The 72089-nt window shown below is 38.7% G+C and overlaps 2 long non-coding RNA genes across 2 annotated transcripts; one reads left to right on the plus strand and one right to left on the minus strand.

The window, feature by feature from the left end:
- Window positions 1–7081: 7081 nt before the first annotated feature.
- On the minus strand, window positions 7082–11180 carry LOC121251823. Its single transcript, XR_005938125.1, has 3 exons — window positions 11094–11180; window positions 9211–9216; window positions 7082–7112 (listed from the first exon to the last, which is right to left on the minus strand). It is a non-coding gene; the product is annotated as an uncharacterized LOC121251823 (long non-coding RNA).
- A 16269-nt stretch (window positions 11181–27449) lies between these two features.
- Window positions 27450–46128, plus strand: LOC121251824. Its single transcript, XR_005938126.1, has 3 exons — window positions 27450–27666; window positions 32724–32730; window positions 46117–46128. It is a non-coding gene; the product is annotated as an uncharacterized LOC121251824 (long non-coding RNA).
- The last annotated feature ends 25961 nt before the right edge of the window (window positions 46129–72089 follow it).

Genomic DNA, 72089 nt, shown 5'->3' on the forward strand with positions numbered 1-72089 from the left:
GATATTTGTTACCATTACCGAATTATTTATAGAAGTGGCGTGGTGGCGACTATCTCTGATCACCAATCCTGGGTGCTTATCCTTCATGATCTCTTATAAAAAGGAGAAGATATCTCTTGCTTGGCAGGAGTTATCTAGCCACAAGATAAATGTATCCTGTGGGCTTCATCTCTATTTCTTCGGGATTATCCTGTCCCAAGGTTACGAGCCCCCTGTCCGTGTGACTCCTAATCGTGAGCATTGGACTAATCCTTGGAGATGGGCTCGAGGCCCAGGGGTCCAATTGTCCCCTCCATCTTGTTTTTGCCATTGACTTGTTCACTTATAAGGTTTATGTTCGAGTGATACTTGTGCCTATCAAATAGTCAAGAGATTCATGGTCTTAGAGAGGAAATTTAAATCTTGTCCATAAGAAGGACTTTCATTTACACATGTTGTTTGTCCAGAAAGGAAGAAATTTTATAATTTATATGTTGAGCATTTCTAGTTCTTTGGGAGGTTGGCCTACCTAATCCCCTACCCTTGACCCTCAATAAAATGGTAATGATCAGGGAACACCTTCTCCCTAATCCCCTACCCTTGACCCTCGATGTAATTCATGATGCATATCTCAAGTTTCCGTCCTTTTAAATTATGGCAGGTACAAGTTTAATTTTTTTTTCCTGAAATTGTTACATTAGCTTTGAGAACAAAACGTCATTACAAGCAATTCTCTAATCCAATTTTTTAATATATGCATATGGCCATGTGTGTAAATCTTTCACTAATTCGATACGTTAGAACAATAAAAGAGTTTTGTCCAGCATAGCATGTTCATGATATTATGCAGTTAGCATTCGAGAAAAGATTCGTTTTTAAACGGGTGGTGATGGGAAAAAAATAGTATATTGGAAGAATATTTTTATGTATTAATCAATTCACGTTATTTAATCCATGTCATCTAAATTGTATTGTTCTTTATTTTGAAAACTATCTAAATTAATTAATAAACTAATTAATTAACAAGCTAATATAATATTGAAGGGTTTTTCACTCACGCTTTTGCTTTTGTATCTTTTGTTTACTTTGGGAATTGTATGCACATTCTAGTTCTCATTCACTTCCACACTTCTACTTAATTATTAATCAAGTATAAACATGAAAAAAAACAAGTTCCCAATTTGTAACTTGTTTCGCTAATGCTCACTACAAGAAATCCGATTTTTAAGGGCAACAAATATTTTAGGGATGAATTAAATTTTGTCCATGAAAGTAGTTATTTGAGATGAAATTAACATTTAGTCCCAAAACATAGAAGCAGTTTTTTACGCATTCGAATAGATAAATATCTGTTTGAATAAGAGTTTCTAGGATGAAATATATGTCTTAAATGAGAAAAATGTTCGAACAGTATGATATTTTACATCCGAATGTTGACATAAGTGTTCGAACAATCTTCTTGGCAGGAAATTATACACAATTGTGGCGGGAGAGGGTTAGACATCGTTTAAACTAAGTTTGAGACCGTTCGACGGTATGACATTTTCTATTTGAATGTAGAGGTAATAATTTTAACAACTTTTTTCGTGGGAAGTTATATATAAATCTGGTAGGGTGTTTGCTATCTCATTCGAATGGTAATTTTACTTTCGAACGGATTTATAAACCATTCGAATGCTTAGAAGATTGGTTTGAACAGTGATGTACAAAACTAAAATAAGTTTAGTTATAGAAATTTATTAAAAGACATTCAAATATTTTAAATATAATGATTGTTTGAGTCTTTTAATTTTCATTTTTAAAAGATACAAAATCTATCTATACAGATTTATTAATTATGGTAAATTAGAATGTATCATATATGTCGTCCTAGAAAATTAATATAAATAATTGAAAAATTAATTAATAATTTTTTATGGCAAAAAACAACTTGGAAATAAAAAAAAAATTTCCTCTTAGTAAAACTCGTTTTTGATATCGCCAAATGGTAAGAAAATAAAAAAGCTCTATTTTTTTTTTTAATAACAAACAAGCTAGCTATATATAAAAATTAAAAGCCATTGAAGTTAAAGTGAGAATGTTCAATACAAAACAAAAACATTGATACAAAATAAAACTATTGTGTGAGATCAAAAGTATACGATGCTACTTGAATAGAGATTGTATCTCCCTGCTAGTAGTCCCTATAGCCTCTGTTCAGCATCGGCATCAGTAGGAGCTTGATCATGCACATTGCCACCGTGAAGCCACAACATTAATGTGAGTCTTCCTCAAGTAGCTCTCGCTTTTGTTGAAAGTGATCATGTTAAGGGGCCCAATCTGTGGTTGCTTTCGCTCTATCAATAGCACATTCACCCACAAATTAACTAGGAGGTTGGAGATCATAAATGCATATGATAGACTACTTCTAGTCAAATACTGTGACTTAGAACGAATGCGAATGAGAAAGTATAGAGGCAAATCAATCGGCTCTCTTCGTGCTATCTGTAACATTACTTGAGCTTTTTCGTTGCCAAAATTTGTCTTGTGCTTTCTTGGATCGATATTGTGTGAGACAATCAGATTTAGCATATGAAAGAAGGCTTGACAATCAACCTGTTTGATGACCTTGATGCCATCATATGGAGGAGTTGAATCATCATCCGTCAACCGACGAATCTCATCATGTGTTGGACCACCATCTGTCGAGGCCTCATCCTCGATATCATTGGCATTGGCTGTCCCTAAAACTGGTAGTTGTGTAGGTATGCTCCTAAACCTCATGGGGGATCCCCAAAAACTCAGGGATACTATTTGCTGAGATAGTAATACTGACTCCCCAAGTTTCGAATGTAAAGGAGTTGTCATCAGCCCCATCTCTCATATAGCCTAATAAAATTCACCGACCATGTCTGGATAGGCCACCCCTTTTTGCTCACAGATTGGACCTTATCCTCTTTCATTGATTATGGATGATAGGCTCATTCTTTCCCAAATGAAATTGTGAAAGTCTTCTTTTACGATTTGTCACTCAACCAATATTGGCCTTCTCGGCGCACTAGCTTCGCCGCTAGGTTGCCTCTCCCTTCCACGCTTTCTTCCATTGTATATAAATAACAACTTATTTTTGAAATTATTTTATATTGAGTAGTATTTGAATAGAAAATATTACCATTCAAACTAAACTATAAATCATTCAAACGTAAAGTGATAAAGTTAAGACCCGTGATTATGTCTATCCCTAAAATTGACTTTTATAGTTTTTTACATTAGTGTACTAGGGCAAATAGAATGGAGAAGATGCTTTTGGGAGACAGAGTTGGAAGAGACTACAAGGAATATATACACGGGATGAAGTTATTTATAGAATTTGTGCAAGTGCTAACAGACAAGGTTTTAGAAGATATCCATGCAAGAAGTGCAAAAATTTGAGTCATCACAATTTGGTATTGGTGGAGGAGCATTTATACATAAACGAAATCGGTCCTAAATACTCACTGTGGGTCTTACATGACGAGCCATTTCATCAAGGAATCATATTTGGGGCTTAGGTCTAGGAAATGGGGGAAGAGAATGACATAAATGTGAATGTATCTAATGATACTGATGAATATGGCGAGGATATGATGGAGATGTTAGTTGTTCTTGGTGCTAGAATGTTTGGGGCAAGGGATGCAGTAGGGACATCTAGTCAATCGTATGGGGGCAATGGGAATTTTGCAAGATTGTGGGTGGATGCACAACTACATCTATACAAAGGGTGCACTCGTCATAGCAAGTTGTCATTTACAGTAAGGTCGCTTCATATTGAATCTATATGTCGCATTTTTGTGAAGGCCATTGGCCTATTGCTCAATCTATTTAAGGAGGCTCTCCCATCAGATAACTTCTTGCCCCGTAATTTTTATGAAGCGAAGCAATTGAACTGACAGCTAGGATTTGATTATAATATGCTTATAAAATAATGTACTTATACTAAAATATATGTAGAGCCCAAGTCCCTTTTTTTTTTTTTTTTTTTTTTACATGTCTTTCTTCCCTCTTAGTTTGTGAGGCCCAATCTGATTATAAGTGGGTTTTTCATGTTTTTAAGGGGTGTATGTGTGTGCAGTGGGCCAGGCCCATGTGTGAGCTCAGCTGAAGGGGATAGAGACTAGCACCCCTTGCAAAACGGCGCTGTATGGACTAGGGCTAAAACCTAGTCTTTAACTTCATCTTTTTTTTCCTCCTCTCTCTCTCTCTCACTTCCCTCTAGCGCCACATGACCCTAGCCCCCTTCTCTTCCTTTTTCTGCTTTTATTTTTTTCTCTAGCAACCAGCGATCTGCTTCGCCCCCCAAGCCCACCACCACCTCGGCTCTGCATGTCGGCGCTACACTGTTCCCTCTACCATCGTCTAACCTCTTGCCTTCTCCCCCAACCCATGCCTTCCTCTCACTGCCACCCCATGAGTCGTTCAACCTTTCACCTACATGCTACCACTGCCCACTAGCCGTTGTGTGCCATGGGTCGCGAAGCTCACCATTCCCTGCCATCCCACACCCCCAATCATAGCCAAAGCTATGTCTGCCATGCTCAAGCGTCTCAGCCTATAAAAAGGCCAGACTTCCACCCTTTGAAAACCCATCACTGAGCCCCGTTCCCTCTCAATCATGTCCTCTATCTTCAGATCTCTCATCCTCTCTCTCTCTAGTAACCCTTCCCGTGAATTTTAGGGGATTTTTGCCTAGGGCTCTGTGCCTTCCGAAGCTCTCTAGAGGTCATCCGACCAACCCCACACCCTTCCACCTCCACTCGGCCTCCCTCTCTCTCGTGGTTACAAAGTTGCCAAACATCGCCAGCCACCACAAGTCCCCCTTCCCCATCCTTTGAGTTCATTAGATCTGCCACCCATAAATCTCCCCACGTTGAGTCTCTCATTTTGCCCACATCTGCCACTATTCACCGTGCCCTGCCACTACCACTCTGCTCTTCTAGATGCCACCACAATAAGTACCTCCGCCTCTTGCCTCGTACTTTAATTTTTAGGCCATGTTCAGATCTGTCTTACCAACTTTGTTCATTAGTGTAGTGACACGTGCAAGCACAAATGCACTATTTTCTCTCAATTCGAGAGGGACACCCGAGGTCAATGCATTTGATCATCCAGAAATTTCCCTTCCTCGTAGTAATTAAATCTTTAGATTGACCCTCAAAATACTATCATTGGAAAAATCATTAAGCCATGTTTTCTGTAGTTTGGTTGTGAATTGTGAAGTGGCTGAGGGCCCTATGGAGCGTTGGGATAATAATTGTAGTTGGTAGTGATTTGTTGGCTGAGGGTCGGGTGAAGCGTTGCAATGGAAACTTTAGTTGATTGTGATGTTGGGATTGGTTGCGTTGTTTAAATACTGTTGTTGTCTTAAGAAATATTTTTCTTGCCATGTCAATCACTTTAATAATTGTTGCATGTCATTAAAATTTCATTAATTGTGCTTTGTCAATTTTTGTGCGAAAAACTTGGAAATTAGTAGTTTTGGTGTCAGACATTGAAAATGTGATTTTGTGGGTGTGTGTGCATCACGACCCAAGCTGAGATAGGGCATTATCTCGGTGGAGCTCCTCTAATCACTCGGGAGTATGTAAAACTGAGTGATGTCCCTTGGGTTGCTGTCGGGTGACAACAGGCTCAGACGAGATGGTAACGCTCTCATGCCGACTCCATGGCCTCTCTTCTGGCGAAGGCTAGAGGGTGCCTGGTCACATATGCACTCGGCATCGCTCGTTATGAAGTCGCACACGCAGTCCTTACCCGAAGTGTGATGAAGGGAGGCAGAGTGTGCGGGTGGTCCCTAAGGGAGACCATGGTGCATACCTTAATAAAATGGATGCTTTCAAAAACAAAAACGTGTTTTTGAGTGTGGCCTTTCTGTATAAGAGTTAGGAAGGAAATTGATGCTTTCTATACTTTTTGGTAAATGCTAAGAATCTCTAATTTCCCATTACTATGAAATTTCCATATTTTCTCATGCTTGTATTTTTGGATGTTAATCTATGGTTTTACTTACTGAGATTTTGTAAAATCACACTCTGGTGTCCCCACCTACAGTTCCAATCTGTGGAACCATAGACTTTGATGCAGAGGATGATTATGAGCTTAGAGGAACAACTCCGCCTGAGGAGTGAAGACTTGGGAAAACTTTTCCTCTTTTTGTACTGTTGATTAGATGTTTTTAATTTAAGTGGATGACTGTATTATTTTTATATCGGTGTTTAGAAGATTGGTGACTTATGGTTTTTGTTGGGTGTTGTAATTTTAAATTATGGAGTTGTTAGTATTTCTAACTATCCTCTTTAATTTACTGTTGTGATTTAACTACACACTATTATTGTAACACCCAGTATTTTAGTGTATTTTTATTGAAAGGATTATTTTTAATAATTCAAAAATTTAATCTCTTGTTTTAAAATTATCGGATATTGTTAGAAGGTTTATTTTATGATCTTAAATTGTGAAAATTAATTTGAGAAGTTTCCTTAATATTTGTTATTGTTATGCATTTAAATTGTTCTTCTTTTTTAAATTAATTGATTGTGGGATTTAATTATTTTATTTTCATTGAATCATTACGTTTAATTTATTTTAATTGATTTGCTGTTTTAAAATCATTTTCGTTGGATCATTTTCTGTGACCCAAGAAGTGAGGACTGGACCTCATTTCTTTTCCCTACTTTTCTTTTTCCTCTTTTCTTTTTCTTTCCTCTTTCTTTCTTTTCTTCCTCTGTTATTCCATTCCCGCGTGACCTGCTCTCCCTCTCTCCCCTGCGTTCGCATCGTTCGTCCTCCAGCCTTCGCCGTGCACCATCGTCCAGCGACACCGCCCATCCCACCTCCTTCCCCACACTTCGGCAACCTCCCCCACCCCAGATTCCCTTCACCACGCTCTCTCTCTCTCCCCGCTGGCTGTGTGAAACCCATTCGGGTTGTTGATTTTCTGCGCCGCCGTGCACCATAGTGCACCTCATCGCCCCTCCCATCAGCTGCCCCACCGGCCGGCGACCACCTCCTTCCGTTTCTAGCTCCTCCATCGCCGCCGATAGCCTCTACGCCCAACACTAATCCGCGACCTTCTCTTCGTTCCAGGGCCGCCGTCGCCCCACCATCAACCACTATCTCTTCACCACTTCATCCTCGACCTCATATCAACCCAATGGACCTAACTCCAGCTTCGATCCGTCACCAGTGAAGCCTATTTATCTCCATCTCCGATTTCGACAAATTTGGCCTAAAACCACCCTTTGCGCCGCCACCCACGGCAAACCACCACCACCATTGGCTTCACCGACCTCTCTAGGCCCTACCCTATCAATTTCGGGTCTTAGTTTGTCCCCATTCAAAAGTGAGTTTTTGAGACCCATGGCCACTGTGTATTTTACACTGTGTAGTTGCTGAGCCACCACCTTTTGCACCACCGTGATTCTTCAGAAATTATAATATAGCACTGTAAGTATTTTTCCAAAGAACTATCGTGATTTAAATATATTTTTGCACTAACCCATATTGTTGTGATCTGATTGGTTATGCCGGACTGAGTCCGAGGAGTACGGAGGTCGGATGGATTTTGGACGGAGTTGTTGTGTGTTTGGTTTGCATTGTGAGTTGTTGGTTGTTGGGTATGGTGTTGTTCATGTACATGGCATATTGCACGCATGATCATGTTTGTAAAGAAAACTGGATTTTCGTGTAATTGCATTCATGTTCATGTGTTTATTAGAAATTGGATTTTCATGTGAGAAAAAGGAAAGAGACTGTAGGGATGGTGGTAAGCAGGGATGGTGGTTGTGTCCCGCCTGTGATTTCCACCTACAGTGCTCTGTTAAGTATTCATTGTGTGGGAAGGAACTGTAGGGATGGTGGTAAGCGGGGATGGTGGTAGAGTCCCGCCTGTGATTCCCCCCTACGGTGCACGCGGTAGGGATGGTGGTAAACAGGGATGGTGGTTGTGTCCCACCTGTGATTCCTGCCTACGGTGCACGCGGTAGGGATGGTGGTAAACAGGGACGGTGGTAGAATCCCGCCTGCGATTCCCGCCTACAGTGTCCAATAAATGGTTTGTTTCGTATGAATCATTTTCTGAAAAAATGAAAGACTATATTTTTGGGTCAAAATGAGATTTTTGCGTATGTTGGAAATAATCATTTTTTGGGAAAAATGATGTTTTATGGCTAAGTGGATTTTGTCGTATGAATGCATGTTGATTGCATTAATATGTTTTTATCCCGAGAGTTGTTTGGTTTATATTTACCTTTGGTACCATTTTATGGTATCGCAGATTTTGATGCAGATGAGGTTGAAGAGCCTTAGCTTGGCTCCGTTGGTGGAGTGATCTGGGATTGCTCCTGTTTATCGAGTTTCATTTTTTATGAATTTATGTATTGCCTTTGTAATATATTTGGGATGACTGTATAACTCTTTAAAGGTAATTTGTTTTGAATATTTGTATTTAAACTTCTGGTACTTAGATGACTTATTTATATTATCCGCCGTGATTTTTATTGTGCACTTTTGTATGTTGCACACACTTGAGCACATTTTGTTGGGATGCGTGACCCATGTTGTCATCATCCTGACGTCACGATTCTCTTGTTTTTGTATGTGGAGTCGGGGCGTCACAGTTGGTATCAGAGCAGTTCGACTCTGGGTAAAACCACATGTCCCATAGGTGCGGTACCATAAAATTTTAAAGTTATGATTTGAAATTATTTTGTTGGAAGTATATTATTTTAAGTATTTTATTTATTTTATTGTACATTACTTGATTGTTTATTTATTTTATTTTATGTTATTTTATTTTATTTAGTTATTTTATTTTATTTTATGGCAGGCTATTTTACTTGTTTCAATCATTTTCTTGTGTACTACTTGATTTGTTTTATTCATTTTGTCTTGTGATATTTTATTTTGTTGGTTTTATTCTATTTTATTTTATGTTATATTGAGGTATTTTAATTTATCTTACTATAATTATATTTTAGTTTGTTTTAAGCTGATAGTGGGGTTAAGGGTTACGCTATGGCAGGAAGATGGTACGACCAAGAAGGCCAACCAATGAGCCCGAGGATGAATTACCGAGAGGTGATGGAAATTATGCCGTGGCGAGGGCATTGATTAAATGACAGAGTTCCTTCAGCAGAATTTTCGTCCCCAACAAGGAGAGCAGAATAGGGTGGTGAAAGTCGAGTGCACCTATGAGTGTTTCTTGGCACATAGGACTCCTGCCTTCAAGGGCGAAGAGGATCCCCTTCGAGCTGGGAGGTGGATTGAAGACCTCAAGAGGACATTCGAAGTCTGTGGTTGTACAAAGGCCCAGAAGGTGTTGTATGGGAGTTACATGTTGCAAGGTGAAGCAGCTAATTGGTGGAAGACTAAGCCGGAACTCCTAGAGATGGAGTTGGGATCTTTGGCGGCTGTGTCTTGGCAGCGCTTCAAGAAAGAGTTTGACGATCGCTTCTTCCCTGTTTTTGTGAGACGACAAAAGGCTTGGGAATTCAATAATTTGGTCCAAGGGGATATGACTGTCGAGCAATATGCCATAAAATTTATAGAGCTTGGGCGATTTGCATCTCATTTGATAGCCACCGAAGAGTTGCTGGCCGAACGTTTTCAGGAAGGGTTGCGCTCTCATATTTGCAGACAAGTCGCATGCCTGCAAATCCAGAACTTTCAGAGGTTGGTTGAGGTGGCCTGTATTGCTGAGCAAGAGCGAGGTGCTGTGGTAGGCTCCCCTCCAGGTAAGAAGCGACTGAACGTTGATGGTGAAGGGAGTAGCTCCAGGTCACCGCAAAAGTTCGTGCAGAGGATCGGGTCTCAATCGCAGGCACCCTCCGGTGTACGTATTAGGGATCGAGCTCCAATTTGTGGCAAATGTAATAGAGCCCATGAGGGCGAGTGCTGTCAGGGTTGGAACTAGTGCTTTGAGTGCGGTCAGATGGGACACTTTGCTTGTGAGTGTCCTAATCGGACCCAAGTGAATCAGGGTGGTCATTGAGGTGCTAGAACTGATCAGAGGCAGTTAGGTCAGGCTCAGATGCACGCGTTGACTCTTGGTAGTGTTGACGATGAGGTTCCAGAGACTCAGGACGCTGGAGTTATGGCAGGTAAGGGTCTAACCTGATCTTTCGTAATGGATGCCTTGTGTGGTTTATTCTCGGTTTTTGGAAAAGTTAAGCAAGTTGTTCTCATGCTCGTTGGGTGTTGGAGGTCGTGTGATTTTTTTTCTTAAGCGTATTCTGGTTGTGTCTTGTATCCTACTTTAGCATGATGTTTGGCTCTACAAATTTCGAGGATGAAATTTTATTTTAAGGGGGGAGGATGTAACACCCCGTATTTTAGTGTATTTTTATTGAAAGGATTATTTTTAATAATTCAAAAATTTATTCTCTTCTTTTAAAATTATCGGATTTTTTTAGATGGTTTATTTTATGATCTTTAAATTGTGAAAATTAATTTGAGATGTTTCCTTAATATTTGTTATTGTTATGCATTTAAATTGTTCTTCTTTTTTAAATTAATTGATTGTGGGATTTAATTATTTTATTTTTATTGAATCATTACGTTTAATTTATTTTAATTGATTTGCTGTTTTAATATCATTTTTGTTAGATCATTTTCTGTGACCCAAGAAGTGAGGACTGGACCTCATTTCTTTTCCCCACTTTTCTTTTTCCTCTTTTCTTTTTCTTTCCTCTTTCTTTCTTTTCTTCCTCTGTTTTTCCCTTCCCGTGTGACCTACTCTCCCTCTCTCCCCTGCGTCCGCATCGTTCGTCCTCCAGCCGTCGCCGTGCGCCACCATCCGGCGACACTGCCCGTCCCACCTCCTTCCCCACACTCCGGAGACCTCCCCCACCCCAGATTCCCTTCCCCATGCTCTCTCTCTCTCTCCCCGCTGGCTGTGTGAAACCCATTCGGGTTGTTGATTTTTTGCGCCGTCGTGCACCATCGTGCACCTCACCGCCCCTCCCATCAACATCCCCACTAGCCGGCGACCACCTCCCTCCGTTTCCAGCTCCTCCATCGCCGCCGATAGCCCCATGCCCAACACTAAGCCGCGGCCTTCTCTTCGTTCCAGCGTCGCCGTCGCGCCACCATCTCTTCACCACTTCATCCTCGACCTCATAGCAATCCAATGGACCTAACCCCTGCTTCGATCTGTCACCGATGAAGCCTATTTATCTCCATCTCCGATTTCGACATATTTGCCACCCACGACAAACCACCACCACCATTGGCTTCACCGACCTCTCTAGGCCCTACCCTATCAATTTCGGGTCTTAGTTTGTCCCCATTCAAAAGTGAGTTTTTGAGAGCCACAGCCATAGTGTATTTTACACTGTTTCGTTGCTGAGCCACCACCTTTTGCACCACCGTGATCCTTCAGAAATTATAATATAGGACTGTAAGTATTTTTCCAAAGAACTATCGTGATTTAAATATATTTTTGCACTAACCCATATTGTTGTGATTTGGTTGGTTATGCCGGACTGAGTCCGACGAGTACGGGGGTCGAATGGATTATGGACGGAGTTGTTGTGTGTTTGGTTTGCATTGTGAGTTGTTGGTTGTTGGGTATGGTGTTGTTCATGTACATGGCATATTGCACGCATGATCATGTTTATAAAGAAAACTGGGTTTTCGTGTAATTGCATTCATGTTCATGTGTTTATTGGAAATTGAATTTTCTTGCGAGAAAAAGGAAAGAGACTGTAGGGATGGTGGTTGTGTCCCGCCTGTGATTCCCGCCTACGGTGCACGTGGTAGGGATGGTAGTAAACAGGGACGGTGGTAGAGTCCTGCCTACGGTGCACACGGTAGGGATGGTGGTAAATAGGGATGGTGGTTGTGTCCCGCCTGTGATTCCCGCCTACGGTGCACGCGGTAGGGATGGTGGTAAACAGGGACAGTGGTAGAGTCCCGCCTGCAATTCCTGTCTTCAGTGTCCGATAAATAGTTTGTTTTGTGTGAATCATTTTTTGGAAAAATGACAGACTATATTTTTGGGCCAAAATGGGATTTTGGCGTGTGTTAGAAATAATCAATTTTGGGAAAAAATGGTGTTTTATGGCTAAGTGGATTTTGTCGTATGAATGCATGTTGATTGCATTAATATATTTTATCCCAAGAGTTGTTTGGTTTATATTTACCTGTGGTACCATTTTATGGTATCTCAGATTTTGATACAGATGAGGATGACGAGCCTTAGCTCGGTTCCATTGGTGGAGTGATCTGGGATTGCTCCTGTTTATCGAGTTTCATTTTTTATCAATTTATGCATTGCCTTTGTAATATATTTGGGATGACTGTATAACTCTTTAAAGGTAATTTGTTTTGAATATTTGTATTTAAACTTCTGGTACTTAGATGACTTATTTATATTATCCGCTGCAATTTTTATTGTGCACTTTTGCATGTTGCACACACTTGAGCACATTTCGTAGGGATGCGTGACTCGTGATGTCATTATCCTGACGTCACGATTCCCTTATTTTTGTACGTGGTAGTCTGGGCATCACAATTATATTACATGCTTCCACATTATGCTAGGGGTGTGTGACCCGAGCAGCCAACATCTCGGCGTCGCGACTCCGCCAAAACACAAGTGGGGGTCGAAGGCGCCACAATATAAATAGACTAATAGTTTAGTGTATGTAAACATCATATTATTAGTAACATAGATAATCCATAAAACTAAAAAATCTGAACGAATCAGATCGAAACTGAAAAAATTAGAAGTTTCAGTTTTGGTAGTGAGTTAATCCGATATCGGTTCTTAAATTTTTAAAACCGGTGTATATGGGTTTTTTTCTAAGAAATGTAGAAAACCAAACTGAACTGGACATGTTACACTGTTATGAAAAATTGACTCAATATGTTCGTGCAGCACTAACAGAATTAGGGGATTTTTTTAGGAACTTTTGCTGCAGAACGTTGAAAATTGATGCATTAGTAAGGATGAAATCTAATGTTACATCATATTGTGCGAGCTGGACAGTTTGTATGCACCATCAATATTTGATGTTATGATTCACTTGGCTGTGCACCTACCCTATGAGTCCTTACTTGTTCGCTTGATCTAGTGTAGATAGATGTATCCTATTGAGGCATTTCTAGAAAAACTTAAACTATCTGTGCTAAATAAGGCCCAATCGGAAGGTTTGATTATTAAGTCATAGATTGATAATAAATGACATACATTTTGTTCTACGTATTTCCGTGGGGTGATACCAGATTCTTGTGACTGGAACGAAATTATGACGGTGTACATTTGAGAGTTAGATCATTATTCTCTGTGTTTTCTTAAAGTGTATGTCTCGTAGGTGCACATGGGCGTTACGACTTATGTGGATGAGAGTTTGACAAAGCCCAGTGGTATGTACTGAATAACTATAGTGATTGACAAATACTTGAGGTTAGTGATCTATGCTTATATAACTAACTTAAAGCATGTAAGATAACATAACTGAAATGGTTTATGCAACATTTCAACATATGCAGCGCACATATTCGTCAACTTAGAAAGGATGGTGTAACAGATGTAGAAAAGATGAACGAAGAAGAGTTCGCCTCTTGGTTTGAGTAGATGGTATTACTAAATAGTGTCTTTCTATCTTTGAATTTCATACTGCTAAAATAGATTTTTTCCCTATTTAATGTTAACTGGACTGAAATAAATTTATTAATATAGGTGGTATTGAGATATGGTGATAATCCAGAAGAGATTTCAAGTGAATAGTATGCCTTGGCAAGTGACCCATCCAAGCAGGCCATTCGATACTTAGCATGTGTAGTACTTGGAGATAGATTTCACACGACTGACTGAGAACGATATAGAAAAACTAAAATTGTGGGGTCGTTGTTGAAGGAAGCCATGAGGAGGAGAATATAGAATTTATGGAGTCGTCGAAGATATCATTGGGTTATAGTTATTAGGAGAACGTATAGTTTGGTTGTTTAGGTGTATTTGGTGGGATGTCTCAAATCCTAGATTGAGAGTGCATAATGATGAATATTTTGTGAGTGCCAATACATCTCGCACATAGTATGAGGATGATCCTTTCTTTCGCACTTGCCAAATAAATCAAATTTTTTACTTAGATAATCAGGAGTATGGAAACCCATGGTGAGTTGTACAGAAATTTGCACCAAGAAATATATATAATTATATTCCAGAAGCAGAGGGCCAACAAGAAGAATTTAATGGTCCAACAACTGAAGAAGCATATCAAGAAAACAAATCAACCATAAATTTATTTGTTGATCTCAACCAATTTGACACGGTTCCACTGCGTAGATAAGAAATTGAAACAGAAGTAATTCAGGGAAGCCTGTCAGAAGAACATGAGTCAACTAAAATGAATAGTGAGTATGAGAACGAGTGGTCGAGTGAAACTGATAGTGAATGAGAGTTGTTTATATATATATATATTGTTATTGTAATAAGAGTATTTTTGTCAATAATAACTTTTTTATGGTGAATAATATATATATCTTTATCATTTCCCCACCCACTTATAAAAAAAAAATGGTAGTTTATGATTCGAAAAATGCTTTACCGTTATTGCCCTTTTTCTCTCTACGTGAGTCTTAGGGTTGCCACTTGCCTCTTGCGTGGTCATCCATGGCTGGCTGCATGGCAGCCACAGATGGTGGTACTGGTCGGCCTTCTATTGCCGACCTGGTGGTTGCTGTCCCACATCCCATGCCTGAGATGATGCTGCTGCCTAGATCGTTGAAGGTGCTAGGTGGAGAAGTCTACTTTCAGTTTTCACGTGAGGAGATTACGAAGTCAGTGGAACCGTTTCATTTCTAGGTGATTCTTAAGTTTTTGAAGCAACGTCCAGCATTGGATGCAATCCGTGCATTCATACACAATCGCTGGGACCTTTCATCCACTCCGATTGTTTCTTCTATGCGAAGGTCGAGGAATGTTTTTGTACGTATGACAAATGAGGCCGATTTCACAAAAGCATTGTCGAGGGATGTTTGCGAGATCAATGGAATTTTTTATCGGGTGTTTTGTTGGACACTAGAATTCACGGAGGATGAGGTACCATCTTGGGTACCAGTATGGATCTCTCTTCTGGGACTTCCTCCAAATTTTTATAATGAAGCATTTTTTAGTATTCTTATGGCCCCTATTAGTACATTCATTCTTAGGGATAATCGGATGCGTTGTGCCACGAGAATGGATGGGGCGAGGTTGTGTGTCGAGGTTGATGCTGCCAAAGAGCCTCTCTCTCATTTCTGGATTGGAGCACCGGGTTTGCATCTAGTAGGAAACAAGAAGTTGTTTATGATACACTCCCTGCTTATTATTGCAAGTGTCATGCAAGGCCATAATTCACAGACGTGTCGGGCTGATCAAATTCAGAAGTTGGGGAAGGCTCAGGCAAGGAAGAAAGGGCAGAAAGAAATGGCTGTGAATGGGGAACCTGTTGTGGTTTCGAGTGTAGTTGTGTTCCGAGTGCAGTTGCGAATGATTCTTTGACTAATTCAGCAGGGGTAATTCACAGAAAGAAGTGGTTTCGACGCCTATTTTGTCTATGGTGCAGGTTGATGCTGTTGAAGAGGATCCGATAATTCATAAAACAGAGGTTGCTAGGGAATGTGATGTTGAATCACAAGTGCATTCGATCACAAAATATGAAACAGAGGTTCCTGAAATAGAGGTTGCTAAGGAAAATGATGCTAAGGATATTGTTGTGCTTTCAGTCACAGAAAATGAATCCGTGCTAGGACAACAACCTGGGTTTGTTTCTGAACCAGTGTTGTTGGCCATTCAGAGGGAGTCTACGCCTGCTGTCCCGTTTATAGTCCATGAGATTGAGTTGGCTACCGTGGAACTGGAAGATGAACCAGATGAGGAGTAGCCGATTTTGGAGGACTATTTCTGAACCAGAGCTAGATTTATGCTTTGAAGTTTTTTCGCAAGATAAAGATTACTTGACAGAATCTGCGACCAATGAAGGTAAAAGAAAATATAAGAAAAATATGTTTGTTAAAATGAGAAGTTCTTCTCAGGTTCTTGCTCGAGTTTCTAATCCTTCTTAATGATTGATCCTATTTTAGTATGGAACATTAGGGGATTCGGGACCTCAAAAGGTAGATTAAAAAAGTTACTTGGTCGAAAATTGTTGCTCTTTTGGAGCCTTTTCAAAACCTTGATGTTGCTTGGAGATTGGGACGTGTTTTGAAATTTGATAACTTCATTTCAAATGAGGTTGGGGGGGGGGGAGAATTTGGATTTTTTGGGATAGTATCCTGCAGTTGAGTTTGGTTCGAATGGGAGGGCAATATGTTTCTCTCCAAGTAGGAGGGGCTGAAAAGTTTTTGCTTACAGTTATTTAGGCAAAATGTACCATGGCTGAAGGGCGTATATTATGGGTTCTCTTAGTATTCGAAATATGGGTTTAGACTTGTGTATTTTTTGTTAGTGATTTTAATATTATCCGGAATGATTCAGAGAGACGAAGAGGTAGGCCTTGACCTCTTACTAGAGGATTTTAATAACTGGATTCAATAGGGGGGTTTGCTTGAAATGGCATCGAAGGGGAGTGCTTTTTCTTTGTGCAATGGGCAATATGGCCTTACTCATTCTCTGGCATGGTTGGACCATGTTCTGATGGATGCCTCTTTTCTTTCGGTATTTCCTAATGTTATTTGTTATTATTTGCCACGCTCTACTTTGGATCAAGCTCCTATATTTCTAGAGTTCAGACAAGACCCTTTCTCTTATGGTCCAGGCCCTTTTCGTTTCCAATAGATGTGGGTGGAATATCATAATTTTCTAGATTGTGTTTGGCATGCTTGGTCATCTCGAGAGGGTGGTTCAGCTATTCAGAATCTGGTTATGAAGTTAAAATAGACTAAGGTCGCTTTGCGGGAATGGAATAAAAGGGTCTTCGGTCATACGTTGGGCCGGATTACTGCTCTTGAAAATCAGGTTGAGGAGCTTGAACTACAGCTTCAATTAAACTGGGTGATAATCTAGATAGAGAGTTACAAGTGGTAAAAGCAGATTTGGTGACTTGGTAGCGTCGAGAAGAAATTTGATTGAACCAAATGGCAAAGCTAAAATAGGAGGTGGATGGTGACCGGAATCCCAAATTTTTTCATGCTTGCTTAGCCAGTAAAAGGCGTAAGTGGGTACTAGATATGCAGTCGAATGATGAGGTGTTTGAGTCTCCGGAGAGCATTCACCAAGGTGCAGTAGATTACTTTTCATCTTTTCTCCAGGGTGAACCACCCGTTGAGCAACCTATTTTGAGGGTCTTATAGATCTGGTTATTTCTGCGGAGGAGAATGCCTCCCTTGTTAGTGCGCCCTCATTAGAGGAAGTATTTGCTACTTTGTCCTCAATTTCGGTTAATAGTGCTCCTGACCCTGATGATTTTGGCTCTGGATTTTATAAGAGCTGCTAGGAGGTGGTTAAAAATGATTTTTGGAATACTGTGGTGGAATTCTTTGCATCTAAGTCTATCCAAGTTTTTTACAGCTTCTTATTTGGTCTTAATTCCAAAGGTGGATTCTCCCACAGGTTTTGATAGGTTTCATCCCATCAGTCCTTGTTTGGTCTTTTATAAACTTTGCTCCAAGATAATTGTGAATCGATTAACTAGTCTCTTGCCTCGACTGGTTTCGTTGGAGCAAGGCACTTTTTTCCCAGGTAGAAGTATTTTTAAGAATATAAGCCTCACTCAAGAAATGGTTCATTCTATTAATAAAAGGAATCAAGGTGGCAATATTATGTTAAAAGTAGATATGGCAAAAGCTTATGATCGCATGGATTGGAATTTTTTGATTAAGGTCATGTTGAGGTTTGGTTTCTCACCTTAATTTTGTGAATTGATCTTCTTTTGTATTTCTAGTCCCTGGTATTCAGTTATGATGAATGGGACAATAAAAGGTTTCTCCTAGGAGGCCTTGGTATTCGACAAGGTGATCCCCTATCTCCTTATTTGTTTATTATCCAGTAGGAGATACTTTCCCGGATGATTCATCAGAGTGTGGCTATGAATAGATTTGGTCACTTTCATCAGGCAAGAGGTACGCTTATTATTTCTCATCTAATGTATGCTGATGATGTGCTTATTTTTTCTAGTGGAAGCCAAAGGTCGGTTCGGGTGCTTCTAAGTATCTTGAGCCGATATGAAAGATGATTGGGACAGGCAATTAAGAAATAGAAGTTTGCCTTGTATTGTTCAAATAGAATCTCCCCTACTCGTAAGCGGCGTTTTCTTTGTAGCACTGGTTTCATGGAGGGGCAGTTTCCTTCCAATATCTTGGAGTGCCCACTATCATCGGTCGTCTTAAGCAATTACATCTTGAAGGCATGGTGAATAAAGTGAGGCAAAAAACCAGTGGTTGGAAAATGCGGCTATTGTCTTCTGGAGGGAAACTAGTTTTGTTACGCCATGTTATTTCAAATATAGCCCTTCACCTATTTCCTGTTTTATAGGTCCCTCAAGCAGTAATCAATAAGATGCATCAGGTGATGAGCTCCTTCTTTTGGGGTGAGTCAAATGGAAGAGATAAAAAGAAATGGGTGACTTGGAAACACATTTGTAGGCTTGTGTCAGAAGGAGGTCATGGCTTAAGGCATCTCCAGGACACTCAGACAGCCTTGCACTTGAGGTTTGCGTGAATCTTCTACAAGGTAACTCTCTTTGGGCAAACTTTTTTAAGGCTAAATATGTGGAATTGAAACCTTGGTTCCTAATCAATGTTGATAAAGGCCCGGGATTTTGGAAAATGGTTGCCCATTGTATCTCTTTGATGTTGAATAATTACAAATGGGGAGTTAGAGAATGAGATATTTTTTTCTGGTATGAAAAATGGAGGGAGAATGGCCCCTTGATTAATGACTTGCCAATTGTGGGTCAGCCTTTGTTGAAAATTAAAGAGTGTCGGTTGTCAGACAGCTAGGATATGAATCTGCTAGAGAACCTGGTTGTTTGGAGAATGTTGATGATATCTTAGTCTCTTTATCTTGGCATAATTTAGGGAAGGATGTTCTTGTCTAGACCCAAACAGAGACATGTATGTTTTCCACTAAATCTACATGGCATTATATTAGAGTCTGAGGCTCCTCTCTTGATTAGCACTCTTGGATTTGGCATAAAAGTCTTCCCTTAAAAATGTCTATTAAGTTTTGGAAGGCTTGGCGCAGGCTTTGAGTGTGGATGATCGGTTGCGTCATATTGGCATTCCAATTTTTTTCCAAATGTGAGTGCTATATTGCAGGTCAATATGAAGACATTAATCATGTTCTCTTTGAGCGAGATTTTCCTAAAAAAATCTGGTCATTTTTTGGCAATCTCTTTGGACTTCCACTTAGGAGCAATTGGAAACACCAAGTTTCTTCTTGGTTCCTGCGTGCTAAGTCCCATTCTCAGGTGGGTGTTATAATTGGTCTTATACCTATCATAGTTACTTGGAGACTTTGGAGGAGAGGATGCCTAGCTCGATGGAGGGCACCTTTAAATCGCATAAAGCTATTGTCAAATCTATTTGTGTATGGCTTGGTTCCCTTTTTCAAGTGATTGATAATTCTTACAGCTTGTCCCATTTTGATGGCATGATTCTTGAGACCTTACGGATCAAACTTGCTCCTTTAAAAGAAAGGCGGTGCAAAGTCATCAAGTGGCATAAACTGCTATCAGGGTAGTTTAAATTGAATACGAATGGTAGCAGTCTTAGCAACCCGGGTTCTAGTTGTATTGGTGGTGTCATTTGAAATGACCTAGGACGGCTTGTGTAAGCGTTCGCCTCTCCCATTGGTTTTGGTTCTAATAATAAAGTTGAACTTATTGCGCTTCTTAATGGCATGCGAATGTGCAAGGCACTTTAGCTCTTTAATGTGATTGTTGAGGTTGACTCGATGGTGGTTATTTCTTGGTGGCATAGAGGGTGGTGTGGGGTTTGGTACCTGGAGGATTATTGGGAAGAGATTGTTGGTTTGGCTCAATCTATTAATTGTCATTTTCAGCATGTATTACATGAAGGAAATAAGGTGGCTGATTGATTGGCCAAGGATGGTGCCAATGGTGTTGCTCTGGCCTACACAAATAATTCAATATTGCCTCAGGTCCTGAGAGGTTTGCTCCAGTTGGATTTATCTGGTCTTCCTTCCTTAAGATGTCATTAAGTTTGTTTATAGTTATTGTTTTTGGTTGCCATGTTTTCTTCATTATGTTTCATAGGCTTGTCTAGGGTCTTTTCTAGGCTTGGGTTTTTTGAGCTTTTCTCTCAAGGGCCTTGTTTTGTTTCAACGGTTTTCCTCTGTCATAAGCGAGCGCTTTATTAATAAATTCGGGAGGGCATCACTATTGGACAGGTGATTGCCCACTCTTTTTTTTTTTTTTTCTAATGTCTCCCAAATGCAAAGCAACTTGTTTGCCATTTCCATCCATTACTGATTCCCTAATTGGTTCACCGGCCACTGATGATGGGCCAACATTACCAAACCCAAAACATGGTATGGTAGATAGAAACTTGAGCTTATGTGATGAATTAAGTAATAATGTTTTAAAAAAAATGATTTTTTGATATTATATTCTTTAATTATTATATACTTGTTATAAGTCATCGCCAAGGTCGAGGTGTCTGCATAGAGGAAGTGTAGAAAGCAGAAAAAATTAAAATTGATATTCCTAATGATTACATTGGTGGCTCTATGGATCTAAGAGCTTGGCTTGCTTCCTATGTTGGTACCCTTACCTAGACCTATGAACCCATGGTTACATCCTCCTGTGCCAAGGTTCCCCAAGATGTGAAAGATCACATCAAAAGTCATTGCTCGATAATACATTACATTGAAATAATTTTATTCAATTATTACTTAATTTATAAATAGTTTCTTTTGTTCTTATCATTCCTAATTCTTTCAAAGATGAGTTTGAACTTAATTTTAGATGGCAAGAGGATTAAGTAACGGTTGATGAGTTGATGAATAATACATTCTGAAAGTACAAAGGTAGATGTCATGCACATTATCAAAAGTTTAATAGTGCAACAGAGGAGCATCAAAATCCATTCCAAAACATGCGCCTAGGTGAATGTGAGAAGATTTGTGATATGTTTGAAGATTTAGCATATCAGGTAATTTTGCTACTATCTTTCAGTATACTATATGTGAGGTGAATGAAAAACAATATATTAATAATGTTGTTTATTTTCTTGCAGCAATGGAGTACTATCAACAAAGCAAATAGACCAAATTCAATGATACACCATCATGCAGGTTCTAGATCTTTCCTTCGACTATCAAAAAATTGGAAATGTTATACTAGTCCCTGTTAGATATTAACAAATCAACATTTGTGATTGAAGTTGTAACATATATTTTCCTTTTGCAAGAACAAGATAGTCCTACTGACTATAATCTGACCCAATTGTATATTAAGTCGCCTATAAATCGTGATGGTGTTTGAATTAGTCCCGAAGCATAAGCAAATTATGTAAGTTTATTTTTTTGTATAGCCTAATAATATTCATGTTTTTCATACTATCTCTAATTAATAATTTTTCCTTTTTCTTTGTTTTAGGAGAAGATGGTTTCACTTTGGCAAGAGGTTGCGTCTGATGAATCCTTCCTTAACGACGTTGAGCTCTTTTCTCATGTTCTTGAACCCTGCTCTTGATAGTTTAGGGGTTTAGGAAGCTGTTTGAAGCCTTCCTCCTCAACCTCATCTTCTTCTCAAAGCAGACCGAATAAGAACTCTTAGGATTTAGAGGAAGCAACTTGATATCGAACAATTGAGATCCAAGCAATGAGAGTTGGAGGATCAATTACGTCAGACAATGGATATGGAGGTGCGATTAAGAGAACCACAACAACAACAAGACCTGTGGAGGGAGATGGAAATTCAATCCCAAAAATTGATCAAACAAATGTTGTTGATGAGTCCCAGAACTTTAAGCCACCACCAACTTGGATGTTATTTTCTTACTTTGTCATTCGAATGGACAGTAAAGCATGTGAACAAATTTCGTCAAACTAAACGTTCGAACACAAATTTTCATTCAAACATTTTCAAGGATGTTTGATCGGATTTATTATGTTCGAACACAAATCGACATGTTCGAACAACAAGAAAGCGTTTAACATTATCTTCATTCGAACATGAGCAAATCAATTTGTGTCGTAAGAATTAAATTACCAACCCGTTCAAACAATAACCTGACAGTTCAAATTGAATATATTCAATTTGAGCAGCATTTTGGAATGAAACTATTTCGTGCAAAAAAAAAAACTTCGTTTGAATGCCTTCTAATGGAATGGTCACATTTTGACCCTAAAAGTTTTTTTTGGGACGAAAAAAATCTATCTACAAAGATTTTTTGAGATAAAATAGAAGTGAAGAATTTTCATCCCAAAAAATGGCATCTCTTGTATTGGCTATAGTGCAACTTTTTGAAGGACAAGATAAGCAATACCTACAACAAGCACAATATCGAACAACTGCAATGACTATTTTTTTATGGGAAATAGATTTCATTCATGAAAGCGAAGTTACAGCTGTGACTGATACATATAGGGAAAAATCCAGATTACAAGTCAACTACTCACGATTGGGGCTTTCCACCAATACACAAATTCCTTTGTGACTGATATAATTTTAACTTCTATAACTCTCTACAGCTAAATTACTTGAATTATCATCGGTACAAGCCAATTGCACAATATTGAACAACTGCAACGACTATGACATTAATAATAAATATGCTGACTTAATTTAATAATTAAGCGTTGACGAGGGGCATACGTAATTGCATGCTTATTGGGGAAAGGTCTACCTATGTTGGTAAGACTATTTAAAAAGGACTAATATTTGGAAGGTATCTGGGTACAGATCACGTAACGTTGGCTCGTTCTAGAGCAACTGGTGCACGTATTTGTGTGGAAATTGATTTGCCGGCTGAGTTGGTTCAAGGTTTTCCGATCGTTGCGGCTAATAAGAAGATCTAGCAGCCAGTGAAGTATGATAAATTAGATTTTTATTGTGAGAAATGTAAGAGGCAGGGGCATACCTCAATGGTTTGTAGTGTGGGACAACAACAAGGGATTAAAAATAGGGAGGATTGAGTGGGTCCGAATTGAAATGAGGGCAAGAGGGAAATGTGGCGTGAGAAGAAGGATTCTGTGGTGAATTTGTTGAAGCCACCAGTGGTGGAGGAGTTGCAGGAAGACCAACCTAGTATACCAAGTCAAATTGAGAAGGGCAAAGAAATTGTTCTGGTGGAGGAGAATATACCCGTGTTGAATGGTTTAGACTGTATTGAGAAGAAAGGACCATTGTCTCAGGTGGGGTCGAATCAAGGGGATAAGGATGTGGGTGTTGTAGATGGGGGTACTATAGATGGGTGAAATGAGGTGGTTGGGCAGGGACAAGAAACTAGTCCACCGCTTGACTTGATGCGTTCTCCAGTTGTGGATTTCTTGGTCCGAGATGATGAGAACAGATTGGTCTGGGAGGTTGGAGGATCAACTAAGGCAAATGATGAGGTTTTGGCTTCAGAAGGAGGGGGAATGGAGATATCATGGAAGAGGAGCATCACTCTGATTAGGAAGTGGAAGGTTCATTAAATCAAGTTGTGCGAGAGAAAGGCTATGATTCGGAGAATGGAAAAAAGGCATTGGCTTCCAGGTTGAAACATAATAGTGGTCAGGTACTCCGTCATTGTCAGCGGGTTTCATCCCTCCCTGCTAAAATGAATTTATGATTGATAACTTGATGATATGGAATGTGCGCGGAATTGACACTTCTAAGCGTAGGTTAAAGAGCTTGGTTTCTAAATTTAAGTGTCTGATTATTGCAATTGCGGAACCGTTTGTTGGGGAAGATAAATTGGCTGATTTGGCAAGGTTTTTGGGCTTTACAAATTTCTGTTCAAATGCATTAATGGATGGAAAATTGTGGCTTGTTTGGTAAGTGGAATTAATGTTGGATATGGTGGATATGACTGATCAGGTTATTACGGCTTTAATCACAAAAGGTTGTATGAAAGTGTTGATGTCTTTGGTTTATGCCAAATGTAGGTATGTGGAAAGGCGTGAGATATGGAATTCTTTGAGGAGCACGATTAGTGTTAACATTCCATGGTTGGTTGCTGGAGATTTTAACATTATTCGTAGTGACGGAAAACAGATAGGGGGAGCGCATAGACTAGCCATTATGATGAATGAATTTAACGAGTGTCTAGATTTTTGTGGACTAATGGATTTTCCAGTTGAGGGCAGATTGATGACTTGGTGTAATGGGCACCAGGGATGTGCTCGTAGCTAGGGTTGATTAGATAGAGTGGTAATGAATTTGTCTTTTCTGGAAGCATTTTCGTCAGTATTTTTGGAGTGCTTGTCCAGGAAATCGTCGAATCATGCACCTTTATTGATTAAAGGGTCGAGTGGTGTGGAGAGATATGGACCTATACCTTTTCGATTTCAGAACATGTGGTTACAACATTCTTCTTTCTTGAAGGAAGTGGAGTTGATATGGAAAGAATCTGTGAGGGGGAAGGGTCCTCTGAAGCTTGCGGCCAAATTAAAGAAATTAATTTTTTTTTGAAGAATCGGAATAAGAGGGTTTTTGGGCATGTGTTGTATTCCATTAAGGAGCTTGAGGAGAGGATTGAGCAAGTTGATTTTCAACTACAATCAGGTTTTCAGTAAGAGTTAGAGATGGAATTGTTGGTTTTGAAGGCTAAGCTTAATTATTGGGAGCATAATGAGGAGATCCGATTATCCCAAATTGCCAAGAAAAAAATGGTTAGAGGATGGAGATCAGAATTCTAAGTTTTTTCATGCAGTGGTCAATATAAGGAGAAGAAAGTTGATGATAGCTTCCATGGCACTCGCTGATGGGGTTGTTCTCAGATCGCCAGAGGAGGTACACAATGGGGCAGTTAATCATTTTAAAAAAACTTTTGAATGGGGCAAGTGCAACTCTACAGGTTGATTGATCTTTGTTAGTGAGTCTAGTTATTTCAGCTCAGGAAAATGAGGGACTTTGCAGACCACCATCCGAAAGGGAAGTGAGGGAAGCACTGTGGTCAATACCGAAGAACAGTAGTCCGGGGCCTAATGGATTTGGGAGTGCATTTTTTATGCACTGTTGGGATATCGTAAAAAATGATTTGGTGGAGGCAGTAGAAGATTTTTTCTTGGGAGTTTCTTTGCCTAGATTTTATTCTTCTTCGTTCATAGTTTTGATTCCAAAAGTGCAAAATCCGAAGAATTTTGACAAGTTTCGGCCAATTAGTTTGTGTTCAATGGCTTACAAGGTTTTTTCTAAAATCTTGGTGATGCGGTTGACACCGTTTCTGCCCAGAATAATTTCTCCAGAACGGGGTGCTTTTATTCCAGGTCGTAGCATTTTTGAAAATATTTCTTTCGCTTAGGAAATGATTCAGTCGATCAATAAGAAGCATTGTGGAGGTAATGTCATGATGAAAATAGATATGGGCAAAGCCTATGACCGAGTTGATTGGGATTTTTTAATCCACGTTCTTAAGGCTTTCATGTTTTCGGATAATTTTTGCAAACTGGTGGGGCTGTGCATTAAAACACCTTGGTTTTCCATAATGATGAATGTGACATATAAGGGATTTTTTCAACCTTCAAGAGGCCTACATCAAGGGGACCCATTGTCACCTTATTTGTTTATTTTAATGGAAGAGATATTATCTCATTTGTTGCATAAAGGTTTTGCTGAAAATGAGATAGGGAGTTATGTTCATCCCGGTGGTGCGCCGTTAATTTTGCATTTGTTATGTGCGGATAACTTACTAATTTTTTCTAATGGGGAAAGGAAGTCTTTAAGAGGTATTTCAAAAATTCTTGAGATTTATTCTGCTTGGTCTGGGCAGTTGATAAATAGGGACAAGTCTTCTATGTTTTTTTCCAAAAAAACAGTACATCTTGGCGTACAACTCTATTGAATATGATGGGTTTTGTGGAAGGCAATCTACCTATGTGGTATTTAGGGGTGCCGGTAACTGATGGAAGAGTCAATTCTTGTATGCTAAACCCGTTGGTGGAGAAGGTGAAGAACAAAGTGGGAGGATGGAAGGGGAGACTTCTTTCTCAAGGAGGTAAATTGATTCTTTTAAAACATGTCTTGTGTAGTATGCCAACTCATTTGCTAGTTGTTTTTGTTGTGCCAAAGATTTTGTTGGGAAAGCTAAATTCTATCTTATCGGGTTTCTTTTGGGGGGACTCTAAGAGAAAATGGTGCTCGTGGGCATCCTTGTGTAGGCCTACAGTGGAGGGAGGAATTGGTGTTAGAAGTTTTGAAGATATCCAGAAATCCTTGCACATGAAATTAGCTTGGAGAATTTTGTCTATAGAGAATTTATGGACGAAGTTTTTTAAGGAAAAATATCTTAGAGGAGACCACTGTACGGGAGCTGTGAGCAGGAGTACGGATTCTAGATTGTGGAAGTCCATATCCAAAGTATTACCAGAAGTATTGGAGAATTTGATTATTAAGGTTAAAGAAGGAAATATTTCCTTTTGGTTTGAAAAATGGTTGTCGAATGGTCCTTTGGCTATTTCTGTTGATGCTATGTTAACTCCAAAATTATTACTTAAAGAGGTTTGGGTGGATAATACCTGGGATGTGCAGTTGCTAGAAAATTTAGTAGGACATGAAATGGTCGATGAAATAAGAGCCACTATGTTAGAGACCCCGGTCTTGTCCCTAACACTAAGAACCACAAGCTTGCCTTGGTGTGAATGACGACCGAGTGACTTTGCCAACTTGCTTGGTCTTTGGCCAATAATGGCACATAGGATGCAAATGATGGGTTCCTAGGTTGATGGAAGTTTAGTGTTTGATTATGAGTTCTGGTGTTCTAAGGGATGATTATGAGTGTTTGATGTAATGGGAATGGCTAGAAGGTTACCCTTGATGTTGGGGACACTTGGAAGGTGATTAGGGTTGGTATGGTGTAGTGTAGCTAGGGTTTTGTGTGGTGGCCAAGGATGATTTCGAGATTGGAAGAGTTGGACTAGGGTTGGAGTCTTGGATGAGTGGCTAGAGTTTGAGAATGATGTGGAAGAGTGTGGCTAGTGTTTGGTGGCTAGGGTTGGCCAAACATGGGGTTGGATAACCATTAATGTTAGGATGGATCGGTTTTGGCAAGAAGATGGAGTCTTTGGTTGACTAGATCTATGGAAGGAGTTGAGAGATTTAAGGAATTGGATGAGTGATTGGAGTTTGTCTAGGATGGCAAGTCAATGGTTGACTAGAGAGATTGTAGGAAGAGTGATTTAAGGAATTGAAGAGAATTTGCAATTCCTTAAATTAAGGGGCTTGAATTGGAATTTGAATTTGAATTTGGTAAGAGGATGGAGAGATTTTAGGGATGTGATTGGGATGAGTCAAATTTCCTAAAATTAAGGAAGTTGACTCAAGATGGACTCTTGATGGATCGCTAGGTCAATGGATGATGTAGCCAAGACTCCTAAAAGGAAAGAATCACCTTATGGAGTCTTGAGATGGACGACTAGGGCTTATGTGGATGATGGAGCTATTTATGGTAAGTGGCAAAGATGGTCAGATGGGAACACTAGGGTTGGCGCCACTTGAGTTTAGGGTTTAGTGTTGGGAAGAGGATGATAGACGGCTAGGGTTTAGGATTAGGGTTTTGGACTTAGGGCAAGAGTGTTGGGTGGCTAGGGTCTATGGTGGATGGCTTTAGGATGGCCGAATGGTGTATTTGGGAGTGGAGGCTATGTGTATTTCGGCTAAAGCAAGGTGTATGGAGGGAACAATGTATGGTAAGTTGATAAACTTATGGAAATGATGACAAACACTATGGTGGTCGAGTATGTGTTATGGAATGGATCAAATGAGTAATGAAATGGAAGGAAATGTATGGATGAACACTATGAACATTCAAGAACACAATGATGAACAACTTCACCACCAAGTCAAGAATGCACAAAGATGAATGGACTCAACAAAGAAAATGAAGACACTTTTTTATGGTTTAAGGATATTTTGATATGCAAGAAATTATATGACAAGGATGGAAAACATATATGAACAAGGATAGATAAGGGATGAACTCACAAGAACAAATGAAGAACATGATGAACAAAGTGAACAAAAGATAGCCAATTCCACTATGATTCACGAATTGCACATAGATGGAATAAACCTCTTATATTGATAAACTTGATAAAACAAAGATAACACAACTTGGATTCACAAATTGCACCAAGTTGCAAGAACAAGATAATTGAACCACACCTATTCACAAATTGCAAGGTGTGATCATCTCTTTGGGATTCACGAATTGCACCCAAAAAGCCCAAGTGCCTAGCACCAAAGGATGATCTCAAGAACAAGTCTACCCACTTAGGGAATTTTCCAAAGGTTCAAAAGATGTAAACTAAATGCCTAAGGGTCCTATTTATAGAGAATACAAAGTGGAAACCCTAATAAGTCCCTTGATAAATAAAAATAAATAAAATAAATCAATAAATCAATAAACAAATGATAGTGGTGTGGAACCCATGGGGGCCCATGACATTGGCCCTTGGTGGCCTTGGCTAGCCCATGCATGCCTAGGACCATGTCCTAGGGTGGTTTTTGACGGGGTCTTGACACACTATCCCTTGTGGCCGTCGAGTTGGAGACATTAGGGTTTGGAAGCCATCCATTGATGGACTTTTTCCTATGGCTTCAGCACGGGAATTAATTAGATTGAAAGGGCCAAAACTAGAAGGAATGGACTGGGTTTGGCATACTTTTCTTATGAAAAAAGCTTCAATTTTCATGTGGACAGCAAAATTTAATTGCTTGCCTATAGATGGACGGATTCAAGAAGTTGGTGTTTCTTTAGTATCAAGATGTAGTTGCTATGAAATGGGTGCAATCGAAGATAGGGAACATGTGTTGAACACAGGTGATATGGCTAATGTTTATGGAAGAAGGCATCCCTTGAGTTGGGGGTAAATTATTTAGATTAATTAAACTGGTGGTAGCTGGTCATTTTTTGGTTTAGATGTGGAAGGAAGACTAGCCAAAAGGGGGTCATAATAGGTTTGTTGCCTATTTTGATATCATGGAAACTTTGGAGATGGAGATGTTTGGCTAAGATGGAAGGGAAAAAAGAATCAATTGAGAGTGTGTGGATATCCATCAAGAAATGGCTGAGTTTAATTTCTGGAAAACTGAAAAGGGCTGGCTCAGCATCAAGACTAGATGTGGAGATTCTAATGGAACTTGGCATTCCTATAATCCATGGCAGTCGGCAGTGTCCAAAATTAATTTTTTGGAGTAAACCAAGAGCTGGATGGGTTAAATTAAATGTTGATGGTGCTTGTTGGGGTAATTCGGGGAGTTGTGGAGGAGGTGTTGTTGTTCGTAATGATGAAGGGAAATTAATTGTTGCTTTTGAAGTAAAATTTTCCTATGGTACCAACAATGAAGCAGAACTTCGTGCTTTAATTCAAGGTTTGACGATTTGTAAGGAGCTTGGTTAACAAAACGTGCATATAGAATGTGACTCTTTGTTAATAGTGCAATGTTTGGAAAAATATTTTTGTATAGTGTGGTATTTATGGGACTATTGTGAGGACCTCATGGAAGTTATACAGATTTTTTAATACAGGGTAACTCATCAGTTTCACGAAGGAAATAAAGTGGCAAATTTTTTGGCAAGATTGAGGGAGGAGGGTATCAATTGTACATATAGGAACTCAAATGAATTGCCTCATCCAGCGAGGGGATTGCGAAGATTGGACTATTTGGGGCTGCCGAGTATTAGAGAATAATTGGGGTATTACATTTGCATTTTTCCGTGACCTGGTTGGTTTACGTGAGATATGCTTGTTTTTATTTTAGTTTGGTTGCTGCTGCTGGCAAATTGTATACAAGTTAGTAGTTGGTTTTGTTTAATTTTTTTTTGGATGATTTGGTTTGTTTTTGAGGTATTCCTCTGTCTTAAGTGAGATTTATTAATAATTTTGGGGGGAGGCCATTCTTGGACATGTGGCCTCGACTATTTCTCAAAAAAAAAAAAAAAGGACTAATATTTATAATGAATAACGAAAAAATCTTATAACAAAAAGCAACTCATGGGCCACAACATGTCTATTTAATGGCCTCATGATCGATATAATCTTCATCTTCTTCCATCTCATATTTTATTCCTTTCACCCACACCAATTTCTTGCTTTAATTGCCAAAATAAACTATGTGAATCTTCATTCATTAATCACACATTGTTAAGCGGGAGCAGTTTTGCAAAAGGAGCATGAAGCTCACCCAACAACCAACAACATGCAACAATAGCAAACAATACAAAGTCGTTATGAGTCACAAAAAACAACAGACTACTACACTTTTGGCCATTACCATAAGAACCAAAGGTGTACAGCTCCACTCGCTCAGTGCAATTGCACCTATGTGATAAACTTTCTTCCATATCATGATGAGTTCGGGAAGACCAAAGTTCATCTCCAAGAATATGGATGTGTTCAGTTGTTGGAGTGAGCTCAACTCATCATAAACTAATTATTGATGGGATCCACTACCTTTTCAACTTCCAATAAAAAAGTTAAACTCATTTCAACATACCTCATATATTCAAACAAATATATATATCTCAAACCATTTACATTAATTCAAATACATCTCAATAAGACCCCAAAATACTACTATTCACAAATGAACTCAAATTATTTGAAATCACCTCAATATCCAAATGCAACATGTTTTATGGTCAAGCGGACCTTGCAATTGCCCACTACAATACAATTCTTCTATGTATAGGCTAATTGGCGCACCCTTTGTGCACCCCGCACGTCAACGGTTATATTATATTAAAACAAACAAGCAAAAGAAGAAGAAAAAGACAAACAACAAGAAGAAAAAACTATACCTAGAGTTTTCAAAATCCCATTCGTCACCCCAAAATCCCATTTTTTGACTCTCATGTCATTTTTATCTTTACTTTTTATTTATGTTTTGCCTCATCCACTATTTTCCTACACACCACTTATCATCGTCGTCGTGGTCGTCGTCGTTTAACACACCACTTGTTTGTAAGGCAACATATATGTTCTATACGCGATGTCACCCTCCAAAAAGGACTCCCAAGTAGCAAAGTAAATACTAAACACAACACTAGAAAAGACAAGGTATAGGGCACCGATAAGAAAAAATTGCTCTTGAACTGGATGCCCGTGTGGAACTTGGTAGAGCATCCTATGACTGTATCCCTTGATTTCCTCGAAAACGTCAACATTCGATCTTAGACAAAAGGAATACCAAGTACATTCCTTCATCAGCGATAAGATTAGATAGATTTCAAACGCCAGAGACAGATTGATATCACAATAGTTGGGGGAGAGCATCCATGTTTGGTGGCAAAGGCATGGGAGGTGGAAGCAGAGGAAGCATGTGGCGCCCGAGTAAGGTTGAAGCAGTTTTGGCCTGGCTGCATCCCACAACAGTGCATGAGATCCGAAGCTTCTTGGGATTCAAAGGTTACTCTCGAAGGTTTGTGGTGGGATTTTCTAGATTTTCTGGACCGCTAACTACTTTGACCAATAAGAGCGCTGTGTTTGTTTGGACTGAAAAGTGTGAAAGAAGCTTTCAAGAATTGAAGAAAAGATTGACCTCAACACCTATTTTGGCACTCCCAGAACCACGCAAGCCGTTTGTAGTTTTTACGGATGCTTCCAAATTTGGTTTGGAGTGTGTTCTGATGCAACAAAGGTGAGTTGTGGCTTATACATCCCAGCAACTAAAGGATTATGAAAAGAACTATCCCATTCATGACTTGGAGCTTGCAGCAGTGGTCTTTGCTTTAAAAATCTGGAGGCACTATCTATATGGCTAGACATGTGAGGTCTACACAGATCATAAGAGTCTGAAGTATCTCTTCACCTAGAAAAACCTCAACATGAGACAGAGAAGGTGGTTGGAATTAATCAACGACTATCAGTTTGAGATTAAGTACCATCCGAGAAGGGCGAACCAGGTTGCTAATGTGCTAAGTCGAAAATCCCACTTGGTAGATGTGGCTGAATCATTGGGGGTAGACTCTCTCCTTTAAGGGATGAGGAAACTTCTTCTAGAGAGTTCAAAGCAAGATGAGGTCTTAGTCTCTATGCATGAAGTCAGAGTTGTCAACTTTGAAGACTTGAAGACCCTTCAGACGAGAGACCCGAAACTTTTGGATATCCAAAGAAGAGTCAGGAAGTCAAGAGGGCCTATGCATTACAGTTTGAGAAGAGATGGTACCTTACTGTTCAAAAATCATAGAGTGATTCCTTCAGATTCAGAGATTAAAGAGAAGATATTAGCAGAGGCTTAGGCAGCATCCTACTCTGTCCACCCTGGGAGTACGAAGTTGTACAGAAACCTAAAGAAAAATTTTTGGTGGGAAGGAATGAAGAGGAATGTAGCCATGTTCGTTGAAAGATGTCCCACCTGTCGGCAAGTAAAATCGGAACATCAGAGACCTGCTGGTAACCTTCAACCTCTCTTGATTCTTGAATGGAAATGGGATGATATTGCTACGAATTTTGTAATGGGTTTGCTGAGGACTCCCAGTGGGAAGAATTCTATTTGGGTGATTATCAACCGGTTGACCAAGAGTGCTCATTTTCTACCAGTCACGAATACTGACACCTTGAGAAAGTTGACACGACTGTATGTGAAAGAGATAGTAAGGTTGCATGGGATTCCCAAAACCATCATGTCATAGAGATACGAAGTTTACCTCCCATTTCTGGAAGAGTTTTCAAGTTGCATTGGGCACTAAGTTGAAGTTTAGTAGCGCTTATCACCCATAGACAGATCGCCAATCAGAGCCTACTATTCAGACTCTTGGAGATATGCTGAGAGCCTATGCTTTGGAATTCAAAGGTAGTTGGGAAAATCACTTGCCACTCATAGAGTTTGCCTACAACAACAGTTTCCAAGTTTCCATTCAGATGGCACCCTATGAGTCTTTGTACAGAAGGAAATGTAGATCATCATTGTACTAAGATGAGGTTGGTGAGAGCAAGCTTATTAGCCCAAAAGTTATTCAAGAGATGAAGGAACAAGTCAGAATTACAAGAGACAAGTTGGCGGCAGCTCAAAGTCGTCAAAAAAGTTATGTAGATAAAAGGAGAAGAGACTTGTCTTTCAAAGAAGGCGACTTTGTGTATCTCAAAGTAATACCCATGAAGGGCATCAAGCAATTTGGGAAGAAAGGGAAGCTCGGCCCAAGATATGTTGGATCATTTTAGATAATAGAGAAGGTTGGCCTTGGGGCTTACATAATTGCACTACCGGAATATCTTGGAGATGTGCATGACGTGTTCCATGTCTCCTCGCTGAAGAAGAGTTTCGAGCAGCAGAAACCACATTTTGTCAATCCCGGTAGTGTCCAACTAAAGCCAAACCTTACATACAAAGACGCTCTAACTCATATTTTGGACTGGAAGGAGCAGAAACTGAGATCCAAGACTATACCCTTAGTGAAGGTGACACGGGGAGATCCAGCGACTCAAAACTTCACTTGGGAGAGGGAAGAGGACATGAGAGAGCGTTGCCTGTATTTGTTTGGGTATTACTAATTGTATAGCTTGTTCCAAGCAAGTAGTGAACTGTATCTTGTATTTTTGTTTTGAAATCTTAATGGATTAAGCTTGTCAATTTTAAGGATGAAATTCATTTAAGGGGAGAGGATGTGAAGCCCAAGCTTGTTCATGTGTGTATTTTTTTTCTTTGGTGAAGGTGGAGCCCAATTTGTGTGAAGTAGGTTCTCTGTTTTTTTTTTCTTTTTTTAGGTGAGTTGGGCCATTTTTAGTGTGGAATGGGTGCAGATTTTGGGCCAACCAATGTGCCTTGAGCCCATAAATTGGAGTCTGAAACCGAGCCCCTTACCCTACCAAAACTGCACTGTTTTGGCCCTATGAAGAAAAACCCTAGGTCTTCTTCATTTCATCCCAGTGCCACATGCCCCTTTCTTCTTTTCTTTTCTTCTTCTTCCTCCTCCCTCCTGCAGCCCGTGAGCCCTCGCCGCCCATGCCACCTCTACGCCATCCCCATGCGTACCTCAAGCTCTAGCCATCACCTTCGTCAACTGCGACCTCCCTTTCCACCAATCCGTACCTCCCATTCTTCCAACCCATGCGCCTCTTGGTGTTGTCTCCTACTTGCCGCCACTGCACTCCAACCATCGGATGCCACTCGTGCAACACTCAACTTCCTCCCACCGTCCAGCACCATTAATAATAGCCACAGCTGCGTTCCCCAAGCCCCACTCCATGGCCTATAAATAGGCCGGACTTCCCTCTTTTGAAAATCATCCCAAGCCTCCTCACTCTCACTCAAATCTCGTCTCATCTTCTTCCTCTCTCTCTACTCTTCCTTCTCGTAGGTTTTAGACAACTTTTTCCCCTAGCGTCGTTGTGCGCCACCGCAGGCCACCCCTTAAAGCATTTCACAGTGGTCGTTTGACCCCTTCCCCTCTGCTAGGCCCTTTTCCCCCTTAGATCCACCCCAACCCGAATCCTAATCCAAAATTCCCCTTTGGAATTTACTCTGCCACTAACCGCCACCCTCCACAGCCAAAATTTTCCTTTTTCATCCTCCACCACGTCAGATCTGCCACCCCTTTTAACAGAATTTAGCTGTCAACCAGAAACCTTACCCAAATCAACCTCTGTCACTGTGCATCGCCACTGCCGCCACTATACTTTGCCCCTCTAGACACCACCACAATAACCCACATGCTACTAACCTTGCATATTAATCTTCAGGCAACGTTTGATTTGAATAATAGATTTTTTTCATCTGCACAGTGATGAACATGCACGCACACTTATGGGATACTTTAAGTCTTCACGCTTGATCATCCAGAAATTTGCCATTCCATGTGGTAAGTAAAATCCTAGGCTGACCCTTGAAATGCTAACTTGAAATAAACTAATAAACCCTGTTTTGTTGCAATTTGATTGTGATTGGTTAAGTGGCCGAGAGTCCTATGGAGTGTTGGGATATAATATTGTTGTTGTTGTTGTAATTGTTGGCCAAGGGTTGGGTGAAGTGTTGGGAATCATGTGTAGTTGTGATTTGTGAATCTATAAAATTGTGTGTTGCTCTGTCATTGTTTGTTGTACCTATTGTCATGTCATCCAATCACTATCTGTTATGCATTTGCATTTTAATTGTTATTACTTGTCATGATTTTATTAATTGTGCAATGTTCTATGGTTGTGTTGTGAAACCGGAAAATCTATGTTCTGGTGTCAAAAGATTTTAAAGGCAGATTTTGTGGGTGTGTAAAACTGTGTTCTGGTATCATGACCCCAAGCCAAGATGGGGCATTATCATAGAGGACCTCCTCTGATCACTCATGAGCGTATAAAATTGAGTGACGTCATCTAAGTTGTCTTCGAGCAACAACAAGCTCGGACGAGATGATAATGCTCTCATACCAACTTTGTGTCCTCTCTGTTGGCGAAGGCTAGAGGATGGCTAGTCACATACACACTTGGCACAGAGCTGGGCATCACTTGTTATGAATGTACGATCATTGCCCATGGTGTGACGAAGGGAGCCAGGGTATGCGGATGGTCCCTAAGGGAGACCATGGTGCATACAGTGATTAAATGGATGGAAATGTGTATTATAGCATGTGTGGCATTTTCTGTAAATTGTTGAGAAGGATATTGGCTTTGTGCAATTTTGGTAAATCTCTTGTTTTTTCACATGCTATGATGTGTCCATATTTTTTCGTGTTTTATCAAATGCTGTGAAATCTCACCTGCGGTTCCGCTCTGCAGAACTGTAGACTTTGATGTAAAAGACGGTCATGAGCTTGGAGGATTGGCCCCACCTAAGGAGTAAAGACCTGATGACTTTTTCCTTATGTAGCTCGTTTTAGCATTTGCTTCCTATCTAGTTGGATGACTATATTAATTTATGGATTTTTTTGCTGAAATTTGTAATTTGGATTTCTTGTACTATTAGTAGTTCAGACTGCCCTTTTTATTTCTCTGCTACGTTTATAACTATACACTTTTAAAATTTCATGCTTGCACACACTTGCTTTCATGTTACGCTTGGGGTGTGTGATCCGTGCGATCAACACCTTGGCATTACGACTCCCTCCAAATCACACGTAAGGGTCGAGGGCGCCACAAAGCATGTTAAGGATAGTTGGAAGAGCAGTTACTACTTGGATATCTATATCTGCTCTCCAAGAACTACTGGTGTGGCAGCTAGCACTGCTATCCAAGAACCCATTTCTTTCTCCAACAACGTTCCCTATACTTCTACATCTCCCACTTCTAGGCCTATCCACAAATCCAGTTCCTCAAGTCAACTTTCTCTCTCTTGCACTTCACCTTTTGCTTCCACAATGTTCCCATCTTTGCAACTTCTAGGATACCCACTTGGCCTCCTCCTTTGTCTTAGAGTGATGAGTTTGACTGGGTGTCTGTCGATGGGAGAGAAGATAAGCGACCCCATGGGTATTTTGATGATTTTGTTCTTGGCCCTGTTCCTTCCAGAGCATGTGCTTGTTGCAACAATGTCCCTGTTTCTTTCTTGAAATTTCCCCCCATCCCATTTTTGTCTCCCATTTGTCCACCAACGCCCCTTTTTCGCAAGACCAAAATGCCCCATTTCATTTTGTGGGTGGCATGCCAGGTAGATGGGGTGCGCCAACTCGCTTGCATTTAGAGTTTTCCCTTGCAATATGCCCTCATTGGGAGGCTTAGACTTGGTGATGGAGTCTGTGTTTATATTCAAAAGGTGAAATAGTTTCTGTCAAGCTAAAAGCATGGAGAATCTCAAATACAAAGAAGAAAAAGAAGACCAATCAAAGCATAGTAGAACTATTCTACTATGCGCTTCACTTGAATCTGGTTGGTAATTGAATATGGTAATTTCCATATTAGTGGTTGCTTTCAGATTATGAATTAATAGTGTTTAATGAGAAGGCTAATCAATTGTCGACAATACTTTCCTAATTCTAATAACCACAACAGAAGAAATTATTAAGAGAAATGAACCTCAAAATATAGTGAAATAATTTATAAAAGACAACTATCAAATGAGTAACATTTCTTTTTTAACATGATAATCTATCAATCAAATAATGTTTAGAACAAAAAAGTGACAATTACATCTTGTCTTTTATCCTCCTTGTTATTCCTCTCCGGGCTTCTCCCGAGTAAAGGTCTAAAATCATGTCGTTGTACAAGTCATTTTACATGCAGTTCATTTGTAGAGTTACGTAGAAGATTAATGAAAGTGCAATATGGAGGAAAATTTAGAGGAGTTATACAAAAGTCTCTCTCTCACAGAACAAGAGAACGAGGCAATTCATGTCGAGACCAATAAATTGGAAGATGCAGCAATTTCTAGAGGCAAATATTTGATTGGGAAATTGCTAACGGAACGACATTATAATATGGATGCATTCAAAGTGGCCATGAATAAGGTTTGGAGACCGACCAGAAACATTCGATTCAAAGAACAGAATTCTTTCCTAACACTCATAGAGTTTGAAGATCTTTGAGATAAGGATTATGTTATTTGTGAAGGGCCTTGGTCATTTGAAAAACACTTGGTGCTGGTACATGAGGTTGACGGGAATCAACAAGTTCACCAAATTTGGCCTAGAAGCTCTATTATGGGTTCATCTACATGACTTACCACTCATAGCCAGGAATGAGTACATAGGCAACCTGATTGGAAGCAAAATTTGAAGAGTAGAGGAAGTAGATATTGAGAAGGGAGAAATGGCTTGGGGTGAGTTCATGAGAGTTTAGGTCAGTATTGATATTACAAAGCCTTTGTTATGAGGTAAGAAGATAAATATTGGTTCAATAGACCCAATCTAGGTTTGATTCTCATACAAACACCTCCCAAACTTTTGCTACTTTTGTGGAAGATTGGGGCATGGTCATAAAGAGTGTGGATTATGGAAAAAAGCACATAAAGACTATGAAAAAGAAGGTTTTCCTTATGGGATGTGAGCTGGTGGTCAAGGAAGCAGATGTAACACCCCGCTCCTTCCTTCTAACGTAAGCAAGTTCTGAGGACGGAAATTATGTAACAGTCTGCCCATTCTCTCTAGCGACTGTGAGCCTCTTTATGCTTGCCAAACATCGATGGCGTGTTTCTAAAGATATTATATGATTTCTAAAGTATGCCCAGTGTTTTAAATATACTGGAAATATTTATATGGGGTATTTCCAGTGTTATTGAACTAAGCTTGATTTTAAATAAGACAATTATAATATTTTTTAAGAGCTCCAAAAATATTATAATTGTCGAAAATCATTTCAATATCAATTATTAAAATGATTTCAGTTATTTAAAATACTATGAGATAGAAATTATATTGAAAACTCTAATTAATTAAATGGTTTTATTCTTTTAAAGATATTAAATAAGATTTCATCATTTTATTAATGATGAAGGAATATTATTTTATAAACTAAAGTTTAGTTTAAATAATATTCTATCTTAATTCCTCTCAATGCTTTTAGTTAAGTTAATGTTTACGTATTTTAAATTAGTGTTTTAAAACCCACCGTTAGATCGTTTTGAGGATCCCAAGATGAAGGGCCTGGATTAAATACCCAAGCCCTCTCTCTTTCTCCCTCACTTTTCCCATCCCTCTCTCTCTCCTCCCTCTCCCCCATAGTACGCCACATGCCTCTCTCCCTCTCACCGATTCTCTCCTCAGCCCAGCCCCGCACCGCCGTGCACCGCCCGGCCTCACCGCCACCACCATCGGCGTCCTCCCATGCCGATGAGCTTCCACCACCAAAGCCAACTTCTACCTTGCAGCCGTCCTCCCCCACGCACGCCCGTAGAAACCCACGCATGGCCTCACCGTAAGTAGGGCCTAACGCCGCCATACGTGGCCACCCACGACCATCGAGCACCACCATGAGCTCCCCTTGACCTCTCCCTCCCTCCTCCCTTTGACCCAAGTTGGTAGGCCCTTTCTTAGCCGCACAGAGCTCCTCCAATGCACGGGTTCTCCATACCCACGGCTGAGCTTGTAACACCCCATCCCAAAGGTCCAGAGAGTTAGCTCTTAATACTTAATATCAACTTCAATAACATAACTAAAAAATCTAAAAAATTCCATAAAATATTAATTCATTTACTCAACCCAAAAATCTATGTTCCTTCGTAGGGACAACAAAAAAATTCTCAATAACATAAATTAAAACTCTCCAAAAACTCGAAAATATCCTTAACTCATCAAATCAAAATAACCGAAAATAAATCAGTTTACTAACTACGACTCTCAAATAAGCACTTGTAGTCTCAGGCACTTATTCCACGACGATTATCACACCTTGCTACAACTTCCTACTCTTGTTCTCCAGCTGAATCATCAAAATTATCTAAAAAATATTTGGAGATAATAGGTGAGTTATCAAGAACTCAGTAAGCAGATGACATATACTAGTATGTAAACATAAGCATTTACAGAGTTCAAAATACAGAACAAAATATTTTCTTTCAGAATGTATAATCAGAATATTTGTTTTCAAAATGCAACGTCAGAACGTGTTATCAAAAATATTAGAGCGTAAGTTCAAAAATATTCATAATCAAAATCCCTTTCGCATAACATAAACATCACATCACATCTTATCTTATCATATCAAAATAGATATCATGTTTAACCCCCGTGGTAGGGTTGTGCAAACCCGGATAGCTAACTGAGCAGAAACAGAATGTGAATCTTCCCCTTATTCATTCTCAGAGCCCCGAGTGTGCACATAGGAAATACCACGCAAAAAACCACTTTGTTTCCAAAGTGGGTGGATCAGAAACAGAAAAAGTTGGTACCAACCCAAATAGAGGCCACAGTTTTACACCCGTGGTAAGGTTAAAACGGAACAAAAACAAAAACAGAATGTTATGCCCGAGGTTTTCAGAAATTACATCATATCATATCAGAGTACAGAATATCTTTAGAACAGAACCAAAATCAAATCACAAAAACATAATTTATGTACAAAATTTCATATTCGCTCTCTTTTGCATAATTCAGAAATAGAATGTCAAAATAAACTCATATCTACAGTAGTCATGACAGAAAATACTTTCTTCTTAAACAGAATCTCACGAGTGATGCAGAACAAATAATTAAGGTAGTTCAAATTTCTTTTCATAACCAAATATGTATATTTTTCAAAAAAATTAACCTCAGCTCATTTTATTTTAATGCAAAGTCTAGCATAGGAACCCCGCTTATCTGAACTTCTTAACTTTTCAGAAATTTTCCCACCACAGTGCTGAACTAAAATTAACTGTCACCTATAAAATAATCACGTAACTTCCATAAATTTCCAATTCACGTATTTCAATATCTAAACCTGAAATACCTATTTTAATACCCTAAAATTTCTCTTTACTCTAAAATACCATCACTTACTAAATTCATTAGTTTCCACTTAATAACTCCGACTACAACATTAAAATATATCTTATTTACTATTGAAGTTCAACTATATAATAATAAAATTGTATAACATAATTATATAAAAAAAACTATTAAAGTAGACAAAGCAAAAATACCATTTAATTAAAATAGAGTTAATTAGTCTCTCTTTAAAGAGTTCAAAATAAAAGTCTTGCACTACATTGTACTTCTAAAAATATATTAAAAAATATAATAATACTAATACCCTATTACAAATCTTTATTATTATCATTATAAAATCATGTATTTTCTTAAGTAAAATCAAACCAAGACCATTTATTAAAACATAACCCATTTAAACCAAATCCAAAATAACTAGAATAATTTCTGTAAAAGTAAAATCTAGCCCATAGTATTTTTAAAACACAAAACCATCTGAAATAAGTCCAACACAAGTAAAGTCCGTGGGCCTTAATGGCAAACTTGTAATATTGAAACTCTTTTTCTTTTTCTTTTTTTTTTCTTCTTCTTCTTGTAGCAGTCTTACGTAAACCAGATTTTCACCAAAGTTGTGCTACGAATACTTACCGAAAGAGAGCAAGTTGCGATGGACAAAGAGCTGGGCGGTGGTGGGTGGCGATCACGACGGAGCACTGAGAGAGAGAGAGAGAGAGAGAGAGAGAGAGAGAGAGAGAGCAACATAGTAAGGGAGACAGAGAGTGGGGGATAGACGGAGAAAGAGAGAACGAAAACTCACCGTGAATGGAGGAGCTGCGTGTGGTGAGAAGAAGAAGATGGCTGTCCAGGCAGCGTCATACGTGCGGGAAGGAGTTGTACAAAGAGCTGTCAGGCGGACAGTGGCAACCTCGGCGGCTGGGTGGTAAAGCCGTAGCTCACGATGGGGCCAAACGAAGTGCTCTGTTTTGATGAGCAAAAGCAGGGGCTAATCGAGTGATGAAGAAGACGTACAGCTTCCATGGCAGCTACTTGTGGTGGTCTTCCATGCGTGTGGGTGGTTGTGGTTTTTGAAAGGGAAATCTAGGTGACTGTTGGTTTCATGTGGGGATGGAGGTTGGGGCTTGCAATGCTGCAACAGGGGAATGCCGTGGCTGTGAAAAAAATTGTGAGGGTGCAACACTGGGGGTGGCTGGCTACGATTTCTCTTGGCTGGGCAATGGATACCCTAAGGTGGTGCGGCAGCAATGGGAAACCGATAAGAGAGGGAGAAAAAGAAGAAGCGGCAATTCTAGGTTTTCGTTGAGGATGATGAACATGTAAATATATAGATGAATGGATAACCAAAAGAAAACCCTAGAGATGAGAGAGTAACGTGCATGCGAATGGAAATAGAGTCGTGCGAGTGAGGAAAACTGCTCATAAACTGATAGGTTTTCCTAAGTTTAAACAAACGGGTGTGGCCTTGTTTCGCAACTGCTGGGCCAAAAGCTCAAAATAAAATCACTACTCAATCCATAACAAAAAACCAAAAAAAAAAAACCTAAATATCAAGCTCAAATAAAAAAAAAAATCCATAGTCCAACCATACAACTTCTGGGTCCAGGTGTTACGAGCTCCACCTCCCCACGGCCACCGTACCACCACCAAAGGCTTCCCCTCCCACCGGCGACCTCCCCTAGACACCCCATGTCCATTCGAGCCACCTAGCTCCCCCACTCTCTCTCACTCTCTCATGGACTCTCCCTCCACCTAACGGCTAGATCCACCGCCTCCAACCGCCGTGTCGCCTCCACCTCACCATCGTGTCGCCTCCACAGTACCCCTATCAAGCTCCTCCATGGCCAGCCACGACCAGACCTACACCTCTAGCCACCTCCAGTGTCCAAAACAGCCACTGCACGTGCCTAACTGCCACTGTACAAGGCTAGATATGCCATGTTCTGCCCCTCACCGCCACCACAAGGCCACCATGAGCCATTCCAAGACCACACTTAGCTATCCAAATGCCCAAACAGCCACTGTATGAGGGTTAGTTCCACGTACGACCCTCTCGACGTCATTGACTGTGACGATCAGTAAGCAACGCATAGGTTACCCCAACGATGGTATAACCCTCTATCCCTCGTTATTTATGTCAGATGTTAGTTGGTTGGCTAGGTTGTGGACTATGCTGTTAGTATTGTGAAGTTCGTTGTATTGTCATGTTCTATGTAGTGAAGTGTGGGGCGTAGTGTTGTGGACTAGGCTGTGAAGTGTGGACTGGGAAGAGTATACACGGAGTGTACTTTGTGCGGCGTAGCATGTGTGAAGGGAGTACACATAGAGTGTACTCCATGTGATGGAGTGATACACCATATGGCACTTATGCCGTAGTGGTGATGGGTTGTAGTGTGTGTGAAGGGAGTACACGTGGAGTGTACTCCATGAGGTGCAGAGATACACCGTCTGGCATGTCACAAAGATAAGGAGGGTTGCGTAGTTTATGGGCGTAGAGCATGGTGAGTTGTCAGGAACTGTGGAACAGTTTCCTGAAGTAGCTGTGATGTGTCCTGTAGTCTGATAAAGGGGTAATGTACATGTGTAATCTGGTGAGATACATGTGTTTGATGGATTCACCATATGTAATGAGTAATATGTCCTAAGCACAAGCACACGGTGCTTAAGCCTCAGAATTGGCTTAGAGCCGTGTGGCGTGTATGGATGGGAATGGGGATTTAGTGTGAGCTAAGGTGCATGGAGGAAGTAACAGGTGTATTGTCTAGGATTGGGATATGTGACTCCATCGGTCAAAATCATGCGTTGGAATGTGGTCAATAAGAAGAATAAGAGGAAGGTCTTAGTGTCTTAATCCTAAGGTGAATCATGGGCTCACTTTAGTGGATGAACACTCGAGGTAAGACCTTAAGTTTGGAAAATGTAGTGACCGTAAGTGGATCCTGAAGGTTTTAACATAGTAAAAGGCACGTAAGAGCACGAGATAGAATGAGAGTGTTCCAAGTGAATTGTTATTTATATCTTCTAAGTTTAGTTGCTTATGCATTAGATAAAGAATGACGTCAAGGTTATGTGTATGCATGTAGGTTGTCATCTGACACGCACATGAATGGACTGCATGATATGAAAGTAGCATGAAGTCCACATAAATATTATGTTCATACTCTTCTAGAGTTTTCTAAAATACACGAAATGAAAATAAAATATTTTTCCCTTACGACGCCTTACGAAACAACATGAAAGATGTTTTATGAAAACATGCTGAGTATAAGTGTTCAAAGGCATACGTATGTACAGCCCTCCTTGGCATTCCCTTTCTACGCACCCAAAAAAGTATTAATTGTACGCATGTAAATGGATGACTATACGTTGTATCTATTATATGTATTTTCCACGAAAAGAAATGCAAAGGTTGATGCTTGATCCTTTAATTAATGTTGCTTTGAATGCCGCAAAGAAAGTATGGTGTTTTAAAAGGTTCCTATGAACTGATGTTTTAAGGATGCCATGAAGTGATGTTTTATGGATGCCATTAAAGATGATGTTTAAGCCCATGCCTTTAAATGACGTTTTTAATGAATGAACTGTTAAATGAAAGATAGAGCTGAAATGAACTGAAAAGAAAGGACTGAAAGGACTAAGCTGAAAGAAATGACTAGATGTTTAATGTATGAAAATACGTAACGGCCACAAGAATGAATGAAAAGGATAACGAATGAATGGGTAGATTGCAATGCCGGGTAAGTAGTACTGGTAGTGCACCCAGTGCTACCCCCTAATTGAAAATGGATTCCCAACCCATAGCCACGGACGGAATCCAGGTCCAAAGGAAGACCGCTAACCCCAACACACTAGGCGTAACAGTATGTACCGGCCAATGAAAGTGATAAAAAATAATGTATAATAAATGTATGAATGTGTTGTGAAATTTTGCTAGTGTACAAAATCGTACCAAGTAATATAATGATAAGAAAGATGTCGAATCCACAAGGACTATTTACCTATTAACTAATGAAATTGTTCTAATTCTAAGTTATTTGAAAATCAAGAAAGGTGATGGATTTTGAATTAGAAAAACAGCAACAAATTAAATTAAATCAACAACTAAAGAATTGACCAAACACTTGAAAAGAATAAGATTTTGCCCAAGAGGAAAATACTAAGGCATCCGACTCACCTAACCAATCTAATCCCAAATCCTAACCATACAATCAATCAATTATCATCCTATTTTACGGCTAAATATTCTAACTTATCTAAGACTCTCCTTCGAGTAGAATTAGAATTACTCAACATACGATAACCCACGATATGTCTATGCAAATTTGAAAGCATTTGAGCACATTAAGATTAATAATATTTCCCATGAAAGCTGCACAAATCACGTTGGCACATTCCTGTCTTTCGTTCAATTCATGGCATACATCATATGAAGCTAAACTACATGCATCATCTCTCGAATTAACATGTACAACAAATCATTGAACTATTGGCCAAATAATTGAAGGCATTAAACTCAATGATGTATACTCAAAAGAAATGATAAAATTATGATCACAACGAAATAAGATTCGGGATTGTCATGGAGAGGCTACATCGTAGCCTTAGTAATAGAAATTAGTTCATAATCTAATCAAAACAAACCATAATAATTCTAGAATTCATAATGAGAATTATACAAAGAGAAGATTAAAGAGTTAAGAAGGAAACTCTGTGTAGATCAAGAATCTCTATCGTTGATGAACTCCCAATACGCAAAACGACACCAACACAGTTACTGAACTCCCAATAGAAAAATCTTACTAGTAAACGTAAAGATCAATGGGAGGTGGATGAAGGTTAGGGAAGATCAACAAAGAGGAGCTATTACAGAAGGAGTTCTAATGAGGAAAATATGGTGACAGAACAGATTATATCAGTGGTGGCTGGTGCCCAGCCACATCAGGAGCCATGAAAACCCTCAACTGGAATGCTCGTGGGCTTGGAAACTCGCGAGGCATTCACACTCTTCGAGACTAAGAAAGAAGTGCCTGATGCCCTTATTCTTTCAAGAAACCAGATTGAAAGCTCAAGCATTTGAAAATTTTAAGTACATAATTGGTTTTAATAATTGTTTAGCAGTGGATTGTGATGTTAGAAGTGGGGAGTTGCTCTATTGTGGAGGAAGGATGTTAATCTCTCAGTTCTGAATTACTCTACTTATCGTATTGATGCTTGTATTAAGGAAGATAGTTTTAACAAGGGGGAGAGGTACCTTACAAGTGTCTATGGACATCCTGATACAAATCATAGATTTAGAACATGAGAGTTAATTAGATCTTTATGTAGAAGGGTACATCCATAAAGATGGCAGGGGTATTTGGTGATTTTAATGAAATACTCCATTAGGATCAAAAAGAGGGGGGGGGGGGGGGCATGTCCAAAGAGACAAATGGCTGATTTTAGGGAAGTCATTAATGATTGTGCTTTGAGGGATTTGGGTTACAAAGGGCCTAAATTCACATGGTGTAATAGAAGAGAGAGAAGATACAACATTAGTGAAAGACTTGCCAAATTTATTGCTAATTCACAATGGAGTAGGTTTCCACAAGTTAGTGTTACTCATGGAATGGCAGCTTATTCATATCATCTATCTATCTAGCTGGACTTAGATTGGGGTTATACACTGAGACAAGGGAAGAAGCTTGTTAGATTTGAAGCTATGTAGATAGGGGAAAAATGGTGTGATGATATTATTGAAAAGACATGGAGAAATGGAATTGGTAGAAATTATATGGAAGAAGTGATGGCTTTGCTTTCAGAGTAAGGTCAGAAGCTGGATATCTATAATCATGCAAGCTTTGGCAATGTACAACACCAACTACACAAAGCCAAGCAAAAACTCAAACTGGTACAAGACAGAGATCCCATTGGTGTTAGAAGAGAAGAGCATTATTATGAAAGGGATGAGGTTCAAAAATGGCTTGGGAGAGATGAGATTATGTGGAGGCAGAGATCAAAGGCATTGTGGTTGAAGAAAGGGGACCAGAATTAAAAATTCTTTCACACGGAAGCCTCACATAGAAGAAGGAATAATAGAATTGTGAAAATTCAGGATGACTCTGGTGATTGGCAGGAAGGGGAGCTGAGAGATAAGCTGATTCTAGATTATTTCCAGAATCTGTTTTCAACTTTTGAGCAGAGTGGTCCTACAGAATTCTTGAAAACCTAGCAGGGAAAGTGACTTATTCAAGAATGCAGCTTTAGCTAAGGAATATACAGAGCCAAAAGTGGTTGCAACTTTGAAGCAAAGGTTCTGACATATTGTTGGCAAACCAATTTCAGCAACATTGTTGAGGGCTTTAAATACAGGTGAGTTTCCAACCTCCTTGAATATACTTTTATTACACTGATTCCCAAGAAACAGTCTCCAGTTAAAGTAGCAGATTATCGACCAATAAGTTTGTGCAATGTGATTTATAAGCTGATTTCAAAAGTCATTGCTAATAGATTGAGGAATGTTTTACCTTCCATTATTTCAGACTCTCAAAGTGCATTTGTCCCTAGGCATCTTATAACTGACTATGAACTTGTCCATTATTTGAAACAGAAGAAGATTGGGAAAAAATGATATATGTCCTTAAAATTGGACATGAGCAAAGCATATGATCGTGTAGAGTGGGGTTTTGTACAAACAGTGATGGGGACCATGGGGTTCAGCAAAAACTGATTGATATGATTATGTTTTGTGTTAGGTCTATTTCTTTTTCAATCTTGGTTAATGGAGAACCAAATGGACCTATTACACGTAATAAAGGTTTGAGACAAGGGGGCCCTCTGTCCCCTTACTTGTTTCTGCTATGCATTGAATGAGTAATTTCTCTTCTAAAATCAGCTGGAATGAATCAGGAAGTCTCGGGTATCAAAATCTGTAGAGGGGCCCCTCACATAGATCACTTGCTCTTTGCATATGACAGTGTAATTTTTTGTAAACTGATGTGTAGGGAAATAGAAGGGTTCAATCATTGTTAGAGACACATAAGAAGGCTTCAAGGTAGAAAATTAACAGGGACAAAACTATAACACCCCGCTCCCCAATAAAGAAATTTTAGAATTTTCGGGGAGCCAATATGCTACTAAACTTGAACTTGAAAGCTTTTCTTTTTAATAACACGCCAAAATGCGAAAGATTTCATAAATAAAATGAAATTTAATAAATACTTCAAATCTAAAATAGAGTCTGCGGAAGCACTTATTTAAAAAAAGTATGAAATTCTCATGTGCTTATCAGAATAATTTATTTAAACCTTAAACCATAAAAATAATGATAGCATAATCTGTCTAGGCCTCTGCCTCGCCTCCCGGGGTCAGGTCCTGTCCTGCAGTCTCATCCTCATAAATGTCATCATCTGGGGTGGTTTAAAAACATAAAAACAAAATATAAAAATGAGTCGAATACTCAATAAGCAACACATCAAATAGTAAACATAATAAGCACAAGGTTTCTTGAAAAACGTGCATACTCATAAATACATGCATAAATGATATGAACATGCACATGACCCCCGTGTGTTAGGATTAGCAAATCTAAGTAGATTTCGATTCCGTCCGTGGCCGTGGGTTGTGGAATCCATACATAAGAAAGACATATTGGGTGCACTACCAGTATGTACGACCTAGCAATGCAATATGCCCATAACATAGGTACCGTCTTCATATCATAACATAGCCAATTGCATATCTTATCATAATCATATTTGCATACTTGTCATATCATCGATTTCAAAAGAAATCGCATGCATACTTTTCATATCATATCATAGATTTCAAATGAAATCGCATTCTTTCATAATTTTTGTGATACATGTGTCCTCACATAAAATCGTGATTTTTCATAAATAGTTTAATGCAAAAATGTTCACATAAAATCATTCATGGCTTTTCATAAATTATTTTAATGCATAACTCTCAAATAAAATCATGACTTTTCATAGATCTTTTAATGCGTAATTCCTTTCATAAAATCATGAATTTTCATAAATAACTTAATGCATAATTCTTCACATAAAATCATAGATTTTTCATAATTTTATCATGTCTTGGATACGTAAAAAGGGGCTTCCAATGGAGGGTGTACATGCATAATATTTTTATAAAAGACAAGCAGTTTATGGTATATATGTGTAAGGGTATGATCATGCTACTTACCTTGCAACGCTAATCCGCTATTTTCAGCACGAAATCGATTGCCGTGATCAACAACTAGTGGTGGCTCGTGGCTGGGCTCGGTGGTAACTTTTGCGAGTGGGAGACTATGCAATTGAGGGAGAGGAGGCAGGTTACCAAGAGAAAGGGCGTTGGTATTTTCACCATGCATTCTGGGGTGGTGCTGCCAAGCTTGGCGATGTTGACTGCTATGGTGGTAGAGGGTGGTTCACGGTTGGGCAGCTTGTGAAGGGAAGATCAGGCTCTTTTTTTTATGCAAGGACAGAGGTCCTCCGGTGAGGTTAAGTGTGTTGTTTTTCGATGCGGGTTCAGGGTTGGCTTTGGTTGTGAGGTCTGGGCGGTTGGCTGGGAGTCACGGTGGAGTAGCTAGAGGATCCCTTGAATATGGTGGTGCGACATAGGGAGAGAGAGTATACTATCAAGCCGAAGGCAGCAGAGAGAAAAAAAAAAAAAGAGTGGCGGACAGCCGTGGGCTGCCTTCCCGTGGCTGCAACGCTGATTTGGTTTCTGTTGGTGGTTTACTGTGTGGGTGTTGTGACAGGCTGGACGTGGCTACTACGACATGGAGTTTTCCTTCGGGGCTGGTTTTGTGCGTGGAGGCTAGCGGCTTGAGAGGTGATGCACTGATCGTGCATGGATGTTGTTTGCCATGAGAGAGGAAGGGGTCGTGGACCTTGTGTCCGTGGGGTTGCTTGGACTGCGGGAGGAGACGTGGAGGAGTTTCCTGGTGGTTGTTGGACGGCTGAGGGAAGGTGGTTTGTGAAGCGTTAAAATGAAGGGTGATGTTTGAGTTTCTGTGTAAGGAGCATATAGTAGAAACAAAAATCACTGATAAAAACCCTAGGGGTGACAAACGTGCATGTGGAGGAAACGATTATAGTAAAGCCATTCATGTAGTGATAGACGGACAAGGAACGGGGTCTAAACCATATATACATCTATATAGATAGTTGACAGAGAGCGTTTAAAAAATTAAATCCTAGGGAAAGAGACATGTATGGTTGTGGTTAGTAGAGGAAATCCGTTGGGAGTTTTATTATGAAAAGGAGAGCAAAATGCTAATAGTGTTTGGAGTCTAACACTCTTGAGCGTGGACTTTATTGAGCCTAATAAAATTATCTATAATTTATCAATAGTAATATTATAGGATCGGGTCATTACAAACTCCATTCCTTATAGAAATTCCATCCTCGAAATTTGTTAGACCTTAACAACCAACGTACTTATTCTCTACATTCTCCTAAAATCATAAACCTCAATAATGGATTCGATTACAAGCCTAAAATGATTTGACTAGATGATTATCTCAACTCCAAAGAAAAGTAATTAAAACTCTCCACATGCAATAATAACTTCAACAATTCGTAACCCAAAACTCTTTGAAGTTCGGACCCTAAATCCTACAATTCGTACTTGGCGACAGAACCGCGTTACCTGTAGAACATAAGAGTTGCACCAGTCATCATAAAATACCATACACCATATATAAATCTATGTCATAACTTAAAAAAATCTTCTAAATTCATTCTTATTTTCCTCAAATAAAACTCTACAAAATATAAGACTATTTCCTTGTAAATAAGACGCATCATCAATCTTAAAACTAAAGGTTCCTAACCTCATATTTAGAAGCTTCCTTACCTAATGGACTAAAACTCTTTCACATAGTAGGTGCACTTTAACATGCATGTATCTAACAAATATTTCATTCATAATTTTTCATTAAAACAATAAAATAGTAACAGTTTAAAATACTTACTGCAGAGCAAAACCTGCCTTGGGGAGACCTTGGCCTAGACATTCATTTCCTTCCTTTTTCTATTTTCCAAAATTTCTGTGCTTTTAAAAAAAAACAATTCTTTGAAAATATTTTCCTCTATTTATTTTGAAAAGTGTACATAATCTTTTGACCTTGGCTCTGATACCAACTATAACACTCCGCTCCCCAATAAAGACATTTTAGAATTTTCAGGGAAGAAGTGTGCTACTAAAGTTGAACTTGAAAACTTTTCTTTTTAACAACGCGCCAGAATACGAAAGATTCCATAAATAAAACGAAATTTAATAAATACTTCAAATCCAAAATAGAGTCTGTAGAAGCATTTATTTAAAAAAAGTACCAAAGTCTCATGTGCTTATCAGAATAATTCATTTAAACCTTAATCCATAAAAATAATCATAACATAATTTGTCTAGGCCTCTGCCTCACCTCCTGGGGTCAAGTCCTGCCCTACAGTCTCATCCACATAAATGTCATCACCTGAGTGGTTTAAAAACATAAAAATATACAAAAATATACAGTAAACATAATAAATATAAGGTTTCTTGAAAAACATACATACTCATAGATACATGCGTAAATAACATGAACATGCACATGAACTTATATTTCACTTATCATAGGTCGTTACCCATTGTTGACCCCCGTGAGTTTGGGTTAGCGAATCTAAGTTGATTCTGATTCTGCCCGTGGCCGCGGATTGTGGAATCCATACATGAGGAAGACATATTGGGTGCACTACCAGCAAGTACGACCCGACAATACAATATGCCCATAACATAGGTACTGTCTTCATATCATAACATAGGCCGTCATATATCTTATCATAATCATACTTATATACTTATCATATAATAGATTTAAAATATCATAGATTTTAAAAGAAATCACTTGCATACTTGTCATGTCATATCATAGATTTCAAATGAAATCTTATCCTTTCATAATTTTCGTGATACATGTTTCCTCACATAAAATCATGTTTTTCATCATTATTTTATTGCATAACTCTCAAATAAAATCATGACTTTTCATAGATCTTTTGATGCATAACTCCTTTCATAAAATCATGAATTTTCATAAATAACTTAATGCATAATTCTTCACATAAAATCTTGAATTTTTCATAATTTTATCATATGTTGGGTACTAAAAATGGGCTTCCAATGGAGGGTGTACATGCATAACAATTTTATAAAAGACAAGTAGTTTACCATACATACGTGTAAGGGTATGATCATACTACTTACCTTGCAATGCTAACCCACTATTTTCAGCACGTAATCGGTTGTTGTGATCAACAACTAGAGGCAGCTCGTGGCTGGACGTGGTGGCAACTCCGGCGAGTGGGCGACTATGCAACTAAAAGAGAGAGAGAGAGTTATGAAGAGAGAGAGAGATGAAGAATGAGAGAGATGAGGTGAATGAAAGGGAGAGGACACGGCATGAGGGAGAGGAGGCAGGTTACCAAGAGAGAGGGTGGTGGTATTTTCACCGTGCATTATGGGAAGGTGCTGCCAAGCTTGGCAATGTTGACTGCTATGGTGGTGGAGGGTGGTTCACGGCTGGGCAGCTTGCGAAGGGAAGAGTCGAGCTTTGTTTTTGGATGCAAGAACAGAAGTCCTTCAATGAGGTTGAGTGTGTTGTTTTTTTACGTGGGTTCACAGCTGGCTTTGGCGGTGAGGTCTGTGTAACACCCCGTATTTTGTGTATTTTTATTGAAGGATTATTTTTATTAATTCAAAAATTTATTCTCCAATTTTAAAATTGTCGGATTTTTAAATGGTTATTTTTATTATCTTTAATTTGTGTAAATTAAATTTGATATGTTTCTTAATATTAATTATTGTTAAACTTTTAAATTGTTCTTTATTTTTGTTTAAATTAATTTATTGTGGGATTTAAATATTTTATTTTCATTTTATCATTACGTTTAAATTATTTTAATTGAGATGCTGTTTTGAAATCTTTTTCGTTGGATCATTTTTGTGATCCAAGATGTGAGGATTGGACCTCATTTCTTTCCCTTCATTTTTCCTTTTTCTTTTTCCTTCCCTTTTTCTTTCCTCTTCTTTTTCTTTTTTTTCTTCCCTCTCTCTCTCCTCTCCCGCGTGACCTGCACTTCTCTCCCTACGTCCACGTCGTTCATCCACCAGCCCGCTGCCGTGCGCCACCATCCGGCGGCACCGCCCCTCCCATTCCCTTCCCCACCCTCGGCGACCTCCCCCTCCGGTTTTCAGCTCCTCCCTCCCTGCATAAGGCCCCACGCACGATGCAAAGTTGCGACGCCCTTTGAGCTCTCTCGCTACCGTCGCGCCACTTCCGGCCCCCATTTCTTCACCACTTCATCCTCGACCTCCTAGTAATCCAATGGACCCATCATTAGCCCCGATCTACCACCGGTGAAAACCATCTATCTCCATCTCCGTTTTGGACTTTGTGGTCTGCGACAGCCCTCTCTTCCGCCACCCACGGCAAACCACCACCACCACTAGCTTCACTAACATCCCTAAGCCTTATCCTATCAATTTTGAGTCTTGGTTTGTCCCCATTCAAAAGTGGATTTTTGAGACCCACGGCCATAGTGTATTTTGCACTGTTACGTTATTGAGCCGCCACTTCTTGCACCTCCGTGATCCTTCAAAAATTATTATATAGCACTATAAGTATTTTTCCAAAGAACTATCGTGATTTAAATATATTTTTGCACTAACCCATATTGTTATGATCTGGTTGGTTATGCCGGATTAAGTCCGAGGAGTTCGGGAGTCAGATGGATTGTGGATGGAGTTGTTGTATATTTGGTTTGCATTATGAGTTGTTGGTTATTGGTTATGGTGTTGTTCACGCATGATCATGTTTTTTAATGAAACTGGGTTTTCATGTAATTGCATTCATGTTCATGTATTTGTTGAAAAATGGGTTTTCATGTGTTAAAGGATTTTTGGGTGCGTGTGTATCACGACCCTAAGCCGAGATGGGGCATTATCTTAGTGGAGCTCCTCTGGTCACTCGGGAGCAGAATATACTGAGTAACGTCCCCTGGGTTGTCGCTGGGTGACAACGGGATCGGACAAGATGGTCTCGTACTGACTCTGTGGCCCCTCTGCTGGCGGGGGCTAGAGGATGCTTGGCCACGAACGCGCTGGGCACGGAACTGGGCATCGCTTGTTGCTTTGCTTGGCCACGAACTCGCTGGGCGTGGAACTTGGCATCGCTACGAAGCCAGGACATGCGAATGATCCCTAGGGGAGATCATGGTGCATATGGTTAATGGATTAATGGGCTGTTTTCTGGGAAAATGGCGTGTGTTGAATAAAAGGATTTTTATGTGATTCATTTTCTGGGAAAATGATGTTTTATTGATTTGGGTCATTTTCTAGGAAAATGACGGATTATTATTTTTGTGCCAAAATGAGATTTTGGCGTGTGTTGAAAAATATCCATTTTCAGGAAAAATGATATTTTTGGGTCTGACGCATATTTCATCATATGCATGCATGTTGGTTGCATCAATATGTTTTTATCTCGTGGTTATTTGGTTTATATTTACCTGCGGTACCGTTCTATTGTAACGCATATTTTGATGCAGAGGAGGATGAGGATGAGCCTGAAGATTCGGCTCCACCCGAGGAGTGATTGGGATCACTCGTTTATGGTTTGAGACTTTTATTATTTTATTTGGGATGACTGTATAACTCTTTTAATCATTTTACTTATGTTATTTTGTATTAAAAATTCTGGTACTTAGTTGACTTATTTATATTTATCCGCTGCGTTGTTTATTGTACATTGTTGCATGTACACCCACTTGGCACTTTCATTGGGATGCGTGACCGTGTTGTCATCGTCCTGGTGTCTCGATTCTCGTGTTTCCTTACATGGGGTTCGGGGGCTCTACAGGTCATATCAGAGCAGTTCGGCTCTGGGTAAACCCACATGTCCCTTAGGTGAGGTACCAAAAATTTTAAAGGTTGTAAATTGAAATTATTTAATTTAAAGTATGTTGTTTTCATTGGTTTTATTTATTTTATTGTATACTACTTGTTTGTTTATTTTATTGTTTGTTATTTTATATTATTTGTTTTAATTATTTTATTGTGTACTACTTCATTTGTTTTATTTATTTTGTCATATGTTTTTTATTTATGGAATTTTATTTTATTTTATTTTGTTTTGTTTTGTTTTGTTTGGACTTGAAAAGTGGGTTAAGGGTTGTGCTATGATAGGAAGATGGTACGACGGTGAATGCCACTGTTAGGCTTGAACATTTAGTGTAGTAGGCTTGAACTCTTGGTAATTGGTTTGTTTTTAATATCGAGGCTCGAACGACATGGTTTGGGTGGACTGTATGGAGTAGGAACTCAAGTTGTAATTGAGGAGGAGAATAGTTTTAAATCGCTTAGGATAATTGAGGTCTTAGGTTCCGTAGAATTTGAGTAATGAGTCTGTGGTGTAGGAGGTTGTAAGTTCAACGAACTTCAAGGTTAGATTTATGATAAGTTCATCTAAGGTTTGTGGCTCTATAGTTTTTAGGAAATAAGTTTATTGGATTTAAGATGGTAGGTTCAACAAGTATTTGAAGGATTACTTAGATTAGAAGTTTACGATCTTGCCGACTTTGATAAGTAGTTTGGTAACATTTGGGACTTTAGGATTTTCAAGCTTTGTAAGGTGAAATGTTTTAGATTTAAGGTCATCGATCTTGAGGATTTCGGGAAATGATTCTTATCTGGTTTATGGTTTTAGAATTGCAGAGTTGAAGGGCTGAATTATAATAGGATTTGAGTTCTTAGTTTTGTAGACTTGGTACTCTTGCTGGTCTATTCTAGCAATTGATTAGTCGATAACCATTGAAATGGGATTGATCAGAGCTGAGTTACTGATATGAGAATTTTTCAGGAGAGAACGTCTTTGGAGATGAAAGGTAATGATCTAGTTTGTGTATTTTCTGAGGATTGAAGATGTTGATCTAGTTCAAAAAATGATTATTTTTAGCTCGAGGTTAGTGATAGGTTGAGGATTTAATCCATATCAATTTTAAGGATAATAGATGGTGCGAATTTAGGAAATGATTATTGTTAATTTCGAGGATATAGGTCCAGATGATGGAAATGGTAACGATGGTTCACTTGCATGTTTGGAGGCTTTTTTGGTTTTGACTAAGGGTGCATGAGATCGATGCGTAGTAGTGGTGAGTGTGTATGCATTTCGAAGAGTACAGGTCCTAGTCTCATTTTGGCTTGGAAGAAGTGTCTTGGATAGGTGTTGAAGATGAGTAAATACAATAGTATTAAATTCAAGAGATTTTGGCTCGGAGTTTTTTTTTTGGTGAATCTATCGGAGTGTGTAGTCGAAGCGAATTACTCAATGGAATGATGGTTGGCAATAATTATTGTGATTATCTACAGGAATTAATTGTGACTTGAGGTTGCTTAGGAATTTAAATTTTGAGGTTATACTTTCTTTGGAGATTGAGCATCCAGTTGGTTGGATTAAGGACATTGTTATTTAACTTGAAGAGAGATTGATGGGTCGTCATGTTTGGTGTATGATAAGATCTTGGAAGTTGAAGTTTAGGCATCAGCGGTAGATAATATGATCAAGTATGTGAATTAATAAAGTATTATGATCCTTGGGTGATTTACATTGGCTTTTGGTGGATTGATGATTTGAACAGTATGGCTTGCCTTGAGGTTTAATAGTGATGTGCTATTGAAGAAATTAGTCGTGCTAATACTAGCTTATAGGAATAGATGTAGGTGGGCAAGTTATCAAAAAGGTTTTGATAATATTTTGGTGAAGTCAATGGTGGTTCGTAGTGAGTTTAGTTACCGTTATATTAGATGTTATTCAGAATATAGGTGACGAGCTTTTGGATTTAGGTAGTCAGGTAGAAGTTTATAGGCGCTCTTATTGGTTGACCGAGTTGGAATCGAGCTTTTTAGGGTATGTTCCTTTTCTTAGATGAGATGGGCGTATTTTGAGGTGATGTTACTTGTTTGCAATTTGGGATGTTGATGTTGATTGATATTAGTTTTCTGTCTATGATAATGGATGTATTTGTGGAATATTGAATTTGATTAAGGTAGCAGAGTTATTTGAGGAATATGAGTGATAACTCATGGTTTTGGGAAAGAGAGTATTTTCTACGAAATTATGATAAGAGTTTTTTGTTAGTAGGTATGGAGCCATCATGTACTTGATAGTGTTAGTTTTATGAGGACATAAATTTTATGCATGTGGTGGATTATCAGAGTGTGCAGTAGAAGCGTGATATTTGTGGTTATAGTTAGGAGTTTGGATTTTGTGCTGATCTTGAGGAATTAGTGGTGACTTGAATTTTTAAAAGACGATACTTGTAGTTGGAGATTAATCATTTGGTTGTGCAAAATTTGTTATTGATGGTTAACTTTGGAAGTGGCCATTAGGTTACCAAAGGTAGAATTCAATGGAGGTTTAGAAGTTATAGCATATGAGTTGATTGAGGTTAGCATGGATTATTGTATGGAGCTATTAATCATTGGAATTTATTGGATGTTGTATTAAGATTCTTGAGGAAATGAGATTTTGGAAAACATAGCCACCATAAGAATATTGGGCGTGATGTGCCACTGGGGGACTAACGCGAGTATGATGGATATCATCATGTTTATTGAGAAATGTGTCACATGCCATAAAGTTAAGATGGAGCATCAAAGACTCGTTGGTAAACTTCAACCTCTCCATATTCCTTAGTGGAAGTGGGATGATATTTCTATGGATTATGTTGCGGGCTTGTGTCATGGAATTTTAGGGAAGTTGGGAGAATCATCTGCCTCTAATTGAGTTGCTTATAATAATAGTTTTCATTCCTCCATTCAGATGGCCCCGTATGAAGCTTTGTATGGAAAGAAGTATAGATCACCTTTTGTGTTGGGATGAAGTTGGAGATAGTAAATTAATTGGGCCTAAGATAATTTAAGAAATGACAGATCAAGTTCGGTTTATAAGGACTAAAATGGCAGAAGCACAAAGTCGCCAGAAGAGTTATCCAGTTACAAGGAGAAGAGACTTATCCTTGGAGGTAGGTGATTGGGTTTATCTCAATGTCTCTCCTATGAAAGGCGTTAAGCGCTTTGGTAAGAAGGGAAAACTTAGTCCGAGGTATGTTAGCCATTTTCAGATTATAGAGAAAGTTGAGCTTGTTGCTTATAGAATTGCATTGCCGGACTATTTTGGAAAAGTTCATGATGTGTTCCATGTGTCGTCATTGAAGAAGAGTTTTGGACAACAAGAGCCACGTTTGTTGACCTTGGCAGTATGTTTCTTAAGACTGCTCTTAGTCAATTCTTATTCCTGTCCAATCTTTAATGTTTGACCTTGCCAATTTCGAGGATGAAATTTTATTTAAGGGGGAGAGGATGTAACACCCCGTATTTTAGTGTATTTTTATTGAAAGATTATTTTTATTAATTCAAAAATTTATTCTCTTATTTTACATTTGTCGGATTTTTAAATGGTTATTTTTATGATCTTTAATTTGTGTAAATTAAATTTGATATGTTTCTTAATATTAATTATTGTTATGCTTTTAAATTATTCTTTATTTTTGTTTAAATTAATTTATTGTGGGATTTAAATATTTTATTTTCATTTTATCATTACGTTTAAATTATTTTAATTGAGATACTATTTTGAAATCTTTTTCGTTGGATCATTTTTGTGACCCAACATGTGAGGATTAGACCTCATTTCTTTCCCTCCATTTTTTCTTTTTCTTTTTCCTTCCCTTTTTCTTTCCTCTTCTTTTTTTTGCTTCCCTCTCTCTCTCTTCTCTCCCGCACGCCACCTGCTCTTCTTTCCCTACGTCCACGTCGTTCATCCACCAGCCCGCCGTAGTGCACCACCGTCCGGCGGCACCGCCCCTCCCATTCCCTTCCCCACCCTCTGGCGACCTCCCTCTCCCATCTATCTCCATCTCTGTTTTGGTTGCATCAATATGTTTTTATCTCGTGGTTATTTGGTTTATACTTACCTGCAGTTCCGTTCTATGGTAACGCAGATTTTGATGCAGAGGAGGATGAGGGTGAGCCTGAGGATTTGGCTCCACCCGAGGAGTGATTGGGATCACTCGTTTATGGTTTGAGACTTTTATTATTTTATTTGGGATGACTGTATAACTCTTTTAATCATTTTACTTATGTTAGTTGGTATTAAAAATTCTGGTACTTAGTTGACTTATTTATATTTATCCATTGCGTTTTTTATTGTACATTGTTGCATGTACACACACTTGACACTTTCGTTAGGATGCATGACCGTATTGTCATCATCCTAGCGTCTCGATTCTCGTGTTTCCTTACATGGGGTTCGGGGGCACCACAGTCTGGGCAGTTGGCTGGGAGTCACGGTGGTGCAGCCAAAGGATCCTCTAAATATAGTGGTGCAACCAAGGGAGAGAGAGTCTACTATTAAGCCGAAAGCAGCAAAGAGAAAAAAAAAAAAGAGTGGCGGATGGTCGTGGGCTACCTTCCCGTGGCTGCAACGCTGATCTGGCTTCCGTTGTCAGTTTACTGCGTGGGTGTCGTGTCGGGCTGGACGTGGCTACTATGACATGGAGTTTTCCTTCGGGGCTGGTTCTGTGCGTGGAGGCTGGCAGCTTGAGGGGTGGTGCACTAATCGTGCATGGATGTTGTTTGCCATGAGAGAGGAAGGGGTTGTGGGTCTTGTGTCTGTGGGACTGCTTGGACTAGGGGAGGAGACGTGGAGGAGTTTCTTGGTGGTTACCGTGTGGGTGGTCCGCTAGACGGCTAAGGGAAGGTGGTTTGTGAAGCGCTAAAACGAAGGGTGTTGTTTGAGGTTCTGTGTAATGAGCATATATATAGGAAAAAAAAACTGATAAAAACCCTAGAGGTGACAAACGTGCATGCGGAGGAAACGATTACGATAAAGCCATGCATATAGTGATAGACGGACAAGGAATGGGGCCTAAACCGTATATACATCTATATATATAGTTGATAAAGAACGTTTAAAAAATTAAATCCTAAGGAAAGAGGCGTGTATGGTTGTGGTTAATTCAGGAAATCCGTTAGAAGTTTTATTATGAAAATGAAAGCACAATGGTAATAGTGTTTGGAGTCTAAGACTCATGTGCTTGGAGTTAAAATAATAATAATAATAATAATAATAATGGAGCCTTAACTCTAGGTTCAATTAAAAATAATCTATCCGATAAATTCTTTTATGAGCTTTAACTCATTTATTGAGCCTAATAAAATTATCTATAATTTATCAGTAATAATATTAGAAGATCGGGTCGTTACAAAATCCTTTTATGGTTTTTAGTAGTAATGTGAAGTCCGAGATGCAAGATGAAATAATGCAATTGTAGGGAGTCAATAGTGCACAATAGTATGAGAAATATTTAGGTTTACCTCTTGTTATAGGTAGATCTAAATCCAAGGATTTTTCATAGATAAAGCACAGAGTTTGGCAAAAGTTGCAGTGTTGGAAAGAACAAATGCTCTCTCAAGGTGGGAAGGAAGTTCTAATAAAGGTAGTAGCTCTCTCTCAATTCCGACATACTCTATGAGTTGCTTCTTACTTCCTGGTGCTAGCAGAAAATGTGTAAATCAAAGTTTAAAGGTGGATTAGGCTTTAAAGATTTGAGATTTTTCAAATTAGCCTTATTGGCCAAGCAAGGGTGGAGGATTTTGCAAGAGATGGGTACCATGCTGTACAAAATTTGTAAGGCTAGATACTTTCCTAATGGTCAGTTTTTGGAAGCTGGATTGGGGAATAATCCTTCATACACCTGGAGAGGTATTTGGCAAACAAAAAAGTGGCTGAGTCATGGTTGCAAATGGTCGATTGGTGATGGGAAGACTGCCAAACTTTGGTGGGATCACTGGATCCCGAGCCATCAATCTTTTACAAATAGAAGGCATTGACATAAGGACTAAAAACAAAGTAGACACAGTGGCTAGCATTATCGATAGAAACACAAGTTGGTGGCATGTGGAGAAGATAAGAACTCTCTTCAATCCAAGTGTAGCAGTAGATATTCTAAAAATCATGATATGTCCTGGAGAGCAAACTGATAAATGGGTATGGACACAGAAGAATAATGGGAAATTCAGTTTTAGAAGCTCTTACAGATTCATTAAAGAGAAGTTTAGCAGTGACTCAAGTGAATGCTCAAATGTTAGCAGACAACATGCTCTTTGGAAGGCTCTTTGGAAGATGAAAGTTCCCAATAAAATAAAGGTATTTGCATGGAGAACTTGCAAAGAAGGGCTTCCTACTCAACAGAGTCTGCAGAAGAAGAATGCGACTACTGAAGGGATGCGTTGTTTCTGCAATCAAAGGTTAGAAGATCTTTCACATGCACTTCAACTACCCCAAAATCAGAGATTATTGGGATAGATACGTGCCTATTATGAGAAAGATAGACAATGATGTAGCAATGAAAATGAAAGAAGAAGGCAGCTCTTCTGGTGATTGTCTATACTCTTCTCAGTTGTGTGGGGTTTTGGTATCGAAGGAACAAGATGGTGCATGACAAGGATTGCATTGAACCAAGACAAGTGATTGAACATGCTATGTCGATGCAGAGGATGTTTACTGATCTCAAAGCTTTGCCTAAAACCAAGACAAAGGATTTCTACTTTTGGAAACTTCCACCTCCAGATTCCTTAAAGCTAAATGTGGATGAGGTCATGTTTTGTGATCTTCAAGAGCTGGAGTTGGTGCAATTCTTAGAGATGACCAAGGAGACATTGTTATGGCTACTAGTAAAGTGAAAAATGAAATTGCTGATCCAGAAGCTATTGAATTATTAGTTATTTTCAGAGGCTTACAGCTTTGTGCTAATATGGGTGTCTAGAAGCTAATAGTCGAAAGTGATTGTTTGTTGATTGTGAAAGCACTTCAATAGGAAGCAAATTCTGATGCTGTGTTGGGTATTCTGATGAGTGAAATAAAAAAAATCTAACTTTTGTTTGGAGAGTGTCAAGTTCAACATGTTTATAGAGAATGAAATGTGGCAGCACATAAACTTGCCCGAAATGCTTGGAACGTCGAAAGCAAAGATATGTGGTAGAATTGTTTTTCAGACTTTATTTCTCAAGCTATTTGGCTTGATAAATGTCTATAATATCTTTTATCAATGATAATTTGTTTTTCTATAAAAAAAAATAATGTTTAGAACAACATTACTAAGAAAAATTTTATTAAATCCCAAAATTCAGTGGAATACATCATAAATCCCAAATATCAAATGGATAGCCTGTGACTCGGTTTAAACTTGATAAAGCATACATAAAAATATGATTGGAACTCAAATAAAAAATCTATTTGGGATAAGAGAAAATATTCATTTGTACAGAGACTGAGAGATAGATAATTAAACTCTAATTTGATAAACCATAAATTGTTAGAATTTTATAAATTTCTTGTTAGTTTTATATATATATCAAGCAATCCTTCAACAATTTATTGCTTAGCTTAATTTGCACACTGCCCAAGTACAGCATTTATGGCTGTGGGATTTATAAACTGTGTCTATCAATATTCGAATTATAAAAAGTATTTGACTCCAACAATTATAGAATTACTTAAATATTTTCGAGAAAGGAAAAGTGGTCTTCAGAAGCAAAATTCCACATCAAACGTTTATTACTTCATAAATTGCAAAATAAGGTTATGGATTTTGTGCTTACATTCTTTAATTTCTTTCTTTTTTGCTGAATAAAAAAAAATGGTAGAGGCCAGGGGCAACCAAAGGTAGCTTCCCTATTTGGGGTCAAATGCTCGCAGCAGATAAAACCAGAGACAGCGTATAAAAATGTATGCCATTTTTATATGTTGTGAACTCCATCTCTGTCTCCTTCTATATCCCTCCTTTAACCCCTCCTTTAACCTTATCTCTCTCTCTCGGCGTGCAGCGTTCGGTCAAAGGCTTTCGGCTTGCAGCAGGGTGGCAGCTGCTTTCTGTCGAAGGAATTTTGTGGGAGTTACGAGTGAAGGTTTACTGTTCCAAGTGGGATGTATTTAATTGCCCCAAATGGCCTTGCTATGGTGCAACCAGGGTTAGGTTTCATCTTTTTGCAATGTTAAAGTGTCATCTTATTATTCGTGTCCGATAAACTCCTTTTATATGATCATAGACCTGTCCAAAGAGGAACTAAAAAAATTATTATGCTAACTCCTTGCAGGAACCTAACAAATCAATGAGATGGAAGAGACGGCTATCTTTGAATATTATTCACTACTATTTAATATTTTTTTTATTATTTTTTTAATATTTTTTATTACTGTTTATTATTATTTAATATTTTATTATTATTTTTTAACTACTTTTTTATTACTATTTATAAATTATTCGAGATAAGCTCCATACCCAAACGTATCCTAAACATGGAGATTGTTAAGAAGATGCCATGCATATGTATTGAAGTTTCGCCTTTACTCTGATCCCTAGCGGGGTCATAAAAGGTCTCCATTTTATATTATTTGCCTTTCGGGAACGTAAAAGCACCTTGCCTTCTTGACTCGAATTCACATACGTGACAAGCTGGATGAGCAGTATATATACTGTACACCTTTTGCGACCTTTACTCCTCTTATAGTAGGGGCCAAGCTAGTGGCCTTTGCAATGGTAGACAAGTATTACGATATATATTTGCTTTACCCATCATGTTGTAAAGATTCAGAAATCAGCAGTACTGAAACTAAAGCCACAAAAATTAATTCCAAGAAAATAATTTACGGAAAGTAGGAAGATATAATAAATCGAATTACTATTCGATCCTTCAGACATGGACACAGACTGACTCTCTGATCTACAAATATTGTTTAGGTTCTCGCATGCATCCTAACCTGTCACTCCTTCTATTAAGAAGATTTTGAATAGTTTCTTTGCATATGCATATGTAAAATCATCTCTTTTACATATCTATTTTATCATTTAAGTAAAATTTTTACATTGACTTGAGACAAAATAATAATTATTTTATTATTATTATTAATTTTTTTTCTAAAATGATCAATTTTTATATATATATATATTTTACAATTAGCATCTACTATATATATTTGACAGTAATAATACAAATGTAATAATAAAAAATATAATAAAAAAATAAAATATATATAATATATTATAATAATAAAATAAATGTGCAAGTGAAAGTTTGTTGTGTTGTTCAAAGAATGAGAAGAGGAAATGATTGTGAGAGAGAGAGTGTGAGGAGAGAGAAATAATGATTAAAATATATTTTGTATAGTGAATAGTAGGTCTTTAAATTTAGATAAATATTGTGCATAACTAGTTAAATATATAGATATGTATAAGTCAATATAGATATATTTAAGCTCATATTATACAAATATGACTTTGCATATGCATATACATATGCATATGCATAGATCAATGTAAATTTTCTTAGGGCTCTCCAAGAGGCCAGTTTGGCAGCTTGTTGAAAATTAAATATGCTTATCTTTTTCTCTATTATTTTAAAGTCTTTATATGAGTCTTGAAACTGGGTCTTAAAAGCATCTTTAGGAATGTTTAGAATTTGTTTTGGTCTCATTTCATCTAATTGTTTTTTTTACAAACATCACTCAAACAAAATCACTTTCAAAGTAATCTTTACAATTTTTCAAGTACGTACTTTCACACAAAAATAAAAAATAATTCAACCTTTTAAAATTTTAAAATAAAAACAATATTAAAAAATATATTCTAACAATATTTTTATTTTATAATATTTTTTATTCAACTTTTTATCTCTCATTTCTTAAACTTTATAAAACATAAACTATCTTATTACTATTTACAAAATTCACATCTCATTTAATTCTCTAAACATTAATTAGTGCTGGAAAGCAACTAGGCAATATCTTCTTGCACTGCTAGGGTTGTCATTTCACACACACACATATATATATATATATATATGTGCAGGAAAAAGGATGGGAAGATTTTCATTCAAAATTAGTTTTGTAATCAAATGAAGTAAAAGAATAATTTAAATACAGTTATGAGTTGTGTAAGCATCACGCATTCTTTTTTAAAAATAGAAGAGTCCACCGTTAAAAATGAATACACAATATTAATGCGAAATATCATTTCCATTTAAAAAAAAAAAAAATTGACGTACAATATGATTCTCTATGAATGCTACTAGATTTGAAACTGCCACGGAATATTAAAAAGTTTTCCAAGAAAAAGGATCATCACGTGCACTACTTAAAGAGTAAACTACAGCTTTTTTAACTTCATCATGAGCTTAGCTACTCCTCATGATCATATATAGCAGTTTATAAGCTAGCTTTAATTGCACGAGTGCTAGGGGCCGCCCCGGCCTCTCCAAACCTCTCCAATCATCGAGTAAATTGAATAGTGGGACGAACATGTTGGAAATAATTAAAAAGCATGCAGAAATATCGTCATAATTGCAGCAAATTAATTAACAACTACAAAGCCACTAATTAAAGAGGTCAGGAGAGAGAGAGAGAGAGAGAGAGAGATAAAGCAAAAAATCAATCATGTTTCAACAAAAAATTAAAGGTACGTAATTAAACGTAACCCCTTTGATCACTTTTGTTCTTTTTTTGGAGCAGTCGTACGCATGCATGCACAAACTAGCTCCCTAATTAGGGAAAAGCCCCAACGAAATAAGTAAATTAGACGAAACTGCATCATGATGATCAGTACAAGCGCTAGCCGGTAATCAGAGAATGCGCGTGTGGACTTTTTTAATCCGTTCTTTGATCTGATAACCATTTGAATTAATATTTATGCTCTCTTGACTAAAAGCAATTAAAAGAGAATAAGAGGGTTTGGGAATTCACTTATAGAAGAAAGAAAAAAAGGATTAATGTATGAGATCAAATATATTGTTTGTTAAGACGTGCTGCTAATATTAGAGCTGACAATCTCAATGATGCATTTCTTGAAACTTGATACATTAATATAATACACACACACATATATGTATGTACGTACGTACGTATGTGTAGTATTTAGGTAGCAAGCATGCAGTGTCAAAAGCCTTTTTAACCAAAACCTCAAGGGAGTTGAGAGATATTGGTCAAAAGAGCAATATATCATATAATGAAAATCATTCAGGAAATAGCTGTACATACGCGCGTGCATGCATATTACTGCATGTTTCTTATTTTCATTCCGCAATCAGATGACTCCGATAAGTCGTCTCCATTAAGTAATTCTTATTTTTCTTTATTTCAGAGAAATCTTCTACTACGCATGGGAGCTAACTTCACATATTTTCTTCCATTAAATTTAATTTTCTAACATAGATACATATTAAGTGGGTCATATGCATCTATAACAGGAGGCTCAAAAGGCAAGTTATCATGATTGTATTTCTATGCACATTTGTCACCCAAAAACAAACATGTCTCTCAGCATTTAAAAAATTATTACTAATAATCACTTATATTGGAAGCTAGCAAGGGCACTAACTCAAGGCTCTAATGCGACATGAGTAAAAAGAAAAACATTAATGACAATATCCCTGTTTTCCCAATAGATCAGCTTTGACACATTCTCCTCCACCCCGTCTCTTTATTTGCTTATTCTATTTTATTTTCTTATCACTTTACAACAAAGATCGTAAACAATGTTCCAAATGGTCACAGCTTCCAATATGACAACAATAACTAAGTTTGGCATGTTTAACACTCGTAGTACTGGAGGAGGTCATACCAACAATAATTATAGTATATATGAGAATTCCGTGCAGAGTCAAAGTGTAGAGTACCAGTACCACTAGACAAATGCGTATTTATAATGAGTTATTTGTGACCAGAATGACTATTTGTGAAGGTAATAGACTCATTTAGATAAAAAAAAAATAATCATTTTAATAAGAATTAACTAGCCACAAATAATTAAACAATTTTGTTGTAGTGAGTTAGAGGATACATTTTGTTGAAAAATGATATTTGATTGATGCTAATTAACAAGTGTGTGATAGAGTCGTGCTATCTATAAACATGGCGCGTGACACTATTTATTGTGGGGCCCAATACTATTTCCATAAAAATTGTCAAAGTAATTATTTGTTCTTTTATATTTGAAAACATTTGCATTTCATATTGAAACCAACAAACAATTACAGATAAATTTTATGTAAGGCCCAATTTTTTTTTTCTTTCTTTTTATTTGTGAAGCTCGGATTGTGCTCGAGGGCCCAGCCCATTTCCTTGGAGGAGTGCAAACGACGTCGTTTGGAGGGGTGGTAAGTTTCTCCCTTAGCTCCCCCGATTCCTTCTCCCCCTCTTTCTCTTTCAGTTTCTTTTCTCTTCTTTCTGGGTTTCCCTCATTCAAACGTCTCTCTCACACGTAACCCACACTCACTTCCCGAGTTCCTCTCTTCTCTTCGTTTGTTCTGTTTCTGTGAGTCCGAGTTCCTCTCTTCTCTTCGTTTGGTCTGTTTCCGTGAGTCCGAGTTCCATGCCATAATTTTTCCTCCATTTCCTTTCCCTCAAAATCGTTTCTCACTCAGCCGCATCCTCTATTTTCTGCAGGGTTTTTCTCCCTTCAGACGCGGCTCTTCCTCTTCCACTTGGTGATTCTTTTTCTGTCTATAGGTATCTCTTTCTTCTTCTCTTTTATTCTACTTGTAAGACTCTGAACTCAACCCTCTCAGCCGACCCTCTCTGTTTCTTCACTTGTAGTTTTTGTTGTTGCTTGTGGTTTTTGGTTCATGGGTCTTCGGTTTTGGCATTTCGTGTAACTAGTGAAGCCATTACGGGAGAATTTAACTTCCACGGGTAAGCCATTCGCGTTCTCAGTTTCTTACGCACGCACACACACTTTCACTTCAATTATTTTATTTCACTCCAATGAAATTTCTGGTTCATGTTTTCATATAGTGCAGTCCGTGGGTTTTTCTTTGGGCATTTTTCCTTGTATAAGCGAGCACCATGTGTTGGAATGTCTTCTGAATTTGGATTATTTGAGTGGGACGTGCAGTGAATTTAATGGATACTCGGGGTTGTGTAGTGGCTATTTTTATACTTTTCAGGTTTTGTACGACTGATGGAGTGGAGTCTAAATTATTTGGAGATACATTATTGCTGGATTGGTTGAGTTGTTGGTAGTTGCTTGGAGTTAGGGGCCATTGGAGGGGGTTGATATTTTGATTATTTGAGTTTGTTGGTTTTGGTGGGTGTATAGGTCAATATTGAATTTGGTATATGGTTCTTTGGGTTGAAGTATGGGCTGTCCAAGTGATTATATAGTTGTTTGAGTTGAGTTAATTTTACTGAAATATGATTTAGAATTTGGATCTTATTTTTTGATTGAAATTGTGTTGTTGGTCTTTAATACTTAGTTTATATATATTATTTTTTATGAATAGGTGACGAGACTGATAGAGGTCATTTTCAAGGCATAGATAATACGCTGCAGGAGTCAGGTAAGCGGGGTTCCTATGCTAGATTTGCATAAAAAGAAATGAATTGAGGTTAGTTTGTAAAAATGTGCATGTTATTTTAAAAGGAAATGTGAAAAACAACGTCAGTAAATATATTTTGCATTTACTCATGAGATACGTATGAAAGAGAAAAGAAATACTTTTGTCATGAAATGTATAGATATGAGCAATATCTGACATGATTATGAAATGTGCAAACGAGCGATTGCGATATCTATGAATTTTTGTACATATGATATAAAATGATTTGGGTTTGTTTATGATCAAATGGAAATGATATGAATATGTTCAACACGTGGCTTGATACGATATGAATATAAAAAACCTTTGGCATACTTATCTGTTTTGTTCTGATTCTGAATATGTTTCTGATATGATGATACTGGTTCACGTGATATGGTTGGTACCAACATGATATGATATGAGTGCACCTACTTTGGAAACAAAGTGGTCTTTTATGTGTTATTTCCTATGTGCACACTCGGGACTCTGAGATTGAAAAATGAGAAGTTTCACAATATGATACTGCCTAGTTTGGCCACCGGGGATAGCACAACCCTATCACGGGGGTTAAATATGGTATATGATATGATACGATATGAAATGACAAGATGAAGATTTTCAGTTATGTTATGCCAAAGTGTTATTGAATATGAAAATGGTTTGTGAATATGAAAAGATTGAAATGTCGCTCTGATTTTTCTGATAATACGTTTTGAGATGTGCATATGAAAATAAAATATTTTGCTTATGCATACCAAACTTTCTAAAAAAGGCTCATGTTTACGCACTAGTATAGGCTTTCTGCTTACTGAGTTGTTAATAACTCACCCCTTATCTTCAATATTTTTCAGATGATATTGATGATCCAGCTGGGGGTCAGGAATAGAAATTGGAGCTTGGCTAGATATGAATAGAGGGGCAAGTACCTAAGGGTATGTGGCGCCCCCAATCCCCCTTATATAAATACACAGGGATCGAGACGCCAGGATGGTGACAACACGGTCACACATCCCAACGAAGTGCCAGTGTGTGTACATGCAACAGTGTACAAATATAATAACGCAGCGGATAGTCAACTAAGTACCAGAATTTAAATACAAATATTTAAAACAATTTATCTTTAAAAAAATTATACAGTCATCCCAAATATAATACAAAAGGTGAATACATAAACTGATAAAAACACATAACTCACTAAACAGGAGCAATCCCAGATCACTCCTCCAACGGAGCCAAGCTAAGGCTCGTCATCATCGTCTGCATCAAAATCTGCGATACCATAAAATGGTACCACAGGTAAGTATAAACCAAACAACTCTCGGGATAAAAATACATTAATGCAACCAACAATATAGCAAAATACAGTTAGCCATAAAATACCATTTTTTCCCAGAAAAATGATTATTCCAACACACGCCAAAAATCCCATTTTGGCCCAAAATGTCCGTAACACATTTTCCCATAAAATGATTCACACAAACAATCCATTTATCGGACACTGTAGGCGGGAATCGCAGGCGGGACTCTACCACCGTCCCTGCTTACCACCATCCCTACCGCGTGCACCGTAGGCGGGAATCACAGGCGGGACACAACCACCATCCCTGCTTACCACCATCCCTAACGCGTGCACCGTAGGCGGGAATCACAGGCGGGACTCTACCACCATCCCTGCTTACCACCATCCCTACAGTTCCTTTACACACAATAAATACTTAACAGAGCACTGTAGGCGGGAATCACAAGCGGGACACAACCACCATCCCTGCTTACCACCATCCCTACAGTCTCTTTCCTTTTACTCACATGAAAATCCAAATCCAATAAATGCATAAACATGTATGCAATACACGAAAACCCAGTTTTCTTTACAAACATGATCATGCATGCAATATGCGATGTACGTGAACAAGTCATAACCAACAACCACAATTCACAATGCAAACAATCACAACTCCGTCCACAATCCATCCAACCCCCGAAACTCCTCGGACTCAGTCCGGCAAAACAACCCAATTCACAGATAATATGCGTTAGTGCAAAAATATATTTAAATCACGAAAGTTCTTTAAGGAAAATACTTACAGTGCAATATAATAATTTCCGGAGGATCTCGAAGTTGCAAGTGGTGATTTCTGAGCAACACCACAGTGTAAAATACACTGTGGCCGTGGGTCACAATTACCAACTTTTCAACGAGGACAAACGAAGACCCAAGATTGATAGGGTAGGGCCTAGGGAGGTCGGTGAAGCCAATGGTGGCGGTGGTTTGCCGTGGGTGGCGGCGGAATGGGCGGTAGAAGACCAAAATGCCCAAATCGAAAATGTAGTTGGTGGAGCTTCACCGGTGACGGATCGGAGGTGGGGTTGGGTCCAATGGGTTGCCAAGAGGTCGGGGATGAAGTGGTAGGAAGATGGTGGCCAATGGTGGTGCGACGGCGGCGCAACTGCGGAAGGAGTGCCGCGGCTTCGAAGAGCTACTGGTGGTTAACGGCGGCACGGATGGAGGTGAGATTGGTGGGGTGAGGTCGCCGGCGGCTGGGGAAGCTAATGGGCTGGGCGGTGAGGGCCACCGCCGGCTCACGGCGGCGCTGGCGTGAAGGTGGCCCGCGACTTCGTGGGGGGCGTGTGGGCTACCGGCGGCGAGGTAGGGGCTGAGGTTTGGGAGGTGAGGTCGCCGGAGGGAGGGGGAGCTGGTCGGCTGGGCGGTGTCGCGCACGGCGGCGCGACGGCGGCGCTGGGAGGAGACGAAGGAAACGGGCGGAGGAGAGGAGAGAGAGAGGTCGCGCGGGAGAGGAGAGGAAATGAGGAAAAAAAAGAAAAGAAAGAAAAGAAAAAAGGAAGGAAAGAAAAAAGGAGGGAAAAGAAATGAGGTCCAATCCTCATAACTTGGGTCACAAAAAAGATCCAACGGAGACGATTTTAAAACCACAAGTTAAATAAAATAATTTAAACGTAATGGTAAAGTCAAATTAAAATAATTAAATCCCACAGTAATTAATTTAAATATTAAAAGCAATTTAAATGCATAACAATAAATAAATATTTAGAAAGCACATAAAATTAATTTTCACCAAATAAAATCATAGAAATAAACTTACTAAAAATCCAACCAATTTTAAAATAAGAGGATAAATTTTTGAACAATCAAAAATAATCCTTCAGTAAAAATACACTGAAATACGGGGCGTTACAGGGTACCATTGTTAGATTGAGGGTTTAATTTGAGATTTTTTGAAGTTCTTTGTGTTATTTAGATCTATTGATACTTAAGGATGTATCAGTTTATTATGTTTGGATTATTGGGATATTGTGGAACCCCTTTGGTTTATGATTATTTTGTTATGATGATTTTTGGGAGTTTATATTATGGTTATTTGGAAAATATGAGATCGTGTACTATTTATGAGATCTTTGGACTTGTTAGATGCTTTGGAAGATAGGTTTGTAAGTGACAGATAGTAATTCTTCGACCCATCCGGGTACGGGGCGTTACAGTTTATCCAACCAAATAGCATGGCTTGCATGAAGGGGCACACTCTGCCACCATACTTCAATATCAGTAATGTTCCAAGCATTTTTGCAAGTCTGTGGGCTGCCTCATTAGCCAATTTGTTCACAAGTTGTGCTTTGCATTCCTTAAAACACTGCATCAATCTTTTTGTTTCTTGCACAAGTGTTCTTTAAGGAGTGTAAGAATCACTATCATTCTGAATTTCTTCAACCATCATCAGACAATCACTCTCAAGGATCAAATTTTTTGTTCCCATACTCACACACAGTTGTAGTCCTCTAAACATAGGCAAGATTTCGATGAATGCTGGTTCTAGGACTTCCTCCTCCAACTTGCTAGCAGCCATCACCACATTACCCTTTGAATCTCTCAAAATAACTCACACTCCATCCTTCTTTTGATCATAGAACATGGCCTGCTGGTGAGGAAGACCACTTACAATTAGATTTTCGTTGAACCCCTTGCATCTGCTTCAATGAATCAGACATACATCTCTTTGATAAGGGAAACCCAATCACCTGTTGTGGATGCAAACAAACTTGATCATGCAGCATCTTATTTCTTCTGAACCAGAATCTTCCTCCTCCAACTTGCTAGCAGCCATCACCACATTACCCTTTGAATCTCTCAAAATAACTCACACTCCATCCTTCTTTTGATCATAGAACATGGCCTGCTGGTGAGGAAGACCACTTACAATTAGATTTTCGTTGAACCCCTTGCATCTGCTTCAATGAATCAGACATACATCTCTTTGATAAGGGAAACC

This window comes from Juglans microcarpa x Juglans regia, chromosome 2S (assembly GCF_004785595.1).
Source record: "Juglans microcarpa x Juglans regia isolate MS1-56 chromosome 2S, Jm3101_v1.0, whole genome shotgun sequence".
Lineage (NCBI taxonomy): Eukaryota > Viridiplantae > Streptophyta > Magnoliopsida > Fagales > Juglandaceae > Juglans > Juglans microcarpa x Juglans regia.